This window comes from Diplotaxodon limnothrissa, linkage group LG4 (genome assembly GCF_057381915.1).
Source record: "Diplotaxodon limnothrissa isolate DT_005_m linkage group LG4, D_limnothrissa_male_GT1.1, whole genome shotgun sequence".
Taxonomy (NCBI): Eukaryota; Metazoa; Chordata; class Actinopteri; order Cichliformes; family Cichlidae; genus Diplotaxodon; species Diplotaxodon limnothrissa.
In genome coordinates this window covers 1,952,751-2,013,928 of record NC_140599.1, presented here as the reverse complement: position 1 = coordinate 2,013,928, position 61,178 = coordinate 1,952,751, and the positions used below count along the sequence as shown (strand labels likewise).

Genomic DNA, 61,178 nt, shown 5'->3' with positions numbered 1-61,178 from the left:
GAACAGAGCGGGAGGGAGAGAGGAACTCAAAGGTGCACTCCTCAGCTGTGCGATGCTGGCACATCCTGATTTTGAGAGGCCATTCATCCTTTCAACTGATGCTTCCATGGATGGGCTGGGTGCTGTCTTATCCCAGGTGCCAGCTGGTGAGGAGAGAGCAAGACCTATAGCCTTTGCTAGTAAGTCTCTCAGCCGCAGCCAGGCCAAATACCCAGCACACCTGCTTGAATTTTTGGCTCTGAAGTGGGCTGTGTGCGATAAGTTCAGCCACTGGCTCAAGGGTCACCAGTTCACTGTCTGGACTGATAACAATCCTCTCACATACATTCTGACTAAGCCAAAGCTGGATGCCTGTGAACAGCGTTGGGTCTCTAAGCTTGCACCATACTGCTTTGAGATCAAATATGTTCCTGGAAAGCTGAACATCGTGGCAGACACCCTGAGCAGGGAACCGTTTGTGAGGCCGTTGGCCCAGCGCCTCCTGTCGGAGCCATACTTTGAGCTGCTAGAGCAAGTCAGTGATGTGAAAGATGCCAGTGTCCAAGATGGCTTCTGTTTGACCTGTCAGCCTCAGTCGATACACAGTGCTCCACCATCTGCTGTGCTCGATGTGTCTCTGTCAACTGATCACGTCTCTTCTATCATGTCCTCCCTCTGTGAGTGGGAGTCTTCTTCTCACCAGCGCTGCTCACCTGACCTCCATTAGTCCACCTGACTGTGATGTCTCTCATGTGATGGCTCGTCAGTGTTTCTTCTGGTATGATATGGAGAAGGATGTGCGCAATCATGTGAGAAATTGATATCCCATGCTGATCTCCTGGAAGAGAGATCCTGTGATCTCCAGAGTAGCCTGCTATGTTGACCGTAAGCGCAGGCCCTCCTGACATGAGTGCTATCACGAGAACCAACATACATTGCAGCTTCTAAAACAATGGGATAAGCTCACATTCCTCAATGGTGTCCTCTACAGAGTTGTGAGGGACCCACTGACCAAACACAAGAGATTCCAGTTTGTGGTACCTGACTCCTTAAAACAAATGGTGCTGTCTGGCATACATGACAACGCTGGTCATCAAAGTCAACCTCGCACACTCTCCTTGGCTCGTCAGCGTTTCTTCTGGTATGATATGGAGAAGGATGTGTGCAATCATGTGAGACCCCAACAAGACCCCAGAGCCAGCAGCTAGGGCCCTGTTGGAAAGCATTAAGACCTGTGCTCCACTGCAACTTGTAATAATAATAATAATAATACATTTTATTTATAGGCGCCTTTCAGACCCTCAAGGTCACCTTACAGTAACACGTAAACAATACCATAAAAAACATAAGAATAATGTATATATAGCAAACATGGTAGATAAAATTTAGACATAAACAGCCATAAAAGTATGAAAGCAAATATAAAAACTGAGCAAGGTAAAAATGGCCTAAGACAGATCTGTTGTATGCAGTTCTAAACAGATGGGTTTTGAGTAGTGAGTTAAAAGTGGTGAGACAGTGTGTGGTCCGTAGAGCAAGTGGAAGTGCATCCAAAGTCTCGGGGCAGAACAACTAAAGGCTCTGAGTCCCGTGGTAGTCAGGCGAGCAGGTGGAACTGACAGAAGGGAAGCTGAAGAAGAGCGGAGTGTACGAAGGGGCGAGGATGTGTGGAGAAGATCGGATAGATATGGAGGAGCGAGGTTATGAAGCGCTTTGAAAGTGAGAAGCAGGATCTTGAAATTGACACGGAGGTGAACTGGGAGCCAATGGAGCTGTTTAAGAACTGGTGTTATATGTTCAGTGGATCTAGTTCTGGAAATAATACGAGCAGCTGTGTTTTGAACCAACTGCAGTTTATGGAGGGATTTATGAGGTAGATTTGTGTAGATTGACTTCTGGTCAGCTGAGGACAGCAACAACAAGTCTGTGGATGTCCTTGTAATCACTGACCACGTCACAAAATTAGCACATGCATTCCAATGCCAGGATCAGACAGCTAAGAGAGTTGCTAAAAAGCTTTGGGACCAGGGACCAGGGAGCTAGTTTTGAGAGCGAGCTGCTTGCAGAGCTTCTGGTTTTGGGTGGCGTTGCCAAATCTCACACTTCACCATACCACCCCATGGGTAATGGTGCCACAGAGAGATTTAATCGCACCCTTGGAAACATGTTACGGTCCCTCCCCCCCAGATCTAAGCAGAAATGGCCGCAGATGATACAGTCCATGACGTTTGTGTATAACTGTACAGCACACGAGACCACCGGCTGTGCACCTTTCTACTTGATGTTTGGGAGGGTCCCAAGGTTGCCAGCTGACCTCATGTTTCGGGATGTCCTTCATGATGACAACATTTGTGACTATGATACCTATGTCAAGTCACTGATGGATGACCTGCGTTCTGCCATGCTCTAAGCCCAGGAACTCAGCACAATGGAGCAGAGACACCAGTCTGACCAGTACAACAGAAAGGTGAAGGGTCTGCCTCTTTCACTGGGAGACCAGGTGTTGTTGGCAAACAAGGGAGTCAGAATGAAAAGGAAGCTCCCTGACAAATGGGAACCTGTTGTGTACACGGTAGTCGACTTGGATCCTGCTCTTCATATCTGCTGTATCAGAGACAGACAAGGTGCATCGCAACCTGCTCCTTCAAGTTAACTTTTTGCCCTTGGACACAACTTTGAATGACGACGCTGCACATCCTGCTGTGAGCGTTGTCAGTGGCCCCCTTGAGTCTGACCTGGATGGGTCTGTGACATCTCTTGGGGACACAGGAGCTGTACCTCCGGCCACCCATACTGTCGATACCGTCTACAGCATTGGCAAGAGTGATGACCGCACACTATCATGGATTCTTCTTCTTCTTTGGTGCAACCCTATAAATACAGTGCACCCCTTTGGCCTCTCCCCGCTTCTACAATTCCCCTGTGGGAGAGGTGGGTGTCATTTCTTTCCAGACACCGTACAACACACATATAATGTATATTTAGCCACCCTGATGTTTCTGATTGTGTGTCTTTAGTTCAATTATTGTCATCATTGTGCCTGACTTTGCTAGATGCTGTAAATGTAAATGTGTAGTACGTGTGTGCCACATATGTGTTATAGGCACAGTTAATGCTAGCGTGAATAGATAATTCTTGCTAGCTTGGGAGTTGTGGTGGGTGGAGCTAACCCTCTTCCCTACTTTGCATTTGGTTGTAGGAGCTGGAGTGGGCAAGTTAATTACTTTGTCTTTCTTTCTTTTACCGTTCTGTCAGTGCGCCCCAGGGCAGCTGTGGCTACAACTGTAGCTGCCTCCACCAGTGTGTGAATGTGTGTGTGAATGGGTGGATGACTGGGTGTGTGAAGCGCTTTGGGGTCCCTAGGAGGGACTAGTAGAAGCGCTATACAAATACAGGCCATTTACCATTTACCATTCATTATCAGGTATGTCGGATTTCGTGTTGGTGTTTTTTTTTAATCTTGTGTCAAATGTAAGTTTGTACTTTATGTTTAATGTAAAAAAATAAATGCAGGCCCTTTTCTACAATTCCCCTGTAGGAGAGCAGCTGGAGTGGGCAAGTTAATAACTTGGAGGTCTTTATTTCGTTTACCTTTCTTTATCAGACACAACGCAGGAACACTGGTTACATTAGCCCTGCCACAGACTGGTGACCTGTCCAGGGTGTACCCTGCGTCTTGCCCAGCTGGGATAGGCTCCAGTGCCCCCTGTGACCCTGAAAAGGATGGATGGAGGGAAGAAACACTCTTTTTGCCCAAAGACTTTGAAATAATAATAATATTAATAATAACATATCAAAAAGCTTCTAATGACGCTCCTGTACATCTGAAACAGCTTTGTGTGCAGTGAGCCATCGCCCAGAACCAAACCAGTTCGTGGCTCTATCTTCGTTAGAGGAGCCCACAGCATCGCGGACACAAGCCAATATGGCGGCGTTAAACCAGAGGGGGCAGTAACGCAACTCAGAGGCACAGAGGCACCCTAAAGAAGAAATTGTTCCGGACACGTGGTGCAAAGTGGGTGTGTTCATTGCGCTGATGTAAACACAAAATACGCCTCACAGCTCGACGGATAATCGTGGTGGACTGAGCTGCTGAGGTTAACCCAGAAAGAGTCGTCGGCGGTGCGGAAAACCCTCCGTGTACGTCGCGTGTAATATGCTCTAAAGCACCGAGGGGGGCGCCATGGATTTCTACATCAACCTGAAGGTGAATTTCAGGGGAAATTCCAAGAATTTCCTGCTGTCGGGATCCGAGACCAAGAGCTGGGAGTCGATGGAGGCCATGGTAAGCAGAGACGAGCAGCAGGCCTGCTGTCAGACACGACGCCACACGCATGGCGCTCACGCAGCACACGGAGGGATGGGGGTTCAGGGGGCCCACAGGTGCTGACAGACACACGGGGCAAACGCTTACACCTCCGTGTGAGAGGTGCCGTGGGCCGCTGTGTGCTCACGGAGAGGATTACTCCAGCCCGAGCCGTCACGGTGAGCGGCCCAGCCCAGCGGGTGTGACGGCGACAGTGTGCGGGAAGTACCGGGAGTGCGTCACGTCGCGCAGACCTGTGTCCCGGCCCGCTTCGTGACGGGCCGCACTCATTTCGAGCAGCTCCACGGGCGGGCCGTGATCCCTGCTTAGACACTAGGCTGTTCAGGACGTGCTCGCCCCTCCAGACTGAGCCACACTTTGTGCATGTCAGAGCGAAACACGCCGAATAATAGAAAAATCACTGTGTGACCTTTAAGGCTCTGCGTGGGTCACAGTGGGCATCGGGGAGGTAAAGGCAACGCGTCAGACAGGCCCGTACACATTCCTGCGTTTTCTGCCCAGCGGTTTAACGTCACCACCAGCAACAGCGTAGCCAATTCACCGCCATGCGCAGTGGTTCACTCCGAGTGCAGGAAGTAAACAGACGAAACAACCACAAAGATACTCCACGGCTGCAGCACGCAGCGGGGGTGCAGGAGCTGTGTTTGTGTCCTCACTGCGAGCACGACACGGGCACACGCTCCTTATGTGTAACTAACGTTATGCTGCTTTCCTAACGTTGCCACAGAAAATGGAACAAATGGAAGCATTTCCACTGAGCTGGTGCATTTTAGTAACACAGTAACAGATCCGAGGACAATAACCTGGAGGATGAAAGCCTGGCTGCATTTATTTATATCTGTTATCAAGTGTTGGTTTAATTCAGATACACGCACAGATTTCTCTAATATTTGCCACGTGTAGGACTTCGGCGTGTGGTGTAATAACCATAGGATAATATAGATGTGAATGACAGAGCTCAGCTCATTACTGTGTACTGTGTTAAATCTGTGAGTCTGACATGCACCTCCTCAGAAATGCAGCTACGCACTGCAAGGATGCAGATATCCAGAGCTGCAGTAGATCTGTTTGGCAGTGCAGAGTAACGGAGCCCTGAGCAAGAGCCCAGTTATATATGACTGGGACTGGAAATGCAGTAAGTCAGGAACAAGAAGGTGAAACAGGCTCGGAGCCCTGCATGGTCGGCTGTACCTGGAGCACATCATTGGTGTGAGTGCTGCTGAGTCACAGACGTTTGGCTGCTGAGACTGTTGCAACAGGTTTAGCATTCACTGTTTTTCATTTGATGCCGATCTGTGAAACAGTACGAGCTTATATGTGTTTGTGTCAAAGGCATGCACTGTGCTGCTCAGAGCATGTGAACAGCTAGCAGGAGTGTAGATGGAGGCCTGTGACCTGGTCCCTGTGGCTGAGGGATCATCCTCCTGATAGTAAACATACAGGAACAACTCCTCCCTCAGTCCCTCAGCAGCTGAAGCACTCGGCACACACAGTTGTGATGTCGTCCTCATTTACAATCATGGATCTGAATGTGTTCACTCTGTGCCTGATGTGTAAAGTATACACTTCATTTTATTGTTTTGCTATAACACCACAATAACAGTTATGTCAAGAGAGAGCACTTGTGTTACAGTGTGAGCGTAATCAGAGAGCTCGGTCCTGACAGGATGAAACCTCCGACAGCATCAGGCTCAGGAGGGGCAGCCACGGTCAGCAGGTCTGGGGAGGCCTGGGTGTGGGTGAAACACAAACTGCAGGAGATAAATCCACAGTTTTGTTCAAACACTCATGCAGCCGAAGATGTGACTGAGGTGCAGACACTCGGTGTCAGTGCACAGAGCTCAGCTGAAGTGTTACATTAACTGAATCAAGGCAGGAAACACCATCTGGTGACGTTCGTGGGCTTTTGCTCGAGCATTGATCGAGCTGTGATTGGTTGAGTGCAAAATATGCAAAAACAATTCTTCTATGTAAAACAGTTTTAGTGTGTGACCTTTCACCCTGTAGGACTGTGTGTAAGACTGGCTTTGAACCAGAAGTAAGCAGCAGCCCTCTGTGGGTGTGTGCTGCTGTCAGCTCTGCAGGATATGATGGGCTCATCATTCAAGACTTACCAGGAATGAAGTTCAGTAATGGATTCATAAGCAGTCAGTGTGGGGAGGCTCTCTGTTGCTACAGTGTTCTGGGTCAGGTCCAGATGTTTCCAGCCTAATTATAGAAGAGAATTATAACCGTCGAGTCCTGAAGTAATGACATGTTTTGAGTAGTTGTCTTGATGCATGCTCAGTCGTCCAGGTGAGCAAATCCCAAAAGGTTGTTTCTGTTTTCAGTGACTGCAGGTTTCCAACCTTATAAACAGCACATTTGCATAATGACTGACACTAGCACCACTGAAGGAACAGTGGGGTCAGTTTGTGACCATTGATATGCAAACTGTCATGATCATTGATCAGGGGCCACGAGTCTGAAAACATCCAGATGAACAGAACCAGCTTTTGGGGCCAGACCAGCTTTGCAGAGCAGCCATTCAGAGCTATTGTGTAGCACCACACGTCTGAGATTTACAGTGAAGAAGTAAATAAGAGTTGACTTTGGATGTGGCAACATCTGTCTGTCTATTACAGGTCAAGCGCTCCTTTGGCCTGTGCAGCCTGCAGCTGACCTACTTTGATGAGGAGAACGAGGAGGTAAGAGACTGAGGAGTGCCATACAAAGTGAGATTAGTGAGTAGGTACAGCTAACCTACAGCAGTAGAATGTGGTAGCCTAGCTGAATGACTGTGGTAAGTTGTGCCTATAACACTTTGCTCACATTCTGACCAGGATTCACTAACAAGTGAGCAGCCCTGTATGAAGGAGCGATCCTTGAACTCCAGGAGTTCCTCCATGTAACGCATTCTTAGCACATATTTATGTAATCGTCTTCTCCTTTTCTTCCTCCAGGTGTCCATTAACAGCCAAGGTAAGTGCACCTGGGCAGTCACATGATGCTACACATTAAACAAAGTCCAAATAAAAGTGCACTCATGTTAACGTTGGTCATTTCTGCTTGTGTTCCAGCTGAGTATGAGGAGGCTCTGAAGGTGAGCTCATTCACGGTTAAAGATTCAAGAAGTTTATTGTCATGTGCTCTGCAGAACACAGACGGTTATGCAGAGCACCTGCTTAGTCTGCAGGCTCCCTTCACACGACTACAAGAAAGTAATAATAGTAAAACAGTGCTTTGTGAATCCTGCAGCTTGTATGTGGGTGTAAACAGAAGTTAGAGTGCGAGTAGTTGCAACACTGTCACAGTGCTAATATATACAGAGCGATATCAGGGTGTATATATGTACGAAAAGTGCAAATTTCCAGTTATGGATAAACAGTTGGACATAGGCAGTGGTTCAGTAGCCTGTGGATAGAAAGTGTTAGTGTGGTGTCCTTGCTTCCACACTCCTGTTCCTTTACAGTGCAGACGTGACGTGGAAAGCTTCTGTGGAGTGTTTGTTTGCTGGTGTCTTGGAGTGCTGTGTTAGCTCGTTGTGTAAGCAGCGCCTGTTTACTTTGCAACGTCAGCTAAGATGTATCGAACCCCCTCACATCCAGCTCCAGCACAGATCCCTGACCTGTGTATAGCACAGATCCACCTTCATTGATGGACAAGGCATAGAAAACAGAACTGGGTCTAACATGCAGCCCTGTGGAACTCCACAGTTATTCTTAGTGTATGAAGAAGACTCCAGATTTACGGAGGATATTTTCACGTCCCGCCCATGCTATCATCCGCCATAAGCTTCTATTTCATTGTGATGTGATATGAAGGGTGTGTCTTTACCATCTGTGATTATCTCTTTTATATTGAGATCATTTGGCCACATGTTTGGGTCGATAGCCACAGCTTTCCCAATCCTGATTCCAGGCTTCTCCACAACTTTGATCTGTTTAATTGATAAAGAAATAAAGTAATAATAGCCTACTGGTGTTTCTCTCCTTTCATGGTTTGTGCAGTTACATTTGACCCATGAAAATAAAGACTTCCTTATGATATAGTATCGCTGTGCTTACTGCTCTTCTTAAGTGAAGCATTTGTGTTGCCGGTGACGAATCTAGCGGAGAAACTGACGGCGTGTTTATTTTCCAGAGTGCGGTGAGGCAGGGGAACCGACTGCACATGAATGTGTACGAAACTCGAGGCCAGCCGACGAGGGTTGCCACCACCAAGGCCAGCGGAGCAGAACCCAAGAGGGGCTTCAGGCCCCCACAGCACTGCCCTTCACTTGCTCAGGTGGTCAGTCGCAAGGTCCAGGCTGCAGTGCCAGAACAGGGCATGGTAAGAGCCCAGCACAGGCTTCATTCTTACTGCATCTATCCACTGCTGCGCCCATATGTTTGCATGCACATAGATGATGTTCTTTTGTTGCTCAGGTGATCATGAAAGAAGTAAAAGGGACCAAAGAAGAAGACAAGACTCCTCCAGCCTGGTTCACCTCCTACATGGAGAAGGTAAGAACGTCCTGATGAGTGTCATAGCAGTAACTCCGCTAAACGACTGATGACTAAAGTGCTCGCTACTGCATTCAGTTTAAGGACCAGGTAGTTCGTGAGGCAGTGGAAAAGATCTGTCGGGAGTTTTCAGGACAGTGCTGCATCCACAAACCCCTGGGAGGGGGAGGAGGAGCAGCAGGAGGAGCTGGTGCAGCTGGTGGAGGTAGAGTGGAAGCTGTAGGAGGAGCAGAGACCCAGCAGGTCCCCGAGGTGTCCTCTTCCACTCTGCCTGGAGCTCCGTCCTCCTCAACTCCTCCCTGCTCGTCCTGCAGGGGGCAGACTACTGGAGGAGGCTATCAGTGCAGGTATGTGTTGTTGAGTAAGTTCAGTCTTTGGATTCTGCTTGTTGATTTATCTTTGTTGGTGAAAGACGCTGTCCCGGTGTCGCAGTAGGCCTGGGTTTAACTCTAACACTTGTCAGTGTACAAATGAATAAGCTGCAAAACGTTGTTACCAAGCAGAGCAGGGCGATGTGCCCCAAAATATTTATCACGATACGCATTTGAAAATTTGCAATAACGATGTAACTGACGATATAATTGACATGAGACAAAATACTTTACAACTCCACAACTTTGATGGGTTTTTTGCACTAATAATGTATTTTCACTTAAACAAGCAGCTGTTTTTTTTATGTGTTATATAAAAGTTATATAAAAATGTAACAGTGCAAAGGCAAATTCTTGCTGACAGTTTAACCAAAAGGCATTTCCAGTGGAAACTGGCCGACATATCCTCAGCATCACCATGTATAACATCCACAGAACTTAAAAAGAGGTTATACACACACAATACGGTAACATTATGCTGAAGCACAGTACGTATCACTCCGCGAGGCTCCGCCTACGACAGCCGTAACGCTCCAACAATCCATCAAGCGGTGCGGCTTCGTAGCTCAGCAAAGTCGTACTGAAACATTTGACAGATTTTCGAGCGCCGTGCACATAAAATCGTTTCGAGGTCATAAACACAACCAGAGTTCATACATAAGGCACACGGGATTATAAGGGGCTCTGTCGACTTTCAGAAAAATCAAAGGATGATTTTAAGTGCGCCGTATTTTCCAAACAACACGGTAATAACGACGGCCCGCTAGCATGCGCTACCAAAAATAGTGCTTTGTTGTGTATCTGACGGACGAAAGCTAAACCAGTTCCACACCAGTGAAGCTGCAGCATTTTTACAAACCAGTTCAGGTTCATCTGTTTCATTCAATGATCCACTTTCGCTCTTCTCATTCTGCGTCGCCGCCATAGAGATTGACAGCCCACGTGACTTTCGCGCATTGCATGCCGGTAACTCGTGGCAAAACAATCCAAGTACCGCATCAAATGCAAGCATTTGCAGCACCGCAAAACGTTCATTCTTCGGATCCAATAAATTCTTGCTTTTTCTTTGCCCCCCAAAAAGGTATGCACAAAACGAAGGAGAACAATGCCGGTCCGTACAAAGACAGACTTAATGAAAAGTCAAAGACAAGATACGAGGAAAAAATCAAAGGAGTGAAAGGGTCAGACCCTGACGAGCACACAGAGGGACAAAAGACGTCAGCGTGCTGCCCAACTTTCACCACGCTCAGATTTATAATTATACGGTTCTTGGAGTGAGTGCATACACTCATGAAGTTTAGTAACTTCAGGTCACTGCAACAAGCCCAGGTACAGTTTACCGACGGATGGGTGCAGGACCTTGAAATGCACCGTGTAGAACGAAAGACCATCGTACGTATCATAAGTTTACCAGTCTCACAAATCGTCTTCATAAATACACATTCGTTAACCGTTTATTAATATAACCTTTGAGCTCAACGGTAATTAATTAGTAGTGGAAATAATTTCTGGTTCATCACAGAAATGTAGCAGTGACAATAATACTGTATGCTGTAATCGTACTGGGCAATTAGTGATACAAAAAACCTGTTTTATCCTGTGAATAAAAGTATATGTTTTTGTCAATGTACCATAATAACAGAAGCGAAACGCAATATTGTGTCAGGACAATTCACTATTTATGCACAATAAACAAAGGAGCATAGCGCCACAATTTCTGTTCAGCGCCAGACTTGCTTGTAACCTATATCACCAATTATGTTATGAAAATGACTCATTAACTACAACAGCAGACTGACCTTCGTGTAAATGCTTGGAGCAGACTAACCTGTGAGCTGGAGGGTTCTGGGACGTTATATTTGCTCTTTGAATGGCAGCAATCCAGGCCATCCGTCGCGTCTTTGTTACTTCGGAAACATGGCTCGAACAATTTCTCTTCAACGACGTAATCCGATAACAACCGATCTCTTTACCCGTCGGCTTCCCGTGGCTGTCATGCGACCGGCTATTGCAGTTAATAATACAACGGCTTCTTGTGTTTCTTTTTATCGCTGTGTGACTGATTTCAATTGAAAGCCTGCGTGCGCTAGTACCTCTTGCCACGAGTTCCCAGAATCCTTTGCGGTTTTACCCCTGAGTGACGTCACATTTCCAATCTCTATGCTTTTTCCGCCATGTGCATATGTAAACAAAGGCACTGCGCATGCGTGTTTTACCCATATTCTATCGCCATATTTCATTTTCCCATCATTGCCCAAAGTTACACTGTTATTACCGTGAACGGTATGATATGGCCCAGCCCTATTACCAAGTGAACATTTACCCTGTGGCCTCGCTGCTGTAAAGGGAGGATGTTGGTGCTCTAACTTCAGCTCTGCACACAAACTGTTTGGTCACATTGTGCAGTTCCTTGCGTTCTCCTTGCATGCCAGGAGCTGTTATCTCTGCAGATTGTGAAGCTGAGTGCGTGCTCTTCATCACGGTGTCAGTTTTTAGATGCAGTCTCACGTTTCCTCTCATCCCTCTGGGCTGTTTCACTCCACAGCGTGTGCACCTCTTGTACTCTGTGCGAGCCCTGCAGCTTCTCCCACGATCCCAGTCACAATCTGGTGAGAGCCAGGACTCCCCTGTCCATCCCGGAGCACGGATCACCGGCCCCAGACCACAGCAGGTGTGACACAGCTACCGGACTTTAACACGTGTTCATATTTACCAAAAAGCACAAATTAGCTTCATATTATCAGCTTTACACACTAAATATTTAAAAACATGAATGTTTGTTTTAAAGATATGTGGTATGAGTGTGAGCTGATGCAGGGCTGTCTGAATCCAGTATGAAATGCTACACCTGGCTGTAGACATTCCCATAATGCTGATGTTACTTCATCTCGATCCATTGTTGTTTAGGTTCTACAGGCGGGGGGATCGCAGTTTCCGAAAGGCAGAGAAGCAGCGGCTGAAAGCCGAGAAGCGCCTGCTGAAAGCCGAGGTGAAGGAAATCCGGAAGCAGCTGAGGATGGAGAGGCGGGGCATACAGTGGAGCTCGTCCCATCGAGACGGAAGCTCCTCCCCCGTCCTCCTGCAGCCTCGAGCCACACAGCACAACAGCCCAGAGTAGGTCCCAACCAAGTTAGGCTGCAGGACGCACTTCAAATATCTCAGTGTCGATCTCCTCATGTGTGATTCCAGAGTAGCTCCAGAAACAAAGTCTGTCTTTATTCAAACATCAGCTCACACAGTCGAGTCACAGCGAGGCGCTATCAGCTCGTCAGGGGTCGGTGTGGACGAAATGCATTTCTGTGAGCCTGAAAGCTTTTGTCCACCTACTACGGCTTCCCCAAAAGTTGAAGCACATTTAAAGATGAATGGTGATCCTAGGTTGTTATAGTGCAATGAAGTGAATAGACTGTGGGAAAATATGGCAAGCAGACTGCAGCAGTCAATAAGGCGGTCCATTGTAACCGCTGCTCTGGGATGATGGGAGCTGAATGACGATATGAATGAGTTTAAAGTGAGACGTGATGAAGAATTTGAATAAAGGGGTTTTCCTCTTGTTGCCCAGGCGACCAAAGCGCCCCTGTCCCCTGGTGGTTCCTGCCATGACGGCAGCGTTTTTGGACGAAAACCTTCCTGACGGAACGCGTCTGCGTCCTGGGACCAAGTTTATCAAGTACTGGAAGATGAGGAACACTGGGACTCTCAGCTGGAGTGCTGAGACTAAGGTAAAGTCTCAAACAGCAGCTCATTAACAGCTTGGATTCTCCTGAGAGCACCTACACCAGAACGAGACCTGCTCGCCGTCTCAGAGCCGTGAATATCATGGACGCGTCCATGTGTGTACAGCACAGACGTGACCTGACGGTGTGCTGGCCACAGTGACGCAACTATATTATTTGACCCACCGTTAGATGTACTTTTTACATTTTGGGGGAAGTGTAACTGTTGGCTGGGTTGCCATAGAAACAGCTATACTCATGATCCCAGGTGATGAGCGTCACTGACCGGCGTGATTACCCAACCTTTGTAGTGAAATGTCATCACTGACTAACACAAATTCCATGCTCGTCGTCACATCTCATGAGTTTCAGGTTCATCCCTGGTGCTTTGTGTTTGAACAGGCTTAGTTCAGCTGTGCTTTGTGTTTCGTGTAAACAAACAGCAACCCTGTTTCACTGTGACCAACCAATCCCTCCTTAACAGTGTTAATAGTGTCAAACATTATTCCATCACGTTTAGCAGCAAAGTGCTGACATTTACTGACCACAGAGCGTCACTTTGCTCTTTGACCTCAACACCTGTGGGAGGCTTTGGTCCACTGTGCAAACTCCCACTAAGGAACCATTATATTATGTCTTGTTTGGTTCCTGCAGCTGAAGTTTATGTGGGGAAACCTGGCAGTGGGATCTGGAGACCGCTGGAGAGAAGTGGCAGTTCCCTTCCTGCAGCCGGGACAGGTGAGTGTGAGACATCCCACCGAGCTGTGGCACGTGTCCTCGTGAAGCACTGAAACAAGCGTGTGTGTGTGTGTGTGTGCGTGCAGGTTGGCATAGTGAGCGTAGCGCTGTGTGCGCCCACTGTGGAGGGCTCCTACACATCTCACTGGCGTCTGGCCCACGCTGGGGAGCAGTTTGGACCGAGAGTGTGGTGCAGCATCGTGGTCGACCCTCTGGCTCCAGCAGCCATGATGGCTGATGGGATCCTGGTTTCACCCTGTGTCACACCGCAGGTAGGACGAATGCAGTTCAGGGAGGCTGAAATCATTTGATGTAACCTTTATTCAAACTTTAACTCTGTAAGACATTCCTGCAGTTTAGCTAATTGGTGTGAGAGGGTTGGGGTGAGATCAAGGATGGTTGGTTTGTAAATTTCATACAAAACAAATTGAAGTTTAGATGGTTTAAAAATGAAATAAATTTCTGGATGTGCAAATTCACAAATGAGGTTGATGTGAATGTTTGCCTGCAGGGCAAGAACCCAGTAGCCAAGGATGGGAAAGCGTGTGCAGCTTCCAGGGAACAGCCGTTGTTGTCAGTGGACCAAGAAGAGTACTACATCCCGTCTGTAGACCTGCTCACTGCACAGGTAACCTGCTGTGATGCTCCTCCCCATCCTAGCAGCTAAACTTCAGTATGCTAACATCACGTTACTGTACGTATACTGCAGCTGACATGAAGCTGGAATAATAATAGCTCATATTTTATCTGTTTATTCAAATGTCCATGAATGTGCAGTGAAGCATCTGTTTGTACAGATCATAGCACAACCAAAGTAACTGCAGCTGTGTAAACTTGTTGCCTGTGAAGACTGGGACTGGTCCACACTGGCAGTCAGTGTGCTGCTCTGTCTTTGATAGTAATCAGTAGGGCTGGGTACCGGTGTCGGTTCTGACATAAACGGTAGTAAGCAGACCGAAAAGCAGCGCACATTTCGCTGCTTTTTTTTCCTGAGCTGTGACACACTTTGGATTCTAGCCAATCATTTTACGTTTCCGAGGATAGTAGGCGGGTCCAGGTACGTACGTTCTTTTAGAGCAGAGCTACAGATTAAAAATGCCCAAGGCGAAGCGGTCAAAGTCTGGCTGTACTTCACAGCAAAAGATGCAAACTCAGCAGCAACAAGTGCTTTAAGCTGATACTGTGATACTGTCAAAGGAGGTAACACCTCGAATCCCATGAAACACCTGGCGACGCATAGCGTTTTTTTAAAGCCGAGAAATGCGCCGTATTTGATAGCTTCCTGCGAGACCTCACACCGTGCACATCTGCTGCAGGTGTGGTGCCTGTTATCGGACCCGGAGTTAGCAACATCCCCCAAAAACCCGAAGAGGAGAGTCCTGGCCATTGTTTAAGCACTGCTTCCAGCCAAGAGTGATGCCATATATGCCCCATAGCTGCAGAAAAGGCTAACATTGTTATCTTTTTACAAAAAAACAGCTGAACATGAGAGGTTTTTGGACAAAGTTTGTGTTCTCCATTCTTTAAGCACCGGCACCGTTTCAAAAGTACCGGTTTGGCACCGGTATCGGATAAAACCTAAACGATACCCATCCCTAGTAATCTGTTTATGATACAGGCTGAAATGAACTGTGACAAACGAGCAACAACTGTAAATCTGCTTCCGTCTAAATTCACATTCAGAGTCCACGTGTCTCCATGGAGACAGACTTTTAGTCAAATTTATTGTCATCAGAATAAACGAGCGACACGATCCTCCAAGTTTGTGGATGCGATAAATGAAGAATGAGGTGACAGAGCTTTTTAGTAGATACAGCTACGTCTGAGTGACAGCGTGGGGTTAGTGTAGTTGGTCCGTGCAGGCAGGGATCGAACCACCAACCTTCTAATTAGTAGGCGACCTGCTCTACCACCTGAGTCACACCAACCCCCGTTTGCTTTTGTAATTGCCTATGCAAGCCTGTGGGAGGGGCTTTTCAATCTGTTCCTCCAAAAACTCAGCGTAACGTGGCTTCACTGTGGGCCAAATGCTGATTGGCTGACAGCTGGATTGGTTTGCGAAACACAAACACTCACGTCCACTCCAGCTTAGACAGGGAGAGGCTGAGGTTTGCAGATTACACAGCAACTGGACTGAAAATCCAGCGCAGCAGGGCGGCGTGGCAGGGCGTGTGTGGAGCCATTAGAGCCGTCATTCACCTTCAAATTCACTGAAGTTATGCAAAGTCTCATTTCCCAGTAAAATATAAAGGAAAGGGGTGTGGCCTATGACTCGTACTTACTACAGGATGGCACTTTAACAGCAAAGTGACTCAGGCACTCAACAACCCTGCACTTATGTAGCAATAAGTTGAGTCCTCTGTTAACAAGAAACGTGTTACAAATGATTTGAAACATCATCATCTTCATTTATAAACTGGGGCTCTGCCTTGGATTGTACTGGTTTGGAGACAGGTCAGGTGACCTGTAGACTAGCCTTGTAATCTGTTACCTGTTGTTCATTTGTCAGGATCTTCTGTCTTTTGAGCTGTTGGATATCAACATCGTCCAAGAGTTGGAGAGCGCCCCCACCAACACGCCTGCTGGTAAGAAGAGAACAGCCAGAACACTCGTCCTGGTTAAGAGACACGTGTGTGCACTACAAGCACGTCAGTTATGTGAACAATAAAATAGTCAGATACAATCTGTTGCACCACAAATACCGACGTTCAAACTGTAACATGCAAAGACAGCAGATTTCTTTCAGACACGGCGAGCACAGCGTCCTCTGAGCAGTGGCAGCATCGGCCCGACACACTGACGGAGGCCGTCTGTGATTCATAGACGTTCATGTTTCTTTGACCTCGTAGTTTGATTAGCGTCAGGTGCTGTGACCCTGATCGAGTGGGGAAGCTGCAGACTGAGTTTGGTTAGACGCACCGCTTTCTGTGGCTTTGTGCCGTTCAGGTGCTAAACTGGTGTGTCTGCAGCCCACAGCTGATTCACTGGAAACACTCGGAGCGTAATAAATGACGAATGAGGCTGGAACATTTCAGTCTGCACATCAGAGACCGGTGCTCTCAGCTTCCAGACGCAGTGCTCTGACACAGAGCAGGTGACCAGGCTCTCTGAAGTGTTCCCCACGTCGGCTTCAAAACCACCGCAAATGTTACACTTTTGGAAAAACTGCCATTCGGTCTTCGTTCTGTCAGCCGGCTGTAAAAGTCCACGTGCTGTAAGAGCTCAGTGCTGTCTGTGTTTCTCCTCCAGACATCACACCCTGCATGTCCCCTCTGTCTCAAGATGGCCCTCTGCTGGACAAGGGCAGCCCCTCCTTGGGTCTGATTCAGGAAGAGACTGAAGTCATCAATAGCATCATGGGTAATGAAGTCCCAATCCTCCTCAGTGTTCTCCCAGTTTATTTAAAGGTTCTGTTGAAACTACAAGTACTCGTTAAAGAAGCCGCACCTGACTGACTTGATTCAGGTCCCTTGAAAAACCCTGTTTGGCTTCCCAGCATGCAATGGGGTGAAGGTTTTCTTCTAAGACTGTCCAGCTGTTCACAGCCATGCAGTTGGCTCTCTGACTGTGAGCAGCTGTCCTGCTGATACAGCTGTGTTCAAAAATGAAATGGGCGTGTCTTGACATTTGTTGTCTCGCTGCTGGTCCTCAGATGTCCCCCACGGGGTAGGACCTGGAGCTGAAGGGGGCGGAGTCCCAGCTCAGGAGGAAGGGGAGGATGACATCAGCGGTACTCAGTTTGTTTGTGAGACTGTGATTCGCTCGATGACCCTGGAGGAGGCCCCTGATCACATACCTCTGAGAGGATCCTGCCCAGGAACAGGAAAAGGTCAGTGACACGCCCTCGGCGCCGGCTCGTGCGTTTAAATGAATGATCATTTGTTTGGCTGGAACGCGTCCATGTTCACATACAGTCTGTTCTGGCTGGAACGTCAGACTGCAGCGTGATCTGCTGGTGTTTCACTGTGGTCCTCGTGTTTCCTTTCAGTGGTACGTCCAGCTGCTCAGGGCTCCTCCTCCTCGCTGTCCTGTCTGAGTAAAACGGTGAAAATGGAGGAGAGTCCCGACAGCTGCTCTAGCAACTCCAAGACTCCCATGAAACCCCTCGTTGGTCTGAAGGCGTCCATCCCTTCCCCACTGAAAGCCTCCCTGCCCACTCCAACGTCTGTGCCCCTGAACGTGCTGCCTGGCCCGAGCTCAGCACCGGGGCCGCTCCACGTTTCAGCCGGGACCGCCACGCTGCCCGAACACACCGCCACAGGTGACATTTTTAAGTTGATATGTTGACTCAAGCAGCTTCTCTGTGAGAAACAGCTGTTTGCACCAGTTTGGGGGTGAGCGTTGACCATTTGCAGACTGTATATAAAGTGGAGGCGGCGTCTAATTTGAGTGAAGATGTCACCGTATGACTGGGCTGGATTCAAGGACAGTGAGGTGTGATGGCGGCCTTGGTTTGTACGGGAGCAGACTTGAAGCTCTGGGTTGCAGCTTATGGTCAGCTCAGTGTTTGGGAGGACCTCTGGAAACTCTTTCAGCTAGCATCAGCAGGAGGGGCGCCACTGAAACCCCAGGCAGCGGTGCTAACGGGCAGCCAGCTGACATGTGCTGTGACAGCACAGTTGAGGGTCTGTGTGGAGCTCCTTCACCACAAACAGGAGGACTCTGTCGAGGAACAGCTGTTTATGCTTTAAATGTCAGCTAATTGCAACACTTTGTACGACTGGGGCCGATTATTGAAGAGCTCGTGTGTGAGGAGCAGCATTTTAAATTCTGGGTTTAACAGGAAGCAGTTTAGTTGCTACTATTTGACAACAAAGGCGACAAACCGGCTCACACAGGTTTCACCACGGTCATTCAGTTTAAACCCAAAGTGCTCCCACACTGCAGCCTCTGCGTTTGCCTTTGAATCCATTCCATCTGTTTTCCAAATCCCAACTTTCTGTGGCTTGCTACTCCTCACGGCGCTGTCATGCACCTGACATACGAGTTCACGCCTCCTTACGCTAAGGAAACAAGAGGGGAGGGGTCGGTCGAGAAATCAGACAAACTGTGTGTAAGGCCCAGGTGGACGATAGGTGATCACTGGTGTTACAGCTGGGGGGGACGAGGCTAAGCACCAGGCTTTCAAATGAATGAACAGTCTGTCTGGTCTTTGGTTGATTGATAAGCTGGAAAATTGCTGCCACAAATAGAAAGACTCGATTTGTTGATCAATTTATTAAGTCGTGTACTAACAGAAATGATTATGTTCCTTTAAATGAATCAAGAACCAATCACAGCAGATGGCCCCGCCCCTCCCTGAGCCTGGTTCTGCCGGAGGTTTCTTCCTGTTAAAAGGGAGTTTTTCCTTCCCACTGTCGCCAAAGTGCTGCTCATAGGGGGGTCATATGATTGTTGTATGTATTGTTGTAGGGTCGACCTTACTATATTAAGCACCTTGAGGCGACTGTGTTGTGATCTGGTGCTGTGTAAATGAAACTGAACTGGACCTTTAATAATCCACATTTCTCTGCTTTACTCTCTGGTGCTGTTGTGGATACTGTATTGTTCTTTCTTTGTGATGTTTTTATGTTTAAGTTGTTTTCAGTCTGGCTGGGAGCTGACTCAGTCTCTGGAGAGCCCCGTTTTGGGGGGTTTAATAAATTTGTCCAGATTTCTAGAAGTGCGATGGTCTTGCTCCTGCTTCAAGTCTAAGCTAGGCTCCAGCTAGCTTATGTGTTAAAACCTTGTGCACCTTTCTAAAAATCAAGCTACGCATCAGGTCCACACACTACACACCCTCAGGTCCTCTTTTATGTTTCTAGCTTCTGCCGCCATTTTTGGGCACGACAGAAGTCGAAGCGAAGCTTGAACCTCTGTGTCATGAGTGGGAGTGAAGCATGTGTCCCAGCATGTGTCCCAGCATGTGTCCCAGCATGTGCACAGCAGCCAGTCACACCCAGCGTTTGCTTCCTTGGTCTCATCACAGGTGAAGCTGAGGAGTCGCACATGGAGAGCATCTGTGTGGAGCCCAGAGTGAGGGAGAAGCAAGAAGAGGAGGAGAAGAGGGATGTAATGAGGAGTCGCTCCTCCTCCACGTCCTCCGAGGATTACATCATCATCCTCCCCGATTGCTTTGACACCACTCGGCCCCTGGGAGAGTCCATGTACAGGTAGGAGCCGTGGCTTTGGAGTGTGTGGGAGAACCCTCGGCTGTGGGACAGTAATCAGTGCTTTCACTTTTTCTTTGTTCTCGGTCCCGCTGCAGCTCTGCTCTGTCCCAGCCCGGAGACGTCCAAGCCAAGACCGACACAGACCCAGATACCCCCTCAGCTGAGCGTCGGGACAGTGCCGCAGGAGAGGGGGAGGCGGACGAGGTGGATGAAGCGGCTCCAGGAATGGAGCTGTCAGGAGCCAGCAGTGCCAACGATATGCTGTGTACATCCCAGACGCTGGACGATGAGCCGCTGACTCCTGAAGTAGTCACCCCGCCTCAAGCTGTCGTCACATCACAGTAAGCATGAGAACGTTTCCTCAGGAAAGCTGGTCTTTTCCTCAGACCGACCGCTCCACTGCTGCACCACATCTGCACCACATCTGCACCACAGTAGCGCCATTCATTTACAGCGTTTCAGGGCTAGACCTTCATCAGGCAAAGGAGATTACTAATGCTTTCTTTCCTGCTTGTGTACAAATGATCACCTGTCAGTCACAAAATAGCTACCAAAATATGTTAGATGGTGTGCCGTATCATATAAAAACATTTTTCCTTCATTTAAACAAGATTCAAATACAGCGAGCCGAGTCATGAAGCTAATGAAGCGGCACAGGCGTTGTTGTTGTGCGGACAGTAAATGAGCGAAGCAAACATGTTTGTGTTTGACAGCCCAGAGAGCAGCGCAGAGAGAGAGGAGGAGGATGCCGGCGCTGAGGAAGGAGCGCAGGGTTCAGAACTGCACCAGACTGAGGACGGTAGGCTCCTTACTGGGTCTCGCTGTCACTTCAGTCACAGTACCACTCTGATGAAGTCCACGGTGATCGCATCGTTCTGTCTTGCAGAAGCAGCTCCTGAGCGCGCTCAGACTGATCCTGAAGCTACTGACACGGAGAAGAACGACCCCGAGGACCCCAGGTCTCTCTCTCTCACACACACACGCACACACATGCACACACACACGCGCACACATGCACACACACACGCGCACACATGCACACACACACGCACACACATGCACACACACACGCGCACACACGCACACACACACGCGCACACATGCACACACACGTGCACACACACACGCACACACACACGCGCACACACGCACACACACGCGCACACACACACGCGCACAATGAAGCTATCACGTTTTTATTCGTCCATCCATCCGTTGGCTAGGTTTGGTTTATCGTGCAGAGCCTACATGATGCAGCTTCTTTCAGTTTGTTTTTCAACTTCCTGTATCTGCTCTTCAGTATGGAGCGTGCACACCACTGATACTACAAATCTCAGACATCAGAGTCGCGCCATCATCCGATCACTTTGAATGTAGCTTCTAATAGAAACGGACAAACGCAGGCTTCCAGGAGACGGGAGGCAGATTATCTGCTCGCTAACATAAAAGCTAAATAATGTCTTCATGTTAAAGTAGTGAGACTGTAACAAGCTGCCAGTCCAGCTGCCTGCTGCTGTTTGTCCGAGTTTCCCAGGCTCACAGGACGATTCGCTGCCTTTGAGGCTCAGAAAGTGAAGTTAGTAATGTACAAAGGTTCAAATGAAGCTGATTGAACTGCAGTGCTGTTCGAAGTATGACTGTGCAGGCAGAGTCCTCACAGGTCAGCCTGAGGTCAGGTTAAGGTCAGCTCAGACGCACATACGTACAGGAGTCGTCTCACCGTGGCTCTGCTGAGAGCCTGGCCCATCGTTGTGCTTCTAAATCCCAGCTGCCAACTAAGACAGAAGCAGAATAATGTTTTGGCCCCCCGAGTAGAATGACGAGCACTAACAGTTTGGAGGCAGCATGAAGTCCAAGGATGCTTTCTGGTTTCTGTTTGCTGCTGTAACCTTTCCCCTTGCAGACAGCTCATAAATAAATTCACATCCATGAATCGTAAACACTGATAAGAGAGAACAAAAGGATTAACTCTCCAAATGTTTGCCCTCCTCAGGCAGCAAGGCCTCACCGGCGGCCTGGTGAAAGGAGCTCTGTCAGTAGCTGCCTCTGCCTACAAAGCCCTGTTCACCGGACAAGGCCCCACACAGGTGACACATTTAGCAGCTTTTTTCTCCCATATTCACATTTGTGTGTTTTGGAGTTTCAAGCCTATTTTCCAGTGTTGAAGCAAACGTCACAGCCCAGGTTTGAACTCTTTTCTCTGCATGATAGCGATGCAACACGTAGGCGACACAGTTGTGGGGCTACACTTACATTAATCAGTCCAATGCAAAGCTAATTGCACTACCTTGGAAAGGCTTTTAAGCTGGGGCTGCATCCCTAATCCAGGAGAGCAGGAGCCAGCTGGCGAAGGTGCTCCCTGATCAGACGGTGCTCCCGATGCTCGATCAGTTCCTGACGAGGGGACGCCACGCAGTCGTGACATGTTGCACTCTGCTTTTATTTACATTGTACACAGCATGTTGTCAGCAGTCAGACCTTCAAACACTTCAGATACAGACTCATTCAGGCCTGTGCGGTAATCAGTAGCTGGCTCGCTCGACTGATCCGATCTTGTTTCCACCCAGCCTCCAGTGGATGCATCCACCCAGGACACCATGATGGCCGTGCTGGTGGAGATGGGTTTTGCAGACCGCTCTCTGAACCAGCGTCTGCTAAAGAAACACAACTACAACCTGCTGGACGTGGTCAACGAGCTCGTTCAGATGACCGACAATGACTGGTACTCTACACGCTACTGATGACGAGGAGGCCAAACTCTTCCTCCTTCTTTTCAGCTCTCCACTAATTTGCCCTTTTGGACTGAGGATTATACTACGAGCTTGTCAGGGGACATTCCAGCAGCCCTGGATCCTCCAGCGGACCATCACCCACCCACTGTCTGTAGTTTTAGTACTTTCAGCGTAGATCTTGGTAGTTGCAGGTTTTCTTTGCATATCTGTCTAAGAAAGGTGAAAACAGGCATTCTAGGTCTTCAGATGTGAATCACACCACATGCTAACATCATGGATTTTAACGAAGTGTGAAGCGTGAAAGCATTCGCTTCCATCAAACCTGAGCTAAAGTTGTGTTGGCTGCAGAAACTCCACGGTTGCTGTACCTGCTCCTGTTGGTTGCAGGGATCCCAAAAAGCTACAGACGGCACCCTCACGCGTTTCCTTTGCTCAAGTCCACAGCAGCAGACTCTCACAGGTCGCCTACCGAACCCGCTCGCTCAGAACATCTTTGGGCTAAAGGAAAATGCAGCTTCGTGCTGATGGTCCTGCTGAGGCATCAAGTCATCTCATCTCCTCAGAGTCTCGTTCGCCTCGTCCAGTCGGCTCCATCACACCAGCTGGTGGTGCATGTTTCTGCGTATTGTGGTGACGACTGTAACAAGCAGCTCGACTGGTAGTGAGCTGATGCTGTTCACGAAGCTAGCATTGTTTGCAAATTTCCTTTGGTTAGATATCATTGGCCTGTGTCCCAGAGCAGGCCCACACAGCTCGTCTGCACAGTGTCAGCTGCAGGTTTGCTTCTTTCTGTTTTATTTAAGCAGCCATTCCAACAGCTACTAATAACTTTATTATCGGGTTGTAAATAATCACACTGACTGTAGGTAAGCAGAACTGGTCAGGTGACGTAGTGTGTGTGAGGCTTTACTGTATAAAATCTGACCCTTTGGTGTTTCCAGAGCTCCAGCTGGAGGAGCAGGACTGCTGCGACACATTCGTGTTGATGTGACTTGTGATGATGAATGCAATGAAGTACTTTGATGTTTAAATAGCCGTGCTATTCAAAACACACATTCCTCCTTTTTTGAGTCGGTTTCCCAGAACTCGCACACGTGCTGAGCCCAGATCATCTGAGTGACGCTCTTCATGCTGGTAACGACGTGTGTGATGAGCTTTTTGCAGCGTGCCGTTTTGGTTGCGCGTTGCCTTTGTCCTGTAACTTTAGTCCATCACTGAAACTAAAGGGATTTTCTCATATACACTAAATACAACATGTGTGCATCACCTGTTTTAGAGAAGTCACTGGAAACCACTCAGTGTAGCTGAAACTGAGCCGGACTGTTAGCTGGTGTGTGATTTACTGCTGTTGTGAGTCAGTGGTGGTGAACAGACTTCACTGTCCCACTGCATGATGGTTAACTAGCTAATCAACCAGGTTTGTTCAGCACTCAGAGCTGCAACCTCGCGGAGAACCAGTTTACCCAGAGCTGCTGTGGAAACACACCAGTTCCTCTGCATAGAGCGATCGTAGCTAAACTTGATGAGCAGCAGCGTACGTTCTTCCTTTCCTGTCCTCTGCGCGTCCCATCTTCTTATTTCCCACCCATGTTTACATGCTTCTGCTGTTTTGAATGGAGACGCAGTTTTGTGGCTTTAGACGAAGTTCATTATCAGCTGTTTGCTTTCAGTTCTCCCATCAGATGAAGGATTTAAGATGGGCGGACGGCGAGCGGGCACGACGTGCTTGCCTGTTCGGTTTGTGGTACGTCTGCTCATTAGGGTCAGCTGAGGGGCCGGGTGATGGCGACTTGATTTCAGCATTAAGGTTTGGTAGCTATAGTAACACCTTTGGAAATGGATTTCCCTCCATCCACTAGAGAAAGTTCCAAAGAGGTGTGCGGGTCACGAGGGGCTCGTTGCCACGCTTGTTGTGAATCCCAGACACACGTGGTGCTCCAGACGTTGGCGGGCTCGGTCAGGTGTGCACAGTAAGGTCGCTGCTCCTTCCTTTTGCTCGTAGCTGGACCCTGAGCTGACTTCATTAGTAAAGTAGTGGGCTGAGTTAGTTTAAGTTCTGCTTTGACTGCTTGAAGGCTGTTTGTAAGTCTGACGGCGTGTCTTTAGGTGTGCTAGTTAAAGCTGCTCTGCAGTTTTAGTCTCATACTTTGTAATAACGGATGTTTTGTTGGTGTGGTGCGATACGCTGCGTGCTTCTATACTTTATGCCGTTACACCTCACGTCACATGGTACCCTGTCTGTGTCGGTCTGCACTGGTGTGTGGTTGATGCAACATGTCTGTGCAGTCCAACAGGAAAGCAACAGTGTGGGTGGAGCCTGAGGCAGACGTGCAGGTCACATGCTGGGTGGTTGAAACGATTTAAAGAACAGCATGAGCTCTGTGTTCTAACTTTTGTCTTTCCTGCTGCTGCCTGAAGGACCAGAGGTACAGCCCCCACACTGGGCCACGTTTTTGACTCAAACAGCTCCGGACATCTCGCACGGATGTTTAGATTTTTCATCAGTTTTAGGCATTCATTATTTCTTTTATATTAGCGTTTCATAAATCATGCTGTCGGGTTTCACCCTCTCGGATAGGTAATTAATTTGAAAGGTAAGAATAAAAGTGTCCTGCCACAGGTTCAGTGTGGCCTGCTTCAAATGAAGGTCAGGTGTGTGCCGTGTGTCATCGTGCTGAAATGAGTCGTCATGTGTGCCAGAAGCTGTGGTTGGATGAAATATGTTCAAATTGGGGAAGATGTATTTATGGAGGAAGAAAAACGGGGGATGGCTCTTTGCTTTTTTCTGTGTTGCACTTTATGAATATTGTATGATGTACAAATCAATGTCTCCAATTAAATGCATTACACCCACCTGAGGCTTCTGCTTCGTGTGTTAGAAGCATCACGTGCAACTAAAAAGGTCACGTTTGTGATGTCACCTGTAAATAGAAGCAACAAACATGCTAGATGAATGTCATCATATATCTTTCACAGTGTCAAAGATGGGACTGTTGAGCGTCTTTGAGCAAGTATCTTGTAACACTGTAGCTCCTTTTTAAACAGGAAGTGACCTCTGACAGAGGCGGGTTTAGGCTGAGGAGGAGAGAAAAAGAGTAACTGAGGAGAGTTTGGATCTCACGTCCATCAGAGGTGGAGGAGGAACAGTGCTGCTGGTAGCATCAAATACTACTCTGGGATTATTCTGATTATGATTTTTTAATTCTGTTGAAATAAGATCTTGACTTTCACGGCCTCATAAAAGTGGGAAAATTCTCTATGGACAGCCAAACCCTTACAGCCGCCTTTCAGTAGGAACATCGCTTATTTAACCAGGGGAGCCAGAAGCAGCAGGAGCAACCACAGCAGTGCTCACTGAAAGCATGTACTCAGCATTGTCATCAGGTAAGGCTAGATGCTGGAGAAGAGCATGTCCTGCAGTGTGAGTAGTGCCACATACGTGTTAAACAAAGCTGTTCATGAATCATTGAGTTAAAGTCTGACTGTGATGATCCTACCCGACAGTCAAAGATGCACAAAGCTGAGGCTTTATTCGAATACCACAACAGGGCTGAGCTTTCCCAATTTTAGCAATAATCCTCTTCTTTAGACATAAATCTTTTTTATGCAGCCACATGATGTCCACAATGTTCTGAACACTGGGAGATTTTGTTCTCACGCTGCCACGTTTCACTGATAAACACAACAAGTCATTTCAAATAAACTAATTGTTCATTAGACACTAAAACGGACTCCGCGTGGGCACACCCACTCCGGCCTGAGTGGTAAATGGTAAGTGGACTGCACTTTTATCTACGCTTAAGCAGCTTCTTTCACACCACAACACGCACTGTGATGGAGACGCTGGAGGCAGCTACGGGTTCAGGAGCCTGGAGGAGTCACAGATCAGACCACTGACCAAGCCCACCACCTGAGACACAGCTGCCCCTAAGTGTGGGTTCCACCCTAACCCACTGTGGGCAAGCGTGGGCCAGTAAACGTGTGTGTGAAGAAAACGAAGCCACAGAACATGTTTTCATCACATTGAAAAACTTTACTGCTGAAGAACTCAACTGAATCAGACCATGTGCTGTTTACTGACAGTCAAAGATTTCTAACAGGGTCTGTTTGCGTGGGTGAACGATTTACACATTACGTAACAAATCAAAGATTCACAGCTGAGAGGAGACAGAGGAAAAGCAAACCTGTGGCGACCCAGTCTGAATAAGGGAGCAACCCCATAGAAAGTGCATTTCCTGTGCTTAACGCCAGATTTATACCAGGAAACCAGCTGAAATGAGCCAAAGCCAGAATCGCACTGACACATTTATTATGGCCCAGTGATCACAGTAAGTTTGACCAACAGCGTCCAGTGACGAAGACAAAGGTGAACAGTAGTGACTGACGTCAGACTGACGAAGAGCACTTCCTCTCACAGACTCGGCTCCGAATGAAAACACGGGGAGTGACCTGTCGGTGACATTCCGCTCCGGACTGCGGTCACACGGGGTCCCAGCTTCTGGGATAAAAAAGAACCGTAAGAGGACGATAACAGGCCACGTAACGAGTGCAGCCAGCTGCTACAGGAAGTGTTTACGTCAGCGGCGTGATCGACCATTAGCCAACCGAGGCTCAGGTGCAGCAGGAATGCGCATACAGACACGGGCTGCTTCATAACAGAGACCCACGGCGGCCAGGTACGTCCCGAGCCCGGTGCTGTCGCGGGCAGGAGGGGTAGAAGCTGGGAAAGGCGGCTGCTGTTTGTGTGCTCCGCTTGTGTAACGTAGCAGCGGCCCCGGAGCTGGAGGCGTCTCGTTCACACTCGTCCCGGGTGTTCAAATATTAAGAATGGACGTTTTCACGCAGCGCTTACAGACATCAGAGACACGCGTTCAAACCTGTCACAGCAACGTTTAAACACGTCTGTGTCACTGAGCACACAGCGCTGTGATACTTGATTCACTGAGCTTTGAGCGAAAAACTACTACTGACGGGCGCAGTCACACATCCACGTGACCCACTCCGTTTCACGTGACCCACTCTGATTCACGTGACCCACTCTCACATCTTTTTCCAGGCCTCGAGCCTCCGGGCCTGGCACATCCAGACCACTGGTCCCATCTTCCACAGCATGAGTAGTTTTTCCTTATGATTCAGAAAATGATTTGAAACTGTGGAATTTCACATGCACAGTCCAGCTACTACAGGACTGTCACAGATGACGGCTGTTTTTCCCATCGCTCCTGGTTTGTTCTGGAAAATCTGCCAGCTGCACCCAACGCACCCACTACATCAGGGGTGTCTAACTCCAGGCCTCGAGGGCCGGTGTCCTGCAGGTGTTAGATCTCACCCTGGGTCAACACACCTGAATCACATGATGAGTTCATTCCCAGGCCTCTGGAGAACTTCAAGACATGCTGAGGAGGTCATTTATCCATTTAAATCAGCTGTGATGGATCAAGGACACATCTAAAACCTGCAGGACACCGGCCCTCGAGGCCTGGAGTTGGACACCTGTGCACTACATGAACAAAAGAGAAATCTAAATCCCATCAGTGCACAGATCTCCTGTGGATGTAGGCGTCCTCACATCCGTCTGTCTCTTCATGTAATCCCAGACACACTCGATGTTGAGGTCAGGGCTCTGTGGGGGCCGGACCGTCACTTCAGTGCTCGTTCTTTGTGTTTGGGCTCGTTGTCCTGCTGTAGTGTACGTTTGGGGCCAATAAACAGTCATTTATGTTTCTGAAAGCATTCTTTGTTTACAGCATGTTTACACACCTGCCTAAAACTTTTGCACAGTACTGTGTGTGTGTGGTAGTTTTTTTTTTGCTTGTGTTTTGTAATCTTTTGTTTCTTTAGGTATGGGAGCTGCTCCAAGCCAGTGTGAGGGTGTCACCGAGGACTGTGTCCAGCCCAGCGGGGCGGGACAGGAAGATTCCAACCAGCCTATCAGTGAGAAGGACAGCACTAAGAGGACCAGCTGGAGCAGGAGATGCAGCTCAGCAGACACTGTTCACTGTCCCACCTGTCAGGGCACCGGGCGTATACCCAGAGGTAGTGAACACACACACACACACACACACATGCATGTCTGGTTTGATATCCTCGTGGCCATCAACAATGAATGCCTGACCCTGACCCTAAACCTAAGCTCAACCCAACTGTAACCCTGACACTGAAACCACATGTTGAGTGTGAAAAACTGTCACAGGGTGAGAAGCCCCCCAGTGGGGTCAGCGGTGTGCCACAGGGCTGACACAGACATGAGCGGTCACGGTTTGCTTTGATAACCCAGCAACGTTACGTCTGCCCCACTTTCTTCTCTAATCTAAGAACCTTGTTCCAACTGTGTTGCAGGTCAGGAAAGCAAGCTGGTTGCTGTCATTGCCTGTACTGACCAGAGGCTGAGGCCCAGACACACGTAAGAGAGCTGCTGATGCTTGTTGTGTTATGCATTTGTGTTTCTCATGTTTTGTCCTCACTCAGGAAGCTGTATGTGGCCTCGTCTGTCGGGCTGTGCCTCCTGGTCAGCGTCCTGGTGTTGTTCTTCCTGTTTCCGCGCTCCGTGATTCTGTCTCCAGTAGCTGTCAGTTCATCCTCTGTTTACTTCACTCACGACGGCGTGCAGATTAACATCACGGTGAGCAGAGAGGGACGGCTGTGATGAACGGAGCAGTCAGGCTGTGCAGGGACGGACGGGATGATGGCTCTTTGCTTTCTTTTGCAGAACGTGTTGAACATCACTAATAACAACTTTGCAGCGGTGCAGGCCTACAACCTGACAGTACAGGCACTCAACTTTGGCACGGTGCTGGGAACGGTGTCCATCAAGAACGTCGTGTCTGTCAGACCTCTGTCCATGAAAACGGTGAGATGTGACGCAGTCACCACAGCTGAGAGGAAGGAGCACACACCTGTCCTTCTGTGTAGAAGTGCAGCGAGGCAGGATAAGAAGAGAAAAGCAGATAAATAAGAGCGAGTTTGTGTCGCGTTTCCTTCTCCTGCTGATGATTTCTGCTGTGGCATTAGCTCAGCAGCTTTTAGATTTGAATGAAGTGTTCAAATTGGTTTTATGTATTGCTGATTGTTGTTCCATTGATACTGCTGTGTGAGGAGGTCTAAGCTTTTTCCAGTTTGTTTTCCTGGTGATAGTCGGGGCCACAGCCAGGACTGTTTTCATCTGTTTGGAGTTTATGTTTAGTTCTTCCAGATCACCATGTAAACAGACGGAGGGGCATAGCGGGATGTTGTGGTCGAGGGTTTGGGATGTTTTGGTAGTTTTTTTTTCTTTCCATGGGGCGATCGTGGCTCAAGAGTTGGGAGTTCGCCTTGTAATTGGAAGGTTGCCGGTTCGAGCCCCGGCTCGGACAGTCTCGGTCGTTGTGTCCTTGGGCGAGACACTTCACCCGTTGCCTACTGGTGGTGGTCAGAGGGCCCGGTGGTCCGGCAGCCTCGCCTCTGTCAGTGCCACAGTGGCTGTGGCTACAACTGGTGGTGTGCCATCACCAGTGTGTGAATGGGTGAATGACTGGATGTGTAAAGCGCTTTATAAATACAGGCCATTTACCATTTCCAGAAGTTGTGTATTGGTGGTCAGACCAGGATGTGTTAACGTGCTCATCAGTGATGTGTGCAGATGTCTGAGTCAGTCGGTCCCGTGGTGTGTGCGGACTGTAGTATTTTAAATTGTTGGTGCTGTTAGTGCAGATTGGACTGTCTGTGTGGATGTTGAAGTCGTTTTGCTGTTTGTTGATTGGAGTGTGCGGTGCATTGTCATTAGAGGGTATTCGTGTATTCAGTGTTTTTGGTGACTTTGCAGTTTCAGTGACGCTGTCTTGCAGCGATGTTGTGCCAGCTGAGTGTTGTTGATACTTTGCTTTGGTGGAGTGTTTGAGTTGGAGAAACTGTTTCCTGTCAATGAGCTGTTGAAATGATCGTGATCAAACATGTGACAGAGGTGTGTGACGTGTTTTCCATTTGCAGTGAAGTCGGGGTAAGTCCATATGGGTGTTTGAGTTTTAGGTGCAAACATAGTGTTTTCTTCCTCGTGTAGCACCTCTGTGAATTTGTTGAGATTGAGGTGTTTGTTACAACTGCTGCTTTTGGTTTATCGTAGTGTTTTGATCCATCGGATAAACGACGGCCATGTTTCTCCAGTGTTTTCAGGACAAATGTCCAGGTTAGGTGGTCAGAGGCTTTTTCTGCATCCAGTGAGAGCTTAGTTGTTGTGGTTACTGTGGTGAGACAGATGTATGAGGCTGAAAAGTCTACGTGTATTATTTGAAGGATGTTTGGCTTTAATGAATCCTGCTGAATGACAGATAACCGGTTGGATGCAGGCTGTTGGAGCACTGCTGATGTCTTTGTCTGTAACTGCAGCCGCGAGCTGGCTCTGTTTGACCTGAGCTGTATTGATGTGACGTAACATTCGGAGAGAGCTCCATCTAACCAGAACAGATTTTCACATATCCCAGTCACTGATGAGGGCTTTATTTGGTTTGTTCACGAAACAAAAATGAACATTGAAACATTTCACTTGTCCAGAGCGATGTTTCCTCACTGATGGATCTGATTTCTGTTATTTTTGTGCTTTTTTATTTAAGGAAGATTACTGTTGTTGAGACTTTGTTCAACAAGTATCACAGTAAGTGAGGAATGACTCTGCATCTCTCTTTCTTCGCAGTACTCCTTCATGATACCCATCCAGCTGACAGACCCTGGTTTGAGGTGAGCCTAAGTGGGATGAATTTATGGTCAGAGCGGTTACTGGGGGGTCAGAGGTCACTGAATCATATCTATTCTAATGCATTTGCTGTCTAACAGCAGATGTGTGACACGAAGCATCCAAGTCTGAGTCTTTCTCTGTAGACTTAAATCTGTATTTGTCAGTCCGCTGTTTGAAGGTTACATTCTGCACAGGTGATGTAGAAAGTGGTGAATGTTGTTCAAAGGTTGGTTTGCACTGTGAAATGATCCAGCTCTGCTGTGTCACGCTCTCATTTAGCAGCTGGTGCACAGTTTGTTTCTGTTCTGTGTCTAAAACATTTCATTCTCCTGTCTCTGCTGTCTTCCCTCTGCAGTAACTACTGTAAGAAAGAGTCGCTGCCTGTCCATATTCTGTATGTGAACCTACAGTAAGTATGACATCCTCCTGCTTTTGTTTCAGCAGGCTCGTAGTCTTCTTCAGTTTGTGCAGAAAATACAATAAAGAAGTTTTAAAGTTAGATGTTAACAAGCTTATATTATCAGTGTGGTGTAGTAGGTCTTTGCTCTTGGCTGTTTTAATTGGTTCTACATTATTTGAAATCTGAACATTTTAAGCATGAAGAGATTCACAGAAGCTGTTCGATCCGATCACAGCTGAGGTATGAACATGTCCCGACTGTAGCCAGCAGTGATTACCTGCATATACAAGGCTGTATGTGGCAACAGCAGCCAGATCAGATGGTCCTGAAGGAGCAGTGAGTCTGCTTTGGTCTTCATGAATGTTTGCTGGTACTTGTACGTGACAACGAAATGTGTAGGCCATCCTTCTTCTCCGCTCCCAGCAGGGAGTCGGTGAGGGAGAAGTGTCTTCAAACTCGGGCTGACGCACAGCTGTGAAGGTCTGCAGTTTCCAGCTTGTTGATTTTCACGGTGATCTCTGTGCAGGATATCTCTGACAGTCTTCTGCCTGGCCCGCTATGAGCAGCTGTCCCTGGAGACGTACGAGTACATCGACTGTGGAGCAAACAACACCGTACCACACAGCGTACACGCCGCGTCGACCTGATGGAGGCACAGATAACAAATGCTGTGCGCGTGTCTGTGAACTGGAGTAATGTGCTTTGTAATATTTAGAGCAGGATGTTGAATGACTGTAAAATCAGTGTGAAGGTTAACAGCTGCTTTGGTTTTGAATTAAACTGACTGTGCCTGGAGAGGAAGGTGAAACGGTGTGATGTGCTGCAAGTCACGTGGTAACCATGTGACCCTGATCACTGTAGTCAGTCCATTAAAAGGACCCAGCACCTACAGGGTGGTCCAGCATGTGCTGCCCCCTCTGTAAGCTGCAATCCTATAAATCCTTAGACGGCCTGATGATCTTCAAATGAAGCTCAGTATTTGTCTTTTTGAGAGCGTATTCACCAAACTTACTGCCAAAGACATGAGCAAGTATTCTCCACTTGATCGTCTCTGTTTGAAAGTTTGTTCAGTAATTGTACCTTCATCATTTTGGTCTTCCTCTCCTTAGCCAAGTTCTATTTACACACCAACACATCTGCTCTTCAGGGTTTTTGGGTTTTTCTGTATATTTTCTGCCTTCTCTTTATTTCTTGTGTTTGTTATACTGAAGCTATTTCTAAAGAGATCTTTAAGAAACTTTATGCAGCAAAATACCTTTGCAGGTCACAGCCTGTTAAAATGAACTGGCTTAACATTTAACACATGTAAGTGCAGTTCTCCAGTGAGGCCATGTTCTGGTTTTTGGTGCATTGATGAAATGACGCAGTTTCCTGTAAAGCTTCCTGACAGACGCTTCCTCTCCACAAGTCCAATAAAGCTATGTGAGCCTGTTTGAGTCCTGTGTTTGGTGAATGAATGCAGGGGGGAAACAAAGCCAACTGCAACAATGCATGAAACACAGCATCGTGGCTTTAAAACCGTCAAATCAGCTCCTGCTAGTTGAAGTTTGTTAGTCAGCCCAGTGTTTCCAGTCCTGTGTTAAACAGGCAGCTGCACTGCTGTGAGACGTACAGACGTTCTGGACTAAAGTGTCCGTACGGATACTCGTGTTAACCAAAGTGAGAAAGTACAGGCTCTGAAAAGTACTCAAAGTAACTCCTTGAATGTTTAATGAACCTTGTGCTATATTAATGTAATATTAAAATAATATTAGTAGCTGGAATAAAAGCTTTATTTCAGTTTAAGTGTTAATTCTACTTGTCCTCAGCTTGAATCAGTCAGATGGAGCATGAGCAGAATCTAAAGAAGGACTCATTCAGATCTGTTTTCTGCTGCGTGCACTGTAGAGGGTGACTTTGCCTCTAAACAGGGAAATGAGCACAGTCAGGGTTTAGCAAGTGGGGGAACATTAAAGTCAGATGTTGTGACTGATTGTGAATCACAACTCAGTCGTCTCTATCGAGAGCTTCAGTGATCAGCTGATCCAGGGTGCTGCTGCTCACGGCTCTTTGTGGATGTAAAGAATTGAATTCAACAAGATGCCAGCTGATGTTTTATGAATTGTCTGGCTGATTTCTGTCCTCTACACTGACAGTATACTCTTTATACTGTCTTATATTAGACACTATACAGCTGGTATGAAGGTGAACGAATCTCAGCATCATCAGCTAAAGATCCAGAGCATTGTCATTCCCAACATGTAACATACTGACGGTTTGTCACAGTGTCGGTATGTTACGTGTCGGGATGAGAACCTGTGGTGATGATCATATTAATCTCTGCTACACTTGATGTAACGTAACTCTGACCGTGAGCACAGCAGCCGCTGAGCAACAGTCCAGCACACTGTTTAACTCCACCACAGTGCAGCAAACTAACCTGTTTATCATGCAGCCTCTAAACAACACTGAGACAAACTGCAAACAAACAGTTGTGTTTGCTGATGGTTGTTGAACTGATAGAAGTCACTTAAAAAATACTGATCCTTTTATGTTCACTCCTGGCCAGGCAGATGCTGAAGTACTGCAACTGCAGTCATTCTGGTGCTGTGCAGAAAAAGAAATAAAAACAGTGGCCCACTTTAATCCCAGACTATTTCACACGGTTTTGCCTCTTTCATCTCATTTTGCGACATCCTCTGGTGATTAATACACGAACAGGACTGCCTTTCACGTGTTGCTGTTGAGGCTCAAATCAGGTTGACGTTTGAAGGTGTGATGAAATAACTCCCCTTAAAATCAAAAGTATGTCTGCTTTGTAAATGTAAGGAGTGGAAAGTACAGATATTTCTCCGATAACGTAGGGAGTAAAAGTAAAACGTTGTCAGGAAAAAAATACTCGAGTAAAGTACAGATACCTGAAATTTCTACTTACAGTTTTTTCTGAATGCTTAAACCCTAACTGTGATTCCTGTAGCACAATCTCTAAAACTATTCAGACTTATAGCAAAACCACTCACTGAGTTTGCAAAACTAAAAGCACAAAAACTGCTTTGCACTCAGTTTGCAATTTTGTAACACACACTTTGCAAAACTGTAGGCACAATTCACTGCACAACACTCAATTACCAAATTTCCAACACACTCCTAGCAAAAGTATACACATGTATGGCTATCATTAACACTAATTTGCCAACTGTCTGGCACACTTTCACATGTGAAAACTTCTTTAGATAATTAGTTCACTTTGCAATCAGCCTAAGCACTATAATACAGGTAAGCTGTGTGTGTGGAGTACAATGGAGGGAGCAGAAAGAGTGAGAAGTAGAGGAGGCCGAGGAAGAGGACGTGGAGGTGAAGAAGTAGGATGAAGAGGACGACAAGGACAAGGAGGAGCAAGAGGAAGACGAGGAGGGGGGAGAGGAAGATGAGGAGGGGGGAGAGGAAGGGTAGGAAGAGTAAGAAATAGAATTGCTGATGACATCAGAGCTACAATAGTGGACCATGTAATCAACCGTGGAATGACCCTGAGGGAAGCTGGCCAACGGGTCCAGCCTAACTCGAGCCGCTACACTGTAGCAAGCATCATAAGGACATCTTGAAATGAGAATCGGTGAGTACAGTCACTTTGCACAAAGATTTGTAGCACTGCCATATGCCAATGAGAAACACACCAATACCATTGATGTAAAAATACTGAAATTGTTACTTTACAGAATTGCTAGATGACCAGATGCTGGGGCAGAGGAAGCATGTTCACTGCAGACCAAGTAACCCATATAGTCATTATGGCGATTGCAAATAATCCTATACTTGGAAATAAACACTTGTGTTTGTTTTGATGTGTGTGAATAAACAGCAGTACTTGAAGTTTGGATCCCTCTATGCTTATGGATCTATGACAGAAGTATGAGCCCAAACTGACATAGCCTACCTTGTGCACAGAGAAAGCAAAAGCCAGATGTGTTTTGTATTCATACCATCAGTGTGCAGTTGGCGCATTGTGTGCTTAGTAGATGATGGCTTGTGTGTACTGTTTGATACGGAAACACCATTTTTACAAAGGTGTGAGGAGTTAATCTAGCTGTGTTTGCTTTTGCAAGAGAACTACAATGTTTTGATTATTGGGTGACAGGTTTTCTTATTTGTGTGAAGAGTTTTGCAAAATTAGCCAATAGTTACAAAAAAAGGGCTTAAGCAATCAGAAAAAACTGTAAGAACATTCAGACTAGAAAGCAGGTCTGTCTTCACCTCTCTGCCTTCTACTCTACTCAGATGGTTTTCTTAGCACTGTTCTACAGTACATCACCATATCAAGTGTACAGCGTACTGCAGGGTGCTAATGCTGCTTTTGCAGCCAAAGTGGTAGTTTCTGTGAAACATACCATGATTACTTATATTGAAGTACAGTGTTGTACAGTGGATGATACAGTATATACAGTAAAGTAGTGTAAGAAAATAAGCAAAGCGATGACAGTATGTGGTTGTATTTCACCACCATCACCCAGGACCTGAAGTGGGAGCCCACCATCACCTCCGTCATCAAGAAAGCCCAGCAGAGGATGTACTTCCTGAGGCAGCTGAAGAAATTCAACCTGCCAACACGGACGATGCTGCAATTCTACACCGCAATCATCCAGTCCATCCTCACCTCCTCCATCACCGTGTGGTACGCTGGAGCCACTATCAGGGACAAACAGAGACTGCAGCGTGTTGTGCGCTCTGCTGAGAAGGTGATTGGCTGCAGACTCCCATCTCTGCAGGACCTGTACACCTCCAGGACACTGCGGCGTGCAGCCCGGATCTCAGCTGACCCTTCTCACCCTGGACACAGTCTGTTTGACCTGCTCCCCTCAGGCAGGAGGCTCCGGTCCATTCGCACCAGAACCTCTCGCCATAAGAACAGTTTCTTCCCCCCTGCTGTTGGACACATGAACAATAACCACATGACTGTCCCCGCCACTAACACATGACCCTACGCTGTGTTCACTGCATCATTCCATGTTTGCACTGATCACCACCTGCACTCATGTATATATCATGTATATATCTATCTACTTAGCACTTTTAATTCTTATTCTTATTTTATATTTTTATAACAGTATGTTTGCACTGAAGCACCGCAGCAATTTCCTAATGTTGTAAACCTGCTCAACATTTGGCAATAAACCCCTTTCTGATTCTGATTCTGATTCTGATTGTATTTCTCTAGAATGACTCGAAGACCTTCTGGGGCAGGACGCCAACGCCTGTTCACACAACAGCAGGAACTCGCCGTCGTGGACCTAGTGAGGGCAGACAATGCCATCCGTCTCCACCAGCTACGAAAGCAAATACTTGCAGACAGGCGAGTGTTCAGCAACATAGACCATGTGAGCATCACCACCATCAGACGCATCTTGGGAAAACTCAGCATCACCATGAAGCAGCTCTACAGAGTCCCATTTGAGAGGAACAGTGACGGGGTCAAAGGACTTCGAGCTGAATATGTACGGGTACGTGTAACTGTCCTTTACATGACAATACAGTATTGGTGAAATCCAGTAGCAGCTGAATATGTACCATATCAGTACCACATGGATCCATCCTGAGAGCTCCACAGGTACCTGTGTGATGGGTGAGGGTTCTGTATGTGTAGCACTGTAGTGCAGTAATATGTTCTCTTTGTTTTACAGAGAATCTTGGCCATGGATGGAGCTGCACAGCCTCATTTTCATTGATGAAGCTGGATTCGACCTGTGCGAAACAAGATGACGGGGTCGTAATGTAATTGGCCAAAGGGCAATTGTGCACGTCCCAGGGCAGCGCGGGGGAAACATCACATTATGTGCCGCCATAAGCCTTCGAGGGCTTCTGCACCATCATGCAATACTAGGTCCATACAATAGCCAACACATACTCACATTTCTAGATGCTCTCCATGATATAGTTGTACAGAACAGAGCAGATCAGCCCAGGTTTGTGGTGATATGGGATCATGTCAGTTTCCATCGGCTGCTCTGGTCCAGGCCTGGTTCTCCAACCACAGTCAACTTGAAGTGGTATACTTGCCCCCTTACTCATCATTTTTAAACCCTATAGAGGATTTTTTTAGGCTTGGAGATGGCGTGTATATGACCGCCAACCACATGCCCGCATGCCTCTTCTGCAGGCAATGGAACAGGCCTGCGGCGACAGTCAGGTGACAGCAATCCATGGATGGTTTCGACATGCAAGAGGATATTTTCCCCGGTGCCCAGCGGGAGAAGACACTGCTTGCGATGTCGATGAGGTCCTGTGGCCAGACCCCAACAGACGGCGGGATCCATGAGCCCACGTATGCACAGTTGTCATGATTTTTTGTGTGTACAGTATAGTGTTTTTTCTATTACTGTATTATGTTGTTTTTGCTTGATCTGAATTCATGGTGCTGCAGTGGACAATATTGAGTAGGCCTATTTGCTTTTTTGGTTGTTTGTGTCTCCTGAAAATATGCCTTCAGAATAATATACTTGATGCTAATTAATTAATATTTCCCTTTGATGTTACAACTATGCGGTCACTTCTGTCTTTAAACAAAATAATATTTTCCAGTTACAGAAATCATAAAGTCCAAACTAAAGTGCTACTGTTGCTATATGCATTTTATATAAATCATGGATGATGGTCCTGACATGAAGGAAGAGAAAGTTACAGGTTGCATCCTTTGACTTTGTCTCCGTGCCTTTGGGCGATTTTCAGAAGGACAGATGTTTCTGTTCAATTCTTAAATCAATTTTTTCAAACACAAACACTATTTTAAAGCTTCTAGAGAGTAAAATATTCATGATAATTATAATAACAATAATAAAAACAAAAGCTCTCAGATCCATCAAACCAAGCAGCAGAAAGAACAATAACTGAAGAGAAAACTTTAACCTTGTAGACTTCATTATGTTCCAGCTGCTCTACAGACGCTGTGACCTCGAACTTAAGCAGGTCGTAACGTATGTGCAGCTCAATAACTTCATAATCAGACCCTGTGGTATTTAGGCAGCAGAACAACTAAGAATAACAACTACAAATAATGTTTTTAGGTTTCTGTTGTACTGCAAGGTTCTGTACAGGAGAACCAAACCAAGAGCAAATATTACGTCTCATTTACACCTGAGCACGAAGAGCCATCAACATTTAGCAAATTGAATCATCTTTGTTTAGATGCAAGAAGAATCATATAGAAATGAAAAAGTAGAAATAGAAATCCAGAGCAAAGATATCCTCTAATTCAGCGTAGCACATGAGCAGCTGCTGCGATTCACGTAAGCATTCGGCTCGTCGCTGTTGCAGATTTTTCTCTCGCTGTTCTGGCTCACAGCGCTGCAAACACAGAAATAAATATCCCCAAAGGTGTGAAAGGGAGCTAATTAGTAAGAGTATTGTTACTCTCCGCAGGAGTAGTCCAGCAGTAGAAACCAGTCCAATAACAAGGTGTGTAACATCTAGCAGGGTGACAGAAAAACCCAGGGTAACTTCTAAGGACCTCAACGTCTCTCTCACATTGTGTTTTTTAAACATGCTTCCATTTATCACGTCAGTCTTTACTCTGAAATACAGGAAGAGAAATCATGGCTGAAACAATTTCTCATGAAACCAGGGGTGTGGTCCAACAGTCAGTTTGGTGAGGAAGGTTCCTAACTGAGAGAAGTGACCCAGAAGTATCTGTGTAGCAGCCACAATGAATCCAGATCATGAGCTGATCCGTGACTGCCTTTGTACAACTTTTACAAAGTGACTGCAAACATTGTGGAAGGATTCATAGCGTTTGATTGCTTGTGTGAATGTATTAAACAGGAAACCAGGAGCTGCAGAAACCCAGTAATGCTGGGTTTCTGCAGCTGCGTGTGCGTTTATTATTATGGCTCCAGGTTACATTTCAGGTCTTCTCAGCCCGCACCGCCCCACTCGAACTCTGCGCTCCTCCAGTCACATGCTGTCATTAGTTCCACGCTCCCAGTTCAAATCTAGAGATGACAGCTTTCTCCATTGCTGTCGTCCCCCTTTCATGAAATCCTCTTCATCCTTGGAAGTCTTCAAATCCAATCTGAAGCCCCTCCTATTTTCCACGGATCTCTCTGACACCTCTGTTATTGTGTTTCAGCTATTCTGCTCTTTTATCTCATTGGATGATGTTTGCATGTGTAGACACGTGTACGTGTATTTTAAGTTCACATATGTGTGCTTGAGTGTGAATGTGTACATTTTTGTATATGGATGTGCATATTTGCATGTACACATATTTTTTTACAAACATATACGGATGTCTCACTGTTTCTATGATGTTTTCATCTTATCTATTTTAATTCTTTTCACCATATCATCCCTCTGTTCAGCACTTTGGCCGACACTTGATGTCTTTTAAATGTGCTATATAAATAAAGATGACTTATATTTGCATCCGTGTGTCAGAGTGTGTGTTCTTACCTTTAATTTAGGACACGCACACACAGAGCATAGAGTGAACAGGGACTATTATTGTCCCACAAGGAGCAACAGGACAATTGACCTACTGTATGCTAATGTGAGAGATGCATACAGAGCCACCCCCCTCCCCCCACTAGGGAAGTCAGACCACAACCTGGTTTACCTACAGCCACAATACACACCCCTCGTCCAAAGGCAGCCTGTCACAACGCGCTCCATCCGGAGATGGACCCCAGAAAAGGAGGATGCTCTGAGAGACTGCTATGACACCACAGACTGGGATGTGCTCCTGAGCCCACATGGTGAGGACATAGAGGGGGCGACACACTGTCTTACAGACTACCTCAACTTTTGTGTGGACACAGTCGCCCCTGCTAAGACGGTACGGTGTTATCCTAATAACAAACCGTGGGTAACACAGGAAGTCAAAGCTGTCCTCAACATGAAGAAGAAGGCTTTCAGGAGCAAAGTGAAGGAGGAGATGAAGGCAGCACAGCGGGAGGTGAAACGCTGCCTGAGGGAAGCAAAGGACACCTACAGGAGGAAGGTGGAGCAGAAGTTGGAGAGGAACAATATGAGGGAGGTCTGGAATGGTGTGAAAACCATCACAGGCCACCAATGGCGTGTCCAGCGGGGTGGCCTGGGGGGGCACAGGCCACCCCCCAAACCAGACTGGCCACCCCAGGTGCCACCCCAAAGGCAAAACAATAAAATTCAATCAAATATCAAATGTCCGATTATGTTTTCACGGTGACGCTCAGATATCCGAGTGTAAGTGAATGCAGCATCGCTTCTGCGCTATGCGCATCACGTTAGCAAAGGTAGGAGAGCCAAGCGCGAAAGATGGCACTGCAGGAAACAATTTTTCGGTGAAAGAAAATGAGGACAGAATAAATGTCCCGGTAAGTAATATCAAGTTTGTTGAGTTTAGTAAACTTCGGTGAAATTAGAATACCAAGGAAAAAATAACACTTAAAGAATTATTGCAGCTGTGGAATATATCAGACAGTATGCTACTGAGGGCAGCTAACATAAGAGTTATGAGTTATAAGATATAATCTAAGTCGTAACATTGCTGTATGGAGCTGCAGATTTGGTTGCAGGTTAACATAGCTGGACTGGCCATCGGGCTTATTTGACTTATTTTTTATTTTTTTTGTAACGGCATGAACAGTGAGAGGTGGTGGATTGGCCAGATGCAGGTCGATGTGTAGAAATAACTCCGTTGTTTGGTGGTGGCTATGACGGGGCTTCCACAGAGGCAACAGGTGGATGAGGGAAGGGGAGGCAGGAGGAGAGACCCGAAGCGGCCACCAGTCCGAGTGTCAGGTGAACTGAACTTCAGGTAAGAAGTTATGACCTGCAGTCTATCTGGGTCAGATATAAACCAAGTTTAGGTGGAGTTTATTTTCATGTTGCTGACTTTTTACTGTCAGTTGCAATAACTCATACTGCGTTCTAGCCAGTTTGACGGAGTTTTTATACAGCTGGGTGGGTGCTATGATGTTACTGATAGTGAACTTTATTTTATTCATAAGGTTAGTTAGTAGAGTTGCCAACGGCTCCTTAAAAATGGAATGGTCCCTCATTCAGAGAAAATATTACACGTTTCGTATCGAGCTGAGAAGAGACGCAGTTTGTCCCGAACTTTAGCTAGAATGGAAAAAGACACAAAGCTGGAGTTATTCTGTCTTTATGCTGCACAGCTGCCTCTTCTTCTCTCATTCTCTCCCCTCCCTCTCCTGTTGCTACTTCAATCATGAAACTGATCAGTGATCAGCTGATCGGCTTTTCTCTCTTGTTTATCGCCCACTTTGCGCCAGAAAGAGGAAACCAGCAGATGTCGCGCTAAACAACAGCAGCACGTTTAAGCTTGATCAGCTGTTGTTAGAATTTATTTAATATTAATTTCTAGTATCAGCTGATGTTTGCTGGAGCCACAGCTGTAAAGCTGCTGGTCAGGATGGTTTGGTTATGTGGTGAGAGGGAAACATGAAGATGAAACCAGGAGATGTCCTTACTGGATCATCAGAGCTGAACAGGTGATGGAGAAACAGGTTTACCTTTTAGGTGACATGGATGAGTTGAAGTTATGAACTGTTTCTGAGAGACAAATAACACCAGGATCCTTTTTTATGTAGCTGACAGCTGGTAACTGTGCAGGGGCGGGTCTAGCAAAGTTTTGCCAGGGGGGCAGGTAGGGCACTAACAGGGAAAGGCACAAAGAAATACTTTTCTTTCTTATTCTCATTTAAAATACCTAGTTTTTATTAAATAATTATCTAAATCTTACAACCAAAGTTTTTATCTGACGTAAAATGTATAGAAATCATACATATACCAACAAGACTGTACATCACTGTCACAACAGGGTTTGTTTTCAGTCAAAGTCTTTATGGCTTTAATACCTGGTGGGTCGGTCTGTAGTAAAAATGCCCAATTTTTTTGTCCCAGTCCAGCCCTGCAGGTTAATACTGGCAGTGTCACCATGCCAGCTGACTGTATTTCATCATCAGCCAGTGTTGTTCTTTATCAATATTACCAAAGTTTACCATAAGGCAGCATAGAAAGTATTTACTTGCTTTCAGGTTTTATTCAAATGTTAGTCTTTTCAGTTGTTTCCCCACTTTTTTCCTGTTTCAAAATCAAACACCAGTTTGTGAGAAGATTATCTTCTTTTTTTAACAGGCAGATAAAGTTTTGCATTGGAACTGGCTAATTTGTCAATTGTTTGTTACAAATGTTCGTATTTTAATATTAAAAAATGTTTTTGCCCAAAACATATGTGCACTATATGTCAGTAAAAATACTATGCAAATATTGATGTCCTTGAATGCTGAGTAAACACTGACAAAGCACTGATTGTATCTCTTGTACTTTATCAACGCAGTATCTAAAAACTTTGCACCGTAGTGGTTGAAATCTCATTCTAATAAGAGTTAAAAGTGCATTTGGTTATTAGGTTTATAGGATTATTGAATTATGGTTAATGGTTGGTAGAATTTTTTTTTAAAACATTATCTGCCAATTAAATCTGCCACCCTTCTCCAAATCTGTGCCCCTACCTGGCCCCCCCAACAAAAATTTTCTAGACACGCCACTGCAGGCCACAACACCAAGAAAAGCACAGTGTGGGGGGGGGGGGGGGGGGGACTGTGGAGAAGGCAAACGAACTCAACAACTTCTTCAACAGGTTTGACCAGCCCACAACCCCCCCACCCTTACCTTCACTACAGAGTCCTCTCCCCACTCTCCTACCTCCCTCGCTTCCCCCCCTTCCTGACACCATGACACCCCCTTCCTCCAATCCCTCTCTCAGCAGCAAGACATCTCCCCCCCTCCCCTCCTCCCAAACATCTCCCAGTGTCACAGTGGATCAGGTCAGGAGACAACTGAGGAAGCTTCGCCCCAGAAAGGCAGCAGGCCCAGACAAGGTGTGTCCTAGGATGCTAAAGGCGTGTGCTGCTGAACTTGGGGAGCCGCTACAACGAGTCTTCAACCTCAGTCTGCGACTGGGGAGAGTGCCCGCCCTATGGAAGACATCCTGCATCGTCCCGGTCCCCAAAAAGAACCGGCCCAATGAGCTGAATGACTTCCGACCGGTGGCACTGACGTCACATCTTATGAAGACTCTAGAGCGGCTCTTCCTCAACCTCCTCCGACCACAGGTACAACATGCCCAGGACCCACTACAGTTTGCATACAAGGCGGGTGTCGGAGTGGAGGATGCCATCCTGTACCTCCTACACAGAGCCCACTCACACCTGGATGGGGGAAAAGGCACGGTCAGGATACTGTTTCTTGACTTTTCCAGTGCCTTTAATACCATCCGGCCCTGTATGCTTCAGGAAAAACTGAACAGGATGGAGGTGGACCCCTGCCTGGTGGCTTGGATCTCCGACTACCTCACCGACAGACCACAGTACGTCAGGCTGAAGGACATCACGTCTGACACTGTGGTCAGCAGCACAGGAGCACCACAGGGAACTGTGCTGTCCCCTCTTCTCTTCACCCTGTACACCTCTGACTTCTGCTACAACTCTGAATTATGCCACATTCAGAAGTTTGCAGACGACACGGCCATCATGGGGTGTATCTGGGATGATCAGGAAGAGGAGTACAGAAGTCTGGTGAGGAACTTTGTCGCATGGAGTCACACAAACCACCTGCAACTCAACACCTCAAAGACTAAGGAACTGGTTGTGGACTTCGGGAGGTCCAGAGAAGGTCCACTGCCGGTTCAGATAGAGGGGGAGGAGGTGGAGGTGGTCAACAAGTACAAGTACCTCGGGCTGTGGGTGGACAATAAACTGGACTGGTCATGCAACACAGAGCACCTGTATAAAAAAGCCCAAAGCCGACTGTACTTCCTCAGGAGGATGAGGTCTTTTAACATCTGCAGGAAGCTCCTGAGGATGTTTTACCAGTCGGTGGTTGCTGGAGTACTTTTCTATGCTGTGGTGTGCTGGGGGAGCAGCACAGCAAAGAGGGACTCATCCAGGCTGGAGAAACTGATCAGGAAGGCTAGCTCTGTGGTCGGCATGAAGCTGGACACTCTGGTGACAGTGGCAGAGAAAAGGACATTAAAGAAACTGATGGACATTATGAACAATGCTGGGCATCCTCTGCACACGGCCATAAACAACCAGAAGAGTCTGTTCAGTGACAGGTTGCTTCTCCCCAAGACAAGAACTAACAGACTTAAAAACTCCTTTGTCCCACACGCCATCAGACTGTTTAACTCCTCTCTGGAGGGGAGAGGGAGGGGAAACAGGAGGACAAAGGAGGGGGGAACAACTAAGCTGTAGTGCCTCTGCACCTCACTGTACAATACCTTGTGCAATACTTTTGTAAATAGTCAACAGTGCAATAGACTCAATACTTGAAATGTGCAATTCACTTGTATTTTTATTTTTTATTCCTATTTATTCTATTTATCCCCTTCGTATATTTTATTTATATTTGTCTCTGTATTATATATATGTGTGTGTGTGTGTGTGTGTGTGTGTGTATATATATATATATAACAGTTCTGTAACTGTAACTTCGGTCGTTGCTGTGCTTTTTTTGGAAGTCGAATTTCCCAGAGGAACCCACCCGAGGGATTAATAAAGTTCTATCTTATCTTATCTTATCTTATCTTATTAAGCGTGTGGCCTGTGTGTATCTATGCCAGTGAAACTGGATCTGCTCATTTTGAATATTGAAAAATATTGTGACTTAAGAGAAACATAATAACTAAAACAGAGCAGAAACACGACAATTCAGCAGAAAAGTAACAACTTAAGCAGAAATATTGGAAAATGAGCAGCTGAAAAAAGCTGAATAAGGTGACGTTCACTCAAAACTACTTGTTGTTCAACTGTGAAAAACTGGCAGAAATGTTAAAAACGCACGAAAGAACAGCCAGCAGATACACACAATTAGAAATATGAGCACATATGGAAACACAAATGCACAGAGACACACAGGATGTCAGTCAACCACTCTGAATATTCAATTTGAATCTTCCTGGTTTTATGGATTCCTGTCAAACGACTGGCCATAATTTCCTAACCGTAGGGGCTGGAGCGGTCATTCTTAGACCGTTCTGTTCAGAGGAGATGGGGGAATCTTCAAGTGTTGATAGTTCATAATTAAAATATAAATTATTAAAGATATATGGCTTATAATGCACCATAACTGAGTAGAGTTGAACTGCCTTGACTTGCCCTCAAACAACGGTTTGTAAGTCTAAATCTATTTGGAGCATCGATATCATTCTTTCACTGTCACATACAGCAGGCTTTGGTGAACAGTTAAGGCAATATTTTCAGGTCTCAGGCACATTTCATTTATAGCCTATGGCACATTTCATACACTGTGCTCTGCAGACAGGCACACGGACCTTTCAGGTCTACAAAAAGTTTAAAATGAAAAGCTCACAGGTGTGTTTATTAACTCAGTGTTGCAGAATCACAGTGATTCATTAAAAACGTCTGCAGAAGTTGCAAACTTATGATTCATGTCATAAGTTATGATACACTGCTCTCCCCTACATAAGCTGTTTTTATAGTATCAGCATTGGTATCAGCAATACTGGCCATACATTTACTTGGTATCACATCTATCCCACAATCTGCAGTACTGCACACACTAAGATCACAGTGGACAGATTCTGTCTCTATGCTGGGAACGTCTGTGTTTCCCGGGATCAGCTGTTGCAGATTGTTGGTGCATGGAGGGCTGGGGCCTCTTCTGCCCCCCCTAACGGAGACCACGTAGGTAGTCGGAGGCTGTAAGACAGCGGCTCTCTGGAGAAGTCTGATACCTCAGGAGGATGACAGGATTCAACCAGAGAAGCTGCTTCATTATAAACGAGTCTGTGGTTTATAACTGAAAGCTATGATACACATAAACAGCCGTCCATGCACTTAAGTAGTGAGTGAGTATTCACTCCAGTGATGAGCTGTGAGAAAGAAACTGCACACACAGCGAGCGGGCGACCATAAGATTATTATTGCCAAGCAAGGACCTGCAGCTCGAGCAGGCTGAAGAAATCCTTTAATGCTGATGCAGGCTTCACAGTGTAGAAACGAGAACTCTAAGAAACAACACAACAGAAGTCATGTATGAAACACAACACAGTTAACATGTGAAGCACTTAAAAGAAAACACAAATAAAACACTTCCAGTGAGGCGTGGCGATTTAAACATTGCCTGTACTGCTCAGCAGTTGTAATGGCATCAAGAATATCTGCACATAGTTCATAATTACAATTAGAATGAACATTTCTTTCACTAAACTCAAAGTCACTCATTATAGAGCGACATCACTATTTTAACGCAGATGCTCTGATGTAGTAGGTCCAAATACAGGATGGTGGGTCACCCACCCTCCTGCTCCAACATGGTAGGAAAATTATATGGTAGAAAATGTTTATATTCATAACAATGTGAATTTTCTGCTTTAAATACTTTTATATATGTTTTTAAAATGGTCCCTCCACCCACTTTTAGTCCTTTTTCAGACATTGAAATCGGAGGAAATGTTCCAAAAATGTGCTGATTTGAAAGTGAATGATGCCGATCTTTGTTTCCATAGCACAGATTTGTCTGAGACATCATCGAGTGTCAGCCTGTGCCTCTAAGGAGCGTCCAGCGTCCTGTTCATTGTCCATTTCTATCATAATGCACGCACTGGGGTTAAATATTGAATAACAATGTTCTTCCCACAGAGTTCAGACTCAATACTGTTAATAACAGACAATCATAGGGTCCTGCTGTCCACACTGTTATAGTTCTTACAGAAATACAGGCTGAAACATACAGATAGGAGCAGCTAAGAGAAGAAGAAATGTGCTGAAACTGTCAGAAAGGAGATTTATTTGTTTCCACTTTACATGTGAGCAGCACAGCAAACACAGTGAAGCCAGTTAACCTCAAAGTACACCAGTCACAGTGGACACAGAACAAAGCATCGACTTTCATTACATTCTGTTTGGGTGACCATCAAACTTTGTTGTGATTTAACATTTACTTCAGCCTCCTTTAAATTTGATTCATGTGACATCCGGACAACATTCCAGGGAGAACCGATCGAGCGGCGTCCCCCCGGTGTTTTATCCCACATCTCGTACTCAATGTTTCTTTCAGCCCAGAAAAGTTCATGTGATCATCGAACATTTAACCTTCCTGCCTTCTTGGGACCTTTTTGTGCCACTGCTATGTGTTAAATGGCTGCCATTTCCACTGTGTTCAGTGGAATATAACCAAACTTGCCACAGGATAGTTTTTACCTGTCAATGTTAATATTCCAGTGTGAATTCCTTAAATCAGCCTAAAATGGCTGAGCAGCAGAAATCCCCACACCCATCACCCTGGGGACCATTTTCTGCCCATTGACTTCCATTATAAACGCTATTTTTCAACCCCAAATTATCATCATATGATTTTATTTTTTCTTCTTTTCTTGGATGTCAATGAAGACTCAGGGCCTTGAAGTTTTAATTTTTAAATTGCAAAAAAAATGCAAAAAAAATAATGGCAGGTCAAAATGTATGTTGGTGCCAATCTTTGGTCCATCTAAAGGCCTACTTATAATGACAATCACATATTACTTCAACTGGTTTTTTGTGGAAATATTTAGTTTCGTTTTTTGGTTTTTGGGGCTTATAACACAGGGCGCTCATGTAATAACACTGGGATTTGAAGGGTTAAAACAACGAAAATATAATTAAAACTTTACATGAATATTTCAGGGAGAAGTAGTTTTACAAGGTTGGCTAATTTAAAGTGGAATAAAATATGGATATATGGTCTTTTTATGGCGTGGCTGAGAATGGTCCCTAGGGTGATGGGTGTGAGTTTTTTAAAGGATGGCAGGAGGGTTAAGCGTCAGCATCAAAATAAAAAAGAGCCAGATTTCAACAAACTCCTAAGAATTTCAGGGACCTGTACAACCGTCACAATTTTCAGTAAGAATCTTTCATGGTTTCATCAAATATGCTAAAGTCAGTCCAACATAAACTGGTCAGTTCTGAGGAAGCTCTGTGATTTCATATGGAATGGCTCGGGCTCGAGTATCACATCCAAGGTTGTGTCAGATAAGGAAGAGAAGTGGAAAACAGCAGGACACCTGCAGCCTGGTGATACAGGAGCAATAAAAGCTGCACACAGTGCTATCAATGATCACCAGCAGTTATCAAACTGAAGCTAGACACCCGGATGTTTCTTTCACAGCACATAACAACATTTTAAACTGCTACAGTTTCAGTTATGCACGGCGAGGTTTGTCGCACACCTAGATCACACACGCTTATACAAACAGGAAGAGGCGTGCTCAGCTCCACCTTCTCTGAGGCTACCCTGTAAATGTCACACGTACCTCACAAGGAAAGATCTCAGCTGCCACACTGAGAGTGGTGAAGGCAAACGTCCAGCCTGGCTCCAGTGGCTAGTGCAGGTTGGGATACTTCACGCAGAATCTGTCAAAGGCATCATATATGGCCTGTCTGGAAATGAAACAGGTAACGTTAACGTAGCAAAGCTGTCCATGACAAACAAATCATATACGTAAAAATGATGAAATGTGTGAAATACTGTGAGGGTGGCCCAACTCTAACATCAGATTAACCAGACAACAGCCACAGTTTAACGAACATTCTCAGACATGTTAAACCGTCCACAGCCAGTTATCTGTCTATATGTACCACGCCTGAACCAGGAAGTGCAGCTGTGACACTTCTACAAACAACTTTGGCTCCTGTGAACAATTTCTAGATTTTCTTTGAATTTGACGTCATATTTGGTACAGTGGAGATATCATTCAGGTATTGACATTGTTAAGGTTCAAAAATTGAGGAAGGAGAGTACAAACCATGGTCCAGAAGCTCTTGGTCAAACAATGATTTTAATGAATACACACGTGTGGGAAGACACTCTGTACGCAGACAGCAAGTGGTCTTCGACTTAATCAAAGCATACACAGATTTTTATAGCATCAGGGTTTGATTTAATGACGCCCCTTCATGCGTCACAGACAGGATATATACACATACGTCAATATCAAAACCACAACGACTTTTGACACAATTTAAAAGAACAATTGTCTTCTATCTTCATAACAGGTGCTTCCTGTCACTGCCGGATGCTCGCTTGTCATCTTGGCACCTCAGCAGCAGTTCTGCTACAAACTGCTCTTTTTGCAACCCCAAGCAAAACATGATTAAACTTTCACCTATAAATGATTCTCTCTAACTGAGTGTGTGTGTGTCTGTGTGCTAACCACAATTGCACCCTATTTCACCTCGCCGACTAGCTCCTGACCCCTAACCAGACAGAGAGACAGAAGCCACCCTCAGATATGTAATAACCGAAGTGAAACTATGGATATGTCATCTACTAAATAAATGTTTTAATCAAGAACCCCTACTAAAAGCTTAATACAAGAATATGAACATATAAAAGATATTAAAATGAACTGTTGTGTAAGCATGTATTGCAATTCCTTCTATGTTCTAGTTTTCCCTCAGCATGGATCATCTAGACACTCTCACTAGTGAAGCTTTAGACCATTAATGAACCTGAACATCAACTCAAATAAGCACAGATATGCATTATGTATAAAATAGTTATAACTGCACCTGAAATACAAGGTTAACATAATAACTGTATGCATAACATCTTAAGGCCTTCTTAAAGCTCTCTGTTACATTGTTAAAGCAATGATCGTCTTAGCCTGCTGCTCAAAATAACTTTCTGCTTTCACTTCTGCAAACTCTCTGCAACTTCCTGTCAGCCTGCAACTTAGTCTTTCTGAAAGACACACACTGTTCAACCTCTGAATGCAATATAAACCACAGATTATATTATTAATGCAATGGTGATGATGATAATTCTTTAACAATAGCAGTAAAATAATTTCCCTGCTCCACAACATCTAGTCTAAATTCATATTCATAATGAAGGACGCTCTGGTCCATAATGCTCATTGCATTGTTACTAATGTCAACTTTCTGCTATAAAACAGCAACGTTTCAAAACTAGAGCTTGTAGAATAGAGCAGATAAATATGGATTGTGTGTATTCTCAGATTTAGCATGTTTTTGTGTGAGTATAGTTTAACTAGAAAAATTTGCATTTCCTGCGAAAATGCTGTGTGGATGCCTTAACGCTGAAGATGTCTGCAGAAAAAAGCTGAAAAAGTTGAAAAAAAAAGGTTGCCCTGAGCAGGATTCAAACCTGGCCCTCCTGGTCTAAGGGCAGCTATTTAGCTCACTGAGCCAAAGTCATTCTCACAAAGAAGAGGTGGAGAGATTGACAATTGTGCTGAAATGAGCAGAAGCTGCTGAGAATTGTGCTGATAAGAGGTGGAAAGGCTGAAAATGTTTCAGAAGAGGTGAATAAGCAGAATTTGGGCAGAAAAGAGGTGAAAACTCTGAAAATTTTGCTGAAAAGAGTTCAATCAGCAGAATTTCTTCTGAAAAGAGTTCAATCAGAAGAATTTTGCTGAAAAGAGTTTTTTTCTGAAAACAGCAGAAAAAACTGAAAATCTTGCTGAAAAGAGTTGAATGAGCAGAATTTGTGCTGAAAAGAGGTTTTTGCTGAAAACAGCTGAAAAAGCTGGTATTTGTGCTGAAAAGTGGTGAAAAAAACGAAAATTGTGTTGAAAAGGGGTGAAAAAGCTTAAATTTGTGTTGAAAAGAGTTAACAAAGTTTAACTGTTGACTGAAAGAAATGTTGCCATAAGCGGGATTTGAACCCAGGCCTCCCAGTCTGAGAACGGACGCTTATCTCACTGAGCTAAAACACAACTCAGTCCAGCATGCAAAATCAGTGAGGCCATTGATAATGTGTTCCATTCATTTCAATGGTCAAAAGTCATAACAAACATCAGCAGAAATAGCAGAATATTTTAAAGTTTAAACATAGTATTTCTGCTAAAACTTAGTATTTAAACTAAATAATATTTTTTTTCCTGCCAAATCATAGCATTTGTGCTGGAACACAGAATATTCTGCCAAATCCTACAATTTGTGCTAAAACATTATTTATGATTTAGTAGAAACACTGGGACTTGGTAGAAATACTATGATTTACATGAAATACTTTGACTTAGCAGAAGTACTACAATCTAGGAAAAAAGTACTACAGCATAGCAGAAATTCTATCATTGAGCAGAATTACTAGGATTTAGAAGAAATACTAAGATTTGGCACAAACACTGATGTGGCTCAAGAACCTTTATTGTGCAGTTATACTATGATTTGGAAGAAATACTATGTTTTAGCACAAATACTATGATTTGGCTCAAATACTATGATTTGGAAGAAATACTATGTTTTAGCACAAATACTATGATTTGGCTCAAATACTATGATTTACCAGTAATACTATGTTTTGGAACAAATACTACACTTTGTCACAAATACTATAATTGAGTACAAGTACTATAAGTTTACAGAAATACTATGATTTAGCAGAAATGCAGTGTTTTTGCAGAAACACTGTAATTTCGCTTAAATAGTATGAAATAGCAGTAATACTATGATTTGGCAGAAATACTACTTTTTAGCACAAATACTATTGTACAGAATGGTGTACGTCAGTTTAATGCTGGGTGGTGCTGCAATAGTAACTATCCTCGGTCAGAAGGAGAGGCTGACATCCAGGGATTAGATTACCACAGGTGGAGTTTATTGCGGTCAGATGGATGGTACAGGGAGGTATGGCATACAGTAGGAGGATGTGGAGAGGTGATATGGTGTGGTTTCTATGATTAAGAACAGGGTATGCATTACAACATGCATACAGATTAAAGATTAAGAAAACTGGCAACAAATTCCTCCACTACAAATCAGTCTGATACCACTTTTTACAGGGTTCCCGTTTACTAAGGCACTACCCAAAAGGCGCCACAAGAGGGCACTCCAACACAAGAGATGACCTATTTACACTGATGCACTTAGTAAACAGCCCCTACTTAGCCACTACATAATACAGTGATAATGCAGTATTCAAATTCAAACAAATACTATGATTTGGCAGAAATACTATGACTGAGTAGTAATACTATAACATAACAGATTTCCTAAAAAAAACTATGAAATTGCAGTAATTCTATGACTTGGCAGAGATACTACGTTTTAGCACAAATACTATAACAACGCAGAAATACTATGACTTAGTAGTAATACTATAACATAACAGTTCAATGTTCTTGCACAAATACCACAATATGGCAGAAATACTATGTTTTAGCACAAATACTGTGATTTGGTATAAATACTATGATTTGGCACACATACTATATTCCGCAGATACACTATAACATAACAGATATTCTAAAACTTAGTAGTAATACTATAACATAACAGAATTATTATTTGGGCACAAATACCACGATTTGGCAAAAATGCCATGATTCAGCACAAATATGATGACATGGCAAAAATACTATGATTGGGTACAAATACTATGATTTGGCACAAGTACTATGATTTAGTACAAATACTATGATTTGGCAGAAATACTCTGATTTAGCAGACGTACTATCTTTTGGTAGAAATTCCTGCTAAAAGGTAGTATTTCTGCGTTTTAGCAGAAATACTGTAATTTGGCATAAATACTATGATTTGGCATAAATACTATGCCTTAGTAGTAATACTATAACATAAGAGATATACTATGGTTTTGCAGACATACTATGTTTTTGCACAAATACCATGATTTGGCACAAATGCTGTGATTTAGCAGAAATACTATGATTGGGTTCAAATACTATGATTTGGCAATAATACTGCGTTTTAACAACAACTACTGAGATTTGATTGAAATACTATGATTTAGAAGAAATACTATGACTCCATACAAATACGATGCTTTGGCATAAATACTATGATTTGGCAGAAATACTATGACTTAGTAGTAATACTATAACATAACAGATTTCCTAAAAAAAACTATGAAATTGCAGTAATTCTATGACTTGGCAGAGATACTACGTTTTAGCACAAATACTATAACAACGCAGAAATACTATGACTTAGTAGTAATACTATAACATAACAGTTCAATGTTCTTGCACAAATACCACAATATGGCAGAAATACTATGTTTTAGCACAAATACTGTGATTTGGTATAAATACTATGATTGGGTACAAATACTATGATTTGGCAATAATACTGCATTTTAACACAACTACTGAGATTTAATTGAAATACTATGATTTAGAAGGAATACTATGACTCCATACAAATACAATGCTTTGGAACAAATACTATGATTTGGCACAAGTACTATCATTCAGTACAAATACTATGATTGGGCAGAAGTACTATGTTTCAGTACAAATACTATGATTTGGCAGGAATACTCTGATTTAGCAGAAATACTATGTTTTAACATAAATACTGTCTTTTGGCAGAAATTCCTGCTAAAAAGGACTATTTCTGCTTTTTAGCAGAAATACTGTAATTTGGCATAAATACTATAATTTGGGATAAATACTATGATTTGGCACATATAATATATTCAGCACATATATTATAAAATAACAGAAATATTATGATTTGGCCCCAAAACCATGATTTTGCACAAATACCATGATTCTGCAAAAATACTATGATTTAGCAAAAATACTATGATTTAGCAGAAGTACTGAGATGTAGCAGAAGTACTTTGTTTTAGCAGAAATACTATGATTGAGGAGTAATACTTAAACATAGGAGAAATATTGATACACAGACACACATACACAGACAGTAAAGGGAACAGGAGCTGTGGAGAGTCTGGGCTTGGTATATGTAGGTCAGTTAAATTAGCTGCACCTGCTGTAGTCAGCCCTTACACACACAGACACAGAGAGAGGTGTGAGTTTTCTTCAGTGTATTTCTGACATTCAGGATTCCACTCGAACAAATGGCCATAATTTCCTAACCGTAGAGGCTAGAACGGTCATTCAGGCATCGTTTTATTCAGAAGAGATGGGGGAATCTTCAGGTCTTCATAATTCAGAGATAAAACATAAATTATTAAAGATATATGACTTGTAATACACTGTAACTGAGTAGAGGCGAAGCAAAAACTGCCTTGACTTGCGCTCAAACAACCTTTGGTAACTCTAAATCTATATGGAGCATCAAAATCATTCTTTCACCGTAAGAAACAGCAGGCTTTGGTGAACAGTTATGGAAATTTTCAGGGCTCTGTGGAAATCCATCAAAAAGATATGACGAGAGAAAAAAGTGCCTCATTTCCAGTGTTTGAAATCTGATGAAATCTGAGCGAGGGACAAATTTCCTACCCTCAAACAAGTCCAACTCATTTCAGAACGGTAATAGGTGAGAAAGAAATTCTTGAATTGTGAGCGTCAGGAGTGTCTGAACATATACGGGGACAAGCCTCATGTCTTAACTTTGCTTCGTTAAGGAGATATGACAATTTGAAAATGCCTCTCATTAGAGAAATCCAGCGGTGATTTTGAACAAACTCTCCATTGAGTTTATATGGAGAGTTTTCTGACTTTGTGTTACTCTGAGGAGATTTGCAAAATATCTATGAGTCCCACAACAATGATAGGGACATTTTCTGAAAGCCAGCAAAAATACCTACGTTTTGATGTATAATTTGTGGGGCTTGAGTGGAAATTGAGCGAGTAGCAAGAAGTTGTTTGGACATGAAGAGAAAATTCAAACAGTTTCACTGTCCCCTCTGAGTTAATTGCATAGCAACCATAGCAACGCATGTATTTTCTGAAAAATCAAAATTTTGCAACTGAAAACTCAAAGAGGGATAAGATTAAAACGGTAGAAGATCTGAAAAAGCTGAATCATACAGGAATAGCCAAATCATTTGAGAACATTTTAAAGTTTGAATGGAGTTTCTAGGTGAAAGTATGAGGCAGTAGTTAAGTTTCAAAGACAAGAAAGTTTTAGCAGAATTGTGGAAGTTTCCCATTCATTTCAATGGGACAAATTAAAGGAAAAAAGTGTAATATTTTAAAAAGTATAATAGTAATAAACACCAAAAGTCATAGCCGGCATTAGCAGAAAGAGCAGAACAGTTTAGAGTTTGAACGGTGAAAATAGCACAAAAATTGTGGAAGTAGATCCACGGCGAAAAGTGTACGGAAACACCCGGAATAATAAAGAATAAAGAGAAACAGGAACTCAATAGTGTGGATGCCCATTGAGGGCATCCACACAATTAGGCATAAATGAGAAACTTAAAAAACATCTTTTTGATCATTTTCGACACTATAACTTTACCTGAATATATTCTGTTTAAATAGGTATGCACTGATGTGTCCTCCTCTCAGATATCTGACTTCACAGCCTGGCCAGATCTCCTGCAGACTCAGGACTCCTGTTCGGGGCACATATGCATCCTCTTTGGCCTGGACGACAACGATGAGACTGGTATCTACAGGAACTGCAGCAGAGAGGGAAACACAGGGACATCTACAGTCACAACATTCTTTCACTTTTGTGCAAAACACATGCAAATCTTTTCTGCCAGAAGAGGGTGGTAGACACCGCAGGAACAGTGAGCTGTTAAACATGACTGAAGATCAGCTGGGTCCTCTGCAGTCTGTTAAAGGCCAGGTGGAGGATGACCTGTGCCTCCTCTCACACCTTCTTGTATAAGCCAGGACGAAGCTCATCCTATTTCCCTCACAGTGTTCTAGCTTCACAATGATAATCCTGGAGAATGATTACAATCCCTGCGTTGTTCATTCAGCAGCAGAACTGATCTTCTGTGCCTTTTGATGGTGTATCAGTATCAAACATTCAATAAATCCTTTGAACACAATATTAAAAGTAAAAATAATCACGCTGGAGATTGTGTACTGTTCAAGTAACAGAGACAAAAGAGCTCGTAAGGAACTGTCTACATACGGCCCAAGGAGCGAGGACAAAGGTGGGACAAGTCTCTATTTTAGCAACGAGCAGAAAACTGACACTTCCTGTGTAAAAGCAGATTAAACAAAGGCTCTACAGGTGCGAAAAAGACGGTGCTGAGTTTCTCTGATCTGAGGAGAACATCGTTTTTCATCAGCTTGTTGCGAGTCTCTTAATTCTTTCCACACTTGGCTGATATTCCTTCTATACGGTTTCAATTTTACAAGCCAACGCCCCCGTGGTGTCATTGTCCATCTTTCTGCTACACGACTGCAGTGCAGTAACTCCTCGAGCCAAAGGTCAGTTTTGAAAAACTCTGTTATATTCGGAGCATCTTTAAAGTGGAATAAACAGCCTCACACAATGAGAGCACTGGCTGCTACTGCTAGTTTAAAAACATAAAAGCCTATTCACAGTTTTTAATTATTGTAAACATTGTAAGAGGCCAATGTTGTGCCTCAGTGTTATTGATATTTACATGCTTACAACCTCACTGTGGATGTAAGAGCTAAATTATGAGGATATTTTTGCATCTACTTTATTGTGTAATGTTTCATTAGCTTATACTTGATGGCTCGGGCCCCTGGAAGACTAGCAAGCACTACTGTGGAAGCTAATGGGGTTCCTTATATATAAACAGATAAATAAACCCTTTCTAATAGGCAGCAGCAGTTAATTCTTTACTAATGCATTTCCTCCTTTGCTTTACATTAATACCCCTGAAAGCTCCAGACCAACAAACTACTCGTATGTTTGCTTTAATAGAGGTGGTCACACTTTCTAAAGATTAATTCATCAAACGCATTTGAGTAGCAACACCCGGCTGCTGCTGCTGCTGCTTGTAAGTTTCTTCTTTCTTTTTTTGGACACTTAATCATTCACCACTGACAGGTTTAACAGAGAATGTGCTTTTACCTGAACTAACCAGATCCCATCTTTAGTGTCCTCTACTAATTCATAGAAGTGCACCTCTCCACTGAAGTGTGTGGTGCTGGAGCCGTCGGCCTCTGTCTGCTCCTTCTGCTTCTTTATGGCCGAGTACAGCTCCCCCTGTGTCAGCTCTCCTGTGACAGAGCAAAGTGCAGCAGCTTTTAAAGAGCACTGATACTTGACATCCATGCAGCAGTGGTCTACGTACAGGCAAAGACTACATACACACACTGCGCAAAGTTCTTGAACCACCTCATGTTTGTTTTTGTGTCACATCCAAGGCCGGGACAGTTAAAGTGGTCTTGAGTACAAACATTTTTCACTCTTCAGTCCAGTTTTTGTACGGAACCATTTTCAAAGGAAGTTGCTTTTTTTCTCCTTCTTTGATAAGCCACATAACGCTGACCTACGAATCAAGCAAACAGAAATAAGGGACCTAAATCAAAGGATGAACCGGTGTTGTGCCAGTCATATAACGAAATGAACAGTATCTATAAATTTCTCCCTCTCATATTATTTAAAAAAATAAAAAAACAAACCCTAATTCTTCATCCTGCGTCTTTATTCTTCGAGCGTGGTCAGAAGAGGAGCTTGTCCTGTGCAGTATCTCTGCTGTTCCCAGGACTGTGCTCTTGATCTCTCATGTCATTCCTGGGATCTGCTGGAGCCAACTGCCCAGGTATGGAGAACACCGCCCGAGTGCTCCGATGACCACGGAGGTCACTGTCGCCTTCAGCTTCCACGTCTTTCTTGTATTGATGCCAGAGGCTTCAAACAGTTATATTGTTCCAGCAGGGCATCTTGAGGCGCCTTTTGTTGTGATTTGGCGCTATATAAATAAAATTGAAATTGCATCTGACAGTCGGCAGGTGTTGATTGGTTGGATCTTGTTCTTCCCATTCAGCCGACTCCTCAGGACTCGTCTCTGCAGGTATTTGGTGGTTGCAGCTTTCCTAACAGCCTCTTCATGGTTCCCATCTGACTGTGGGACTCCAAGTATCACAGCTACATTCTCTGCCTGCAATGTGCAATCCCCTCAGTTCTGATCACCTTCCCCCTTTGTGTTACATCCTCCTACACGTCTCCAGTCCGAATGACAGGCCAGTGTTATTGCTGTTATTGATCTTAGTGGATCAGTGAGCTGATCTCTCATTCACGCCTAGCATGCAGCTCGATGTCATCCATGTACAGGAGGTGGCAACGTGTGCCGTTCACACAGACTCCAGATGTCCAATGACATCTGTCTCGAGGGCAGAGGTGTGTCTCTCCTCTGTTATCACTCTCTGCAGGCGTTTGCGGTTTGCAGTAGTGCTGCTGTACCATGCAGTGATGCAGCTGGTCAGGCTGCTCTCCACAGTGCAGCTGTAGAACCTGCTGAGGATCTTGGCCAACATACCAAATTTCCTCAGCCTCCTCAGGAAATACAGCAGCTGCTGAGCCTTCTTGACCAGCTGTGTGGTAAATGGCCTGTATTTGTATAGCGCTTTTACTAGTCCCCTAGGGACCCCAAAGGTGATGGGATATTGCACAGGAATGAGCAGCAGTACATCAGGTAAGGTCCTCACTGATGTGGACGCCCAGGTACTGCTGCTCACCCTCTCCACTTCACGCTCCCGGGTAAACAGCGGCTGGTGAGGCCTCTTCTTCTTCCTCGTGTCCACTATCATCTCCTTTGTCTTATCAGTGTTGAGGGTGAGGTTGTTGTCCTCACACCGTGACACCAGAAGCCACGTCGTCCTCTCCAGTGATGCGACCGATCACTGCAGTGTCATCCGTGAACTTCAAAATGATGTTGTCTTTGTTGGAGGTGATACAGTCATGGGTGACCAGGGTGTAGAGGATGGGGCTGAGGACACAACCCTGTGGGACGCCAGTGTTTGTCTGCCAGTCAAAAAGTCCTGTAGCCAGTCACAGAGGGTGGAGGGTGCAGGCCGAGTGTTGCCAGCTTGTGAGTGAGTTTGTGGGATCACAGAATTGAAAGCGGAGCTGTAATCAACCAAAAGTACCCTGATGTAGGAGTCTTTGTTTTCCAGGTGGGAGAGGTAGTAGTGAAGGGCAGCAGTGATGGTGTCTGATGTGGACCTGTTGGACCGGTGGGCACACTGCAGGGGTCCAGAGTGTCTGTGATGTTGCTCTGGATGTAGGTGGCAGATTTCTTTTCTCATGTATTAACCACATATTTAATCATATCACATTAGTTATAGTAATATCACTTTCTCACTGTACCATAGTAAGAGCACTCCTGTCACTAGTTTACATGCATGTGGAAAGTTACCACAGTGAGGCCGTTGTAATGGGAGACGTTAAACAGATAGTGGGACTCCTTCTGCTTATCAGGGATGTAACTCTTTAGGTGACGGCCAAGCATAAAACAAGGTCATAATTCTCTATGTGAGGGAGGAGGTATAGCCCCCCTGAGAGGGGCAACATGTGAAAGTTTGTGGATGTTCTTTGTCTGTGTGTCTGTATATAAGATGTAAGGGCGGTGGCCACAGAGATGGTCCTGGTGTTTCACTGGGATGCTCTCTCCACATTGCAATGTGTTTATTAAACCCACTTCAAATCAAGCTCACTGGGTGTGTTGCAGAGTATATATACTCAACAAAAATATAAACGCAACACCTTTGTTACTGCTCCCATTCCCCATGGGATGGACGTAGAGACCTAAAATTCATTCCAGATACACAATATAACCATCCCTCCCAAACAGTGGTCACAAATCAGTCCAAATGTGTGGTAGTGGGCACATCTGCCATATTGAGATAATCCATCCCACCTCACAGGTGTGCCACATCAGGATGCTGATCTGACATCATGAGTAGTGCACAGGTGTACCTCAGACTGCCCACAACAAAAGGCCACCCTGGAATGTGCAGTTTTGTCTCACAGCAAAATGCCACAGATGCCACAAGCAATGAGGGAGCGTGCAATTGGCATGCTGACAGCAGGAATGTCAACCAGATCTGTCGCCCGTGCATTGAATGTTCATTTCTCAACCATAAGCCGTCTCCACAGGCGTTTCAGAGAATATGGCAGCACATCCAACCGGCCTCACAACCGCAGACCTCGTGTAACCACACCAGCCCAGGACCTCCACATCCAGCAGGTTCACCTCCAAGATCGTCTGAGACCAGCCACCCAGACAGCTGCTGGAACAATTGGTTTGCACAACCAAACGATTTCTGCACAAACTGTCAGAAACCGTCTCAGGGACGCTCAACTGCATGCCCGTCGTCCTCATCGGGGTCTTGACCTGACTCCAGCTCGTCGCCGTAACAGACTTGTGTGGGCAAATGCTCACATTCGATGGCGTCTGGCACGTTGGAGAGGTGTGCGCTTCACGGATGAATCATGGTTCACATTGTTCAGGGCAGATGGCAGCTGAGAATGTCCCAGTTCTTGCATGGCCAGCATACTCACCGGACATGTCACCCATTGAGCATGTTCGGGATGTGCTTGACCGGCGTATACGACAGCGTGTACCAGTTCCCACGAATATCCAACAACCTCGCACAGCCATTGAAGTGGAGTGGACCAACATTCCACAGGCCACAATTGACAATCTGATAGACTCCATGCGACGATGTGTTGCACTGCATGAGGCAAATGGTGGTCACACCAGATACTGACCGGTTCTGGGTCCCCAGACCCCCAATAGCGCAAAAAACTGCACATTCCAGGGTGGCCTTTTGTTGTGGGCAGTCTGAGGTACACCTGTGCACTACTCATGATGTCAGATCAGCATCCTGATGTGGCACACCTGTGAGGTGGGATGGATTATCTCAATATAGCAGATGTGCCCACTACCACACATTTGGACTGATTTGTGACCACTGTTT

At 45.3% G+C, this 61,178-nt stretch overlaps 2 protein-coding genes across 4 annotated transcripts; both read left to right on the top strand.

The window, feature by feature from the left end:
* The first annotated feature begins 4,034 nt into the window (after window positions 1–4,034).
* Window positions 4,035–25,406, top strand: nbr1b (NBR1 autophagy cargo receptor b). Of its 3 annotated transcripts, XM_085351257.1 has the most exons (23): window positions 4,035–4,264; window positions 6,931–6,993; window positions 7,249–7,267; window positions 7,366–7,388; window positions 8,429–8,617; window positions 8,713–8,790; window positions 8,869–9,137; window positions 11,707–11,832; window positions 12,069–12,275; window positions 12,724–12,883; window positions 13,532–13,615; window positions 13,702–13,887; window positions 14,127–14,243; window positions 16,125–16,200; window positions 16,865–16,975; window positions 17,268–17,444; window positions 17,604–17,876; window positions 19,584–19,767; window positions 19,863–20,108; window positions 20,481–20,566; window positions 20,654–20,726; window positions 21,761–21,854; window positions 22,335–25,406. In XM_085351257.1, the coding sequence occupies exons 1-23, from the start codon at window positions 4,163–4,165 to the stop codon at window positions 22,506–22,508; spliced, it is 3,117 nt and encodes a 1,038-aa protein (XP_085207383.1). In that variant the 5' UTR covers window positions 4,035–4,162; the 3' UTR covers window positions 22,509–25,406. The 3 variants fall into 3 exon arrangements, with proteins under 3 accessions (XP_085207383.1, XP_085207385.1, XP_085207386.1); XM_085351259.1 differs by lacking the exon at window positions 21,761–21,854 and having other exon boundaries at window positions 22,335–22,437; XM_085351260.1 differs by lacking the exons at window positions 16,865–16,975; window positions 17,268–17,444; window positions 17,604–17,876.
* Window positions 25,407–26,659: 1,253 nt separating this feature from the next.
* LOC146632993 (transmembrane protein 106B-like) lies at window positions 26,660–33,032 on the top strand. The gene is made up of 8 exons (XM_085351930.1): window positions 26,660–27,175; window positions 28,341–28,535; window positions 28,839–28,902; window positions 28,968–29,121; window positions 29,209–29,349; window positions 31,165–31,208; window positions 31,562–31,615; window positions 32,133–33,032. Exons 2-8 carry the CDS (start codon window positions 28,343–28,345, stop codon window positions 32,251–32,253), a joined length of 771 nt encoding a protein of 256 aa, XP_085208056.1. The 5' UTR covers window positions 26,660–27,175; window positions 28,341–28,342; the 3' UTR covers window positions 32,254–33,032.
* Window positions 33,033–61,178: the final 28,146 nt, after the last annotated feature.

Excerpts from the sequence above, each read along its gene's own strand:
- nbr1b (XM_085351257.1), top strand. The coding sequence starts at position 4,163 with ATGGATTTCTACATCAACCTGAAGGTGAATTTCAGGGGAAATTCCAAG. Across the intron at positions 8,618-8,712 it reads CAGTGCCAGAACAGGGCATG|GTGATCATGAAAGAAGTAAA; the intron begins GTAAGAGCCCAG and ends TTTGTTGCTCAG. Across the intron at positions 12,884-13,531 it reads GCTGGAGTGCTGAGACTAAG|CTGAAGTTTATGTGGGGAAA; the intron begins GTAAAGTCTCAA and ends TGGTTCCTGCAG.
- LOC146632993 (XM_085351930.1), top strand. The coding sequence starts at position 28,343 with ATGGGAGCTGCTCCAAGCCAGTGTGAGGGTGTCACCGAGGACTGTGTC. Across the intron at positions 28,903-28,967 it reads AGGCTGAGGCCCAGACACAC|GAAGCTGTATGTGGCCTCGT; the intron begins GTAAGAGAGCTG and ends GTCCTCACTCAG. Across the intron at positions 29,122-29,208 it reads GCGTGCAGATTAACATCACG|AACGTGTTGAACATCACTAA; the intron begins GTGAGCAGAGAG and ends TTTCTTTTGCAG.